At 55.6% G+C, this 68,451-nt stretch overlaps 3 protein-coding genes and 1 long non-coding RNA gene across 9 annotated transcripts; 2 read left to right on the plus strand and 2 right to left on the minus strand.

The window, feature by feature from the left end:
- The first annotated feature begins 1,811 nt into the window (after positions 1-1,811).
- MMEL1 (membrane metalloendopeptidase like 1) lies at positions 1,812-39,040 on the plus strand. Its single transcript, XM_058304604.1, is given in 24 exon segments — positions 1,812-1,953; positions 23,542-23,616; positions 24,102-24,170; positions 25,126-25,287; positions 25,430-25,510; positions 26,505-26,600; positions 27,092-27,210; positions 27,632-27,697; positions 28,693-28,827; positions 28,906-28,995; positions 32,541-32,677; positions 33,026-33,119; positions 34,135-34,263; positions 34,778-34,876; positions 35,431-35,514; positions 35,957-36,060; positions 36,194-36,252; positions 36,690-36,809; positions 37,511-37,644; positions 37,728-37,772; positions 37,774-37,794; positions 38,169-38,264; positions 38,680-38,756; positions 38,871-39,040. Coding segments are annotated over 24 exon segments (2,334 nt in total). The 3' UTR covers positions 38,971-39,040.
- A 940-nt stretch (positions 39,041-39,980) lies between these two features.
- PRXL2B (peroxiredoxin like 2B) lies at positions 39,981-42,732 on the minus strand. Its single transcript, XM_058304608.2, has 7 exons — positions 42,580-42,732; positions 42,271-42,475; positions 41,572-41,623; positions 41,182-41,245; positions 40,952-41,027; positions 40,575-40,693; positions 39,981-40,111 (listed from the first exon to the last, which is right to left on the minus strand). Exons 1-7 carry the CDS (start codon positions 42,640-42,642, stop codon positions 40,085-40,087), a joined length of 606 nt encoding a protein of 201 aa, XP_058160591.1. The 5' UTR covers positions 42,643-42,732; the 3' UTR covers positions 39,981-40,084.
- A 548-nt stretch (positions 42,733-43,280) lies between these two features.
- Positions 43,281-49,985, plus strand: LOC101418289 (uncharacterized). 4 transcript variants are annotated; one of them, XR_009187376.2, is made up of 5 exons: positions 43,281-43,678; positions 43,829-44,427; positions 44,647-44,770; positions 45,222-45,311; positions 49,553-49,985. It is a non-coding gene; the product is annotated as an uncharacterized lncRNA (long non-coding RNA). The 4 variants fall into 4 exon arrangements; XR_011649787.1 differs by having other exon boundaries at positions 43,298-44,427; positions 44,647-44,774; XR_009187375.2 differs by having other exon boundaries at positions 43,309-43,913.
- Positions 49,986-52,089: 2,104 nt separating this feature from the next.
- TNFRSF14 (TNF receptor superfamily member 14) lies at positions 52,090-58,131 on the minus strand. 3 transcript variants are annotated; one of them, XM_058304605.2, is made up of 7 exons: positions 57,545-57,877; positions 56,761-56,931; positions 56,243-56,368; positions 55,490-55,645; positions 54,314-54,404; positions 53,899-54,056; positions 52,090-53,049 (listed from the first exon to the last, which is right to left on the minus strand). In XM_058304605.2, exons 1-7 carry the CDS (start codon positions 57,594-57,596, stop codon positions 52,973-52,975), a joined length of 831 nt encoding a protein of 276 aa, XP_058160588.1. In that variant the 5' UTR covers positions 57,597-57,877; the 3' UTR covers positions 52,090-52,972. The 3 variants fall into 3 exon arrangements, with proteins under 3 accessions (XP_058160588.1, XP_058160589.1, XP_058160590.1); XM_058304606.2 differs by having other exon boundaries at positions 53,899-53,984; positions 57,545-57,875; XM_058304607.2 differs by lacking the exon at positions 55,490-55,645 and having other exon boundaries at positions 57,545-58,131.
- Positions 58,132-68,451: the final 10,320 nt, after the last annotated feature.

Consider the following 68,451-nt stretch of genomic DNA (forward strand, 5'->3'; position numbering starts at 1 on the left):
CCAGCCTGGCCGTGCACCTGCTCAGACTCCCCGGGCGCCTCCGCCCCAGCGGCCACCGCCTGGGCCGCCACCAACCTGGGCTGGGCCTCAGTCTGGGGGGACGGGTACCCGGGGGACCTGTCAACCGTCAGGACGCTCGGGGGCAGCCGGGAACGGTGCCTGGGGGAGGGGGGCGCCCGGCCAGCCGCAGCTCTCGGAGCCAGGGGTCCGGTGGCTTCTGCTCCTGAAGCTCAGGTCAAACCACAGGAGCACGTGGGGGGCGGCAGAGGCCCCGGCGAGGAGGAGAGGACGCCGCCAGCCCCCCGCAGTGTGCCAGGGAGCCCAGGGCGCCGCCCCGGAACAGCCCCCGCCCTGCGCACTGGGCCCCCTCCCCGCAGAGCAGGCGACTGACTTGCTGGGGCCAGACTGTGGCAGGGGCGTGGCTGGGAAGAGCTGCCCTCATGGCTTAGGAGGCCCCTGCCAAATTCTCACCAATTCCAGAGAGAACCGAAAACCATCAGGCAGGTTTCAAAGCGCGTGCCTTGGCGCTTACTGGACACTTGGAATGTTCCGGAATGTGGCACCCCGGAGCCTGAAGGGCCCACCCAGCCAGGGCAGAGCCAGGTGCCATGTAACAGGGGCCCCAGGTGACTCCGGTCACCGAGACCCCGGCCGGCCGGTCTGCAGCCTGCACAGGCCAAGCACCGGGCCGGACAGGGCGGTGGAGGCCGGGGCTCCGGCCCCTCTGGCCCCACTGGCCGAGACGCCCTTGCCACCTACAATCAGGGACCGCCAGGGCGGTGCCTCAGGTCCCACTGGACAGGCGATGCCCGGAGAGGTAGACATGCCGAATCCTGCCACCGCGTCGGGGACAGGGCTCCGGGCACTGGGCCACACGGCCGCGGTCCCTGCAGCAGGGCGCCCCGAGGGCAGGCCAGCTGCGTCTTCCTCGTGTTCTCCCCACACTCCAGCCCCCCAGCGCAGGCCGCGCATGAGCTCGCCTAGGGCGCATCCCCAGGAGGCCCACGTTCTCAGAGGCCAGCAAGGGGCACGTGCCAGTGCACACACACGTGCACACACACATGCACAGATGCACACGCCTCACACGCTCATGTACACTCACACGTGCACACACGTAGTGCATATGCACGCGCACACACACACATGCACACACTTACATGCTCATACACGCACACATATCCTGTAATTCTCCAACACACACGCACGCACACGCACGCACACACTCGCTCACCTACCTCACTCCCATCCTGGGAGCAGCCCTGCCCCAGCCCCACGTGTCATGCCGCCCTCTACGTCCCCGCAGTGACGGGGCAGGAGCTGGGCATGGGCTGTGGCGCCCTAGAGGCTGCCTTGCCCGGGTGGCCCCTGCCCGGCCCGCACTCCAGGCAGGAAGTGGGCGCAGAGGCCAGTGGTCTGAGACCCAGACAGTGTCACTGGACCCTTCCCCGGCCACAAGCAGCCCCGGGCAGCCTCTGGGTTTGGCGTGCAGACCCGAAGCTCTGGGCAGTGTGGCCCCCGGGCCGGCCTCTGCCAGAGCAAGGGTTGGGAGGGAGGCCCACCAGGAGGGGGAGGCCCACAAAGGCCAGCCCACCTGCCCTGGTCCCACGGGTACCCCCGGGCACTCGGAGCCTCGCACTCAGGGTTCGTGGGCTGGAGAGGCCAAGCGGCCAGAAGGACTGGTCCCTGCTCTGGCCGGTGTCTGGCCGCCCAGCCCTGGGGAGGCCCTGGAGGCACCGACCGGGCCCCTTCCCCGGTGCCCTCAGCCTTTGGTGGCTCAGCCACGCACTGTCCCCCTGTCCAGAGACGCAGTGATGGGAAGGTCGGAGAGCCAGATGGAGATGATGGAGACGGCCTGCCGGCCGGGGAGGAAGGGCCAGCGCCTCCTGGGAGGGGCGCTGCTGCTGCTGACCGCCGCCCTGGTGGCCCTGGGGGTCCTCCACGCCACCGGCAGAGGTGAGTGCCCATCCCTCAGGGCAGCCGCCCCAGGCTGTGCTCCCCCTGCCCCCGCCCCCAGGCCCTCAGTCCCGCCCCCAGGCTCTCAGCCCCGCCCCAGGCACTCGGCCCCGCCCCCAGGCCCCCACTCCCGGGGGCCCTCAGCCCCGCCCCAGACCCCCGCCCCGCCCCCAAGCTCTTGGCCCCGCCCCCGGGCTCTCAGCTCCACCCCCAGACCCTCAGCCCCGCCCCCAGGCCCTCAGCCCCGCCCCAGGCCCTCAACACCGCCCCCAAGCTCTTGGCCCCGCCCCCAGGCTCTCAGCACCGCCCCCGGGCCCTCAGCACCGCCCCCAGGCCCCCACTCCCGGGGGCCCTCAGCCCCGCCCCAGACCCCCGCCCCGCCCCCAAGCTCTTGGCCCCGCCCCCGGGCTCTCAGCTCCGCCCCCAGGCTCTCAGCCCCGCCCCGGGCCCCCAGCCCCCAGCCCCTCGGCCCCGCCCCCAGGCTCTCGCCCCGCCCCTGGCCCTCCCCGGAGGACGCCGGTGCCCAGGTGCGCGGGCAGCCTAGCCGCGCGGGGGCGCTGGCGCAGGTCGGGGCGGGGGCGGCGCGCGGCCCGGGGCTGCGGTGGCCCCGGACGCCGAGCGGGGAGGGCGCGGCCTGCCCCGGCCGCCGCGGGTCGCAGCAGGCTCTGGCCCGGGCTGCGGCGGGCGCGCGGCTCCCTGCGGGCTCCTGGCTCTCGGGCTCTGCGCGCCCCCGCGAGGCCGCAGTCCGGGACCCCGGCCGCCCCCGCGCATCCCGGGAAGCGCACCCCCCGCCCGCGCGCCGCGCTCGCCGCCTCGGCCCAGCGCAGGAGCCCGCGCCCCGGTGCGGCGGGGACAGGCCGGCCCCGCGCCGCCCCCACCCCCGCCCGGCGCGGCTCACCTGGCCGCCCCCCTGGGCCGGGTCTCCCCGGGACTCGCGGTCCCCGCCGGGAGCGCCGCGCGGTGCGGCTGCTGCCCGGCGGCCCTCGGACCCCGCCGGGGCGTGGGGCCCGGGAAGAGCGCGAGGGAGCGCCTTGGGGACGAGTGCGCCTGGTTCCGAGGCCTCCGGGGGCTGGGCAAGCCCCCTGCCCGGGTGCGGGGTGGAGGGCCCCCTCGGCTGCTGGGGAGTGCCAGGAGGCAGGGCCCCAGCCCCGCAGGAGCTGTTCTGCCCTCTCGGCGCCCCCTGCAGTGGGCTCTGCTTTATCCCATTTCTCAGATGGAGAAACTGAGACCCAGAGGGTTCATGACCCCCAGGCGGTCGGCTGGTAAGCGGCTGAGCCAGGATTGGCACGGCTGCCCAGCCCCCGTGCTCGCAGCATCAGTTACCGTGTCCAGTTACCCCGTGCAGGCATTTTCTCCTGCCAGCCCCAGTGGCCCTGGGAGGCACTGGTGGTAAATGCAGGACGGGGGTGGCCCAGGGGACACCAGGGAAGGCTCCCAGAGGAAGTGCCCACGCTGAGTCCAGAAAGAGGAGCCAGCCCCCCACGCCCCGGCCAGCCCTCCCGCCACCTTGGCACGTCCGAGCAGAGACCCCACACCAGAGAGGCGAGGTGAGCGGCAGCTGCAGGGCTTCCGTTCCCTGGTGGGTCCCGGGGACTTGCCGTGCCTTTCCCTGGGCAGTCAGCCAGACCCTTCCCAGCCTTTTAAAGATCCAACTTTGAGCTTGATTAATCCGCTCTGTTGTATCTTCATTTCCATGTAGCTGATTTCTGACTTTATCCTTAGTGTTTCTCTCCTCTGATTTTTAGATTTCCTCCATCTTCCTCTCTGATTTTTTTAAAGATTTATTTATTTTTATTTATTTCTCTCCCTTCCCCCGCACCGCACCCTGTTGTCTGCTCTCTCTGACCATTCCCTGTGTGTTCTTCTGTGTCCGCCTGTATTCTGGTCAGCAGCAGTGAGAATCTGTCTCTTTTTGCTGCATCATCTTGCTGCGTCAGTTCTCTGTGTGTGTGGTGCCACTCCTGGTGCACTTTTTTGCGTGAGGCAGCTCTCCTTTTGGGGCACACTCCTTGGGCGTGGGGCTCCCCTACGTGGGGGACACCCCTGCGTGGCACAGCACTCCTTGCGTGCATCAGCACTGCACATGGGTCAGCTCACCACACGGGTCAGGAGGCCCTGGGTTTGAACCCTGGACCTCCCATGTGGTAGGCAGATGCTCTATCCATTGAGCCAAATCCCCTCCCCTGTCTGATTTCTTAATCTGTTTAGCTGGGTGGTTGTCTAAGTTTGCCCCAGGGCTGCCAATGCAGAGTTCCAGAACTGGGTTGGCTTTTATCATGGGAATTTTATTTGGGGTAAAAGCTTACAGTTCCAAGGTTGCGAAATGTCCAAATCAAGCTACCATCAGAGGTGCTTCCTCACCAAAATCAGCCACTGGTGATCCTGGCGTCCTGCCACGTGGTGATCAGACATATGGCAGGGCTCGTCTCCTCAACCTTGAGCTGCTCTTGCGGCCAGCCCCTTGGGGACATCTTTCTGTGCTTCTGTGCTCACTGATTCCAGACTGCGGGCCCCTCTTTCAGCCACTCTGGACTCTCAGCAGGATCAGCATGGCTTGCTTTCTCTGTGTGTCTCTGTTTATGTCAGCTCCAGTAAGAGGGCAGAGACCCACCCTGAGTCTTGCTTCACTGGCATAGTCCAATCAAAAGGACCACACACCCATAGGAACAGATTTAGCCAAATGCCAGAAGGTTTGATACTTAGTGATGTTATCATCATTTATTTCTAAGTATTTTTTTCATTTCTGCTATGGTTGTTTTCATTGACTCATGAGTTTTAGAAATCTTGCTTAATTTCCAGAAGAGGGACAGGGGGTTATTGTTGCTACCTTTTTAAATTGACTTCTAACTTAATTCTTCATTGCATTGTCGAACCATAGTTCGTGTGATGTTGGTTCTTTGCTGTTTGTTGATGCTTTAGGACTAACACATGGTCATTTTTGTAAGCAATCCGTGCATGCTTGTGCAATATAAGTTGTTAGAGGAAAGCTCTTAAATATAGTCAATCAATCAAACCTTCCATATATTTACTTTTTATATTTTTTTTATCTTTCAATTATAGGAAGATGTGTGTGTTAAAATCTTGAACTACAGAATCATTAATTTCTTCATAGAGTTATCCAAATGTTAATTAACCTATTTTAAGACAACATTATTAGGAGAATACAACTTAGAATTGGTCTATCTTCCTGGGGAACTAAATCTTTTTTAATTGTGTAATGACTCTATCTTAATAATGCTTTTTGCCTTAAATTCTATTTTGTCTGATATGAGTAATAACAACTCAGGGATATTAGGTTGGCTTATTTTTTCCTTTTTCTTTGAACCTTTTTATGTCTTCAGCTTTGAATGTATCTCTTGTAATAATGTATAGCTGGATTTTGGGTTTTATCTGTCTGATAATCTCTGTATTTTAACTGGAGGATTTAGTCTATAATCATTGTAGTTAATGAAACATTTTTTTCTGTTTTGTTTTGTACTTCTTATGTCTCTTTTCTCTTTCCTTCTTTCGCATTGGTCTATTGTTTTCATTTCATTTTCCCTTTACTAGCTTGAAAGTTGTATATTTTCTCATTTTTCATTTTTATCTTAAATTTTTAAAATTATTATGCTTAAAGTTATAGATAAACCTTATTAAGAAAATCAAATATGTTCACAAAATTTACATTCCCGTCGCCCCACTCCTGCCTTTCCTGAAATTCTTCTGCCCAGAAGCAACCATTTTCATTGTCTAGTGCAGAGGCTGATGAACTTAGAGCCAATGGGCCAAATCTGGCCCACTACCTGTTTTTGTAAATAAGGGTTTATTGGAACACAAACACACCCATTCATTTATGTATTGTCTGTTGACTACTTTTGTGCTATAAGACACAGTTGTCTAATTGAGATGGAGACTTATGTGGACCACAAAACCTAAACTATTTACTAACTGGTCGTTCACCAAAAAAACTTGCCTGTCCCTGGATTTAGAGTGTCTTGTGTGTCTAAACCTCATTCTTAAACTCTTTTCTCTCTTATTATTCAGTTTTAGAACATTAGGAGGCGTTCTAAGGTGATAGTTAGTGCCCAGGCTCCTGATCTGACAGCCTAGCTGGGCATCCAGCTCCTCTGCCTCCCAGATGAGTGACCCTGGGGGGTCTTCTTAGCTGCGCTGTGTCTCAGTTTCATTACCTACAGAAGGGAGGTAATGGTACACACCATAGAAGCTCATTTGAGGGTTCAATGACTTAACACATCAACAACACTTAGGAAAATGCCCATCATGCTGTACATGATCAATAAACGTCACATGTCTTCCTGACTTCCCATACGGAGGGCAGGTTCAGCTCCTCAAACACCTGGGGGCTTGGTCTTTCAATACAGGTTCATCACAGCTTTAGGTTATATCCAGACTCACCATTTTCAGTATTTTACTATGTATATTTCACAGCTGAGCTATGAAGAATAGAGGTATTATATTTCCTTCCTTTGTCATTATTTGGTGGTCTCTGATTTTAATAGATGCCTTGTTTGATGGGTTTCTTTTTGTCTTCTGTCAAATTATTTTTATTACAAAGCCTGTCTTCTTCTATTCTCAAATATAAATCTGATGCTTTTAAAACATATTTTAGTTAATTGTGGAAAGCCATGCATGTGACTTACATGTAAAGTAATAATAGTTCATAAATATCACTTATTGTTAATTACTATACATGTAATACAATTCAAGATGACATTTCTAAACTTTTAACATTCTTTTCCTAACCTCCCTGATCTTTTCTCCAAAATCTCTTTTTTAAAAGTGAGGGAAGCGGCTGTGGCTCAATCAATTGGGCTCCCGTCTACCGTATGGGAGGTCCTGGGTTCGTGTCCCGGGGCCTCCTTGTGAAGGCAGGCTCGCCCACACGCTGTGGAGCGCCACCCGGCCCGCAAGTGCTGCAGAGAGCCGACTCATCAAGGTGACACAGCAAAAAAGGGAGACAAGCAAAAACACAGAAGAGCGCACAGTGAATGGACACAGAGAGCAGACAGCAAGCAAGCTGCAAGGGGGAGAGGACATAAAATTTAAAAATAAATACAGACACAGAAGAACGCACAATGAATGGACACAGAGAGCAGACAGCACACAAAAAAAGCCATAAGGGGAGGGGCGGGAAAAAAAGTGAACAGCTTTTACTATTTAATTTTGCACAACCAGATACAATTTGCTATCTTCTCCAGGAAGTTATAAATTTGAATTAGACAAAAGAATGTCTGATAGTTTCTAAACCAAAACAGAGTTTAGAGCTTATTTATACTCTGACCTCGGTTGCTTACTGGCTGCATGATCCAAACCTTGCCTCAGTGTTTGCTTTTTCAAAAAAAGAAGATTTGACTAAATTTCTAAGATCTTATTCATCTCTGAAATCCAATCAGTCTATGAAACTGCAAAAGAATATAACTCCTGGGCTGCTTTAGAGTTATTAGGCAGCTGATGTGTCATAATATTGCTTGAGCCTACACAAATATAAAGTATAATTAACTTTCCAGAATTCCATGAATTCTAGAGCTGGATGAGCCTTACCAGCCTCTCTCCTCATTTTGTAAAACCATTTCCAGTGCTGTTCATTTCATTGTGGAGATCCAAATTCCCTCCTGGTATTCTTGAGTTTCCTATAACATTTCTTATAGTGCAAGTGTATTAGCAATGAATTCTCTCAATTTTTGTTTGTCTGGAAAGGTCTTTATTTCATCTTTATTTTTGAAAGATAATTTTGCTGGGTATAGTATTATGGGTGGATAAGTTTTTACTTTCTTACTCCATTTTCTTCTGTCTTGCATAGTTTCTGACAAACTGTCAGAAATTTGTGATGGAATTACTGATGAAATTCTTATCTTTGTTCTCCTGTATATAATGTTTCTTCTCTTTCTAGTTGTGGTTTTCAGCAATTTGACTATGGTGTGTCTAGGAGTGTGTGTGTGTGTGTGTGTGTGTGAGTGTGTGTATGCATGTTGGTGCTCATACTGCTTGGTCTTCTCTGGAATTCTTGGCTTTGTGGTTTGTTGTCTTTCCCTAATTTTGGGAAAAAATCTCTGTCATTGTCTCTTCAAATGATTCTTCTACCTCTTCCTCTTTCTTTTCTTTCTGAGTCCAATTACATGACTGTTAGATAGTTTAATATTATCCCCAGTATTGGGGTGCTCTGTTGAGTTTTTATTCACTCTTGTAATATTCTTTGTGATTCAGCTCAGAGAGGCTGGCCTAATTAGTCTTCAGGTTCACTGATTCTTTCCTCAGCTGTGTACAGTGTGCTGCTATGCCAGTCAAAGAACTTCTCCACCTCTAACAGTGTGCTTTATATTTCTGGTGTTTCCATATTACTCCCTTTTATAGTTTTCATCTGCTGAAATTTCCCATCTGTCTATGCATGTTATCCACCTTTTCCATTAGATCTTTTAACATATTAATCATTGTCATTTTAAAGTTCCTCTCCAATAGTGTCAGTATCTGGGCTTTCTCAGAGTCTTATTCTACTGATTGTTTTATCCCTTGGCTATAGATTGCTTGTTCTTGCTTTTTCCCTATGTGTCTCATAATTTTTTTATTGAATGATGGACATCCCATGCTGAAGAGCAGAGGCTAAGGTAAATGGCCTCAGAAGTAGGCACACGTCTTCTTCTGCCAGGCCATCAGTGTGAAGGGTGAGTCAGTCCAGCCAGGAGCAAGCTGGAATTGTTTTGCTGCTGGAATTGTTGCCCTCAGTCACCACAGACATCCAGTTCCTCCCAGGCAATGGGCTGTCACTACCCTGTGCTTAGAGTAGTGGGGCTTAGGATACCAGAGGGCTTTTTTCTTTGTCCCTGCTCCACTCTCAGTTTTCAGAAGTCCCTGGATGCTGCGAGACAGTTTCCCTCCATGCTTTTGCCCCTTCCCAAGTGCTAAGCCCCTGTTTTGGGAAGGGGGTCTCTGTTGTCTTGGCCCACTCTCAGCTTAGGCAGACCGGGGGGTGGAGCACTCTCAGATTCTTTCCTCTATCCCCGTGGCAGCCAACCTTTGCCGTTTACCTGAGCCTTGGGCAGGGGAGTTCCACCCCTCCCAGAGCAGCAGCAGACCTCTGCTTGAGGTCAGCCTCTGATTTCATGCATGTCTCCCACAGGAAGAGGCATTTTTCTTCTAACCCTCCTCCAGATGCAGTGGATTTTTTGCCCATCCCTGGTGGTGAGAGGGTTTGCTTTTCTTCCCCCACTGGCTTAAGGCTTTTGCTTCCTACAGGAGGAAAGTGTGTGCAAGCAGGAAGGGCTTTTGGCCTGTGCCTCCAAGCTCCTTTGGTCTTCTGACCTGCCCTCAACATTTCTCATTGTACATGGTGAAGGCTCATAGAAAAGAGCTTGTGAGTGCGCAGTCCCCTTCTCTTGAGAATTTCCAGCTCTTCCTAACTGAAACGCTAGCCAACACTTGGCTTTAAGACTTTTTAAACATTTTAGCTGATTTCTGCCGAAGGTGAAACAATTCATGTGTCCACCTCTCCATGGAAGCACTTGTCACTCTTGGTAATTTAGTTTTCTTGGTTGCCTTGTGACATCATCTCTTAGGTAGCACCAGAAAAATTTTGTACATTATCTGGCTTTTTCTTGTTAGGATGAGACTGATATTCTGTTGAGACTTTCAATGTCCTAAGTAGAAGCAGAACTTCTCTACCTTAAATTTTTATATCCGTATTCAACTTAATAAAGTATTAAGCTAATGAATATACTGACCTTTCTTCCACACAATATAAGGACTTTAGCTTTTCTTACACCCTTCCCCCAGCTCACATATTACTGCTGTTAAGTACTTGGTTTCCACGTTAATTTTCACCCACTAAATGTAGGCAACATTATTATTTGATCCAGCCAATGTTAATTTACATGTTCCTATGTTCATCATTCTTCTTACATCTCAGACATTTCTTCTGAAACTATTTTTTCTCCAGTCTGAAGAGCAGACTTTAGGCATTTAATATACCAGTGTGGTCCATGGACCAGAGATGTCTGCATCACCTCTGAGCTGGTTAGAAATACAGAATCTCACAGCTCGCTCTGGGCCTGCTGGATCAGAATCTGCATTTAACAGCAGCCCCGGGGTGGCCCGCTGAAGTTTGAAACATGCTGCTTTAGCTCAGAGTTTCCCAGGCTTTCCCGATAGTAAGATTAAGCTGAGGTCATTTTTCACAATCCAGATCTGGTAGGACCCAGGAGGTAAGGTACAAGGTAAGGCCTCAGGAGCTGGACAAGCACATCAGGCCTGTCTCATGAGCACGCAAATTTGGGAGCACTGCTTTCAAATCGCCTTCCATCAGTAAATTCTTAATTTTTGTTTATTTTTAAATGGCTTTACTTAGCATTCACCCTTGAGTGATCATTTAACTGGACTTGGCGTTATTTTCTCTCACTTTCTTGAAGATTTAGTTCCACTGTCTTCTGTTGTTGCTGCTCTGAAATCCGCTGTCAATCTAATTGACACTCTTTCCTGGGTGAGCTATCTTCTCTCTCTTAACTGTTTTCTGTCTTTGGTTATCTGTATTGTTACTAAAAGTGTCTCTTTTGCTCTTTTCTGCTTTGGATTAGTTGTGCTTCTTGAATCTGAGTATTAATGACTTCTATCAGTTTTGGAAAATTTCAGCCAGTCTTTTTATTTAATACTGTGTCTCACACATTCTCTCTAACCTCTCCATCTAAAATTCTGATTACATATAAATTCAATTTTTCTTACTCTATCCTCCATGTCTCCCAACTTTTCTTTCCTATTTCCTTCTTTTATATCTGAATTACTGGTAGTTTTCTTAGAACTATCTTTCAATGTACTAAATATCTCTTCAGATTTGTTATATTGGCCATTTAACTTATCCATTTAGATGCCTATTGTTTTTTAATCTCACAACTACATTTTTTCTAGAATTTCAATGACTTTTTCAAGTTGATTCTTTTTCCATTTGATTTTTTTTTAAATTTTTATCTTGTTTTCAATTCTTTTTAACTATTTCAAATTTATTTATTTTCTGCATTGGTTAGCTCTTGCTGCCTAACAAAGCACCCCCAAAACTCAATGGCTTAGGTGAGCAGATGTAGGTCAAGTAATTGTGTACCTGCTTCCCATGTACAAGGTCCCAGGTTTGATCCTTGGTACCTCCTAAAAACAAAACAAACAAATGAAAAAAACAACTCTCTTTGAGGAGTTGATATACCTCAGTGGTTGAGCGCCTGCTTCCCATGTATAAGGCCCTGGGTTCAATCCCTGGTACCTCCTTAAAAAAAAAAAACCTCAGTGGCTTAAAACAACAACCATTTATTATTTTTTTTTTAAAGAAATCTCTTTTTAAAAGATTTATTTATTTACTTCTCCCCTCCCACCTCATTGTCTGCTCTCTGTGTCCACTCACCGAGCATTCATCTGTATTTCCTTGTCTTCTCTTTAGGCAGCACCAGGAACAGATCCCAGGACCTTCTGGAGTGGGAGAGAGGTGCTCAATCTCTTGCACCTCAGCTCCCTGGTCCGCTCTGTCTCTTACTGTCTCTCCTCTGGGTCTCTTTTGTTGTGTCAGCTCTCCTCTTGGGTCAGCTTGCCATGTGGGCCAGCATTCCTGTGTGGGCTAGTATTCCGCACAGGCCATCTCTCCGCTTGGGCCCACTTGCCTTCACCAGGAGGCCCCAGGAATCCAACCCTGGACCCCCCGTATGATAGACAGGAGCCCAATCCCTTGAGCCACATCCGCTTCCCAACAACCATTTATTATAACACTTCCGTAGGTTGGCTGGGCGTCAGCTGATCTAGGGTGGCTCAGCTGGGGCATCTCCGTTGCACTTGGGTTTCATCATCTCCTGGGACCATCGGCAAGCCTGAGTAATGAGAGAACTGCTGGATGGCAAGTGAAAACACAGGACCTCTTAGGAGTAGGCTCAGAAGAGCAACACTGCCTCTTCCTCCTCATTCTGTGGGTCAAAGCAAGTTAGGTAAGCAAACCCAGCATCACGAGACGGGGAGAACAGCCTCTGCCCTTTAGTGAGAGGAGCTCTGAAGTTACGTGGCAAAGGCACGGGTGCAGAGAGCAGTCACCTTCTGAAGCATACGGCTCCAAAATTAGGGCCAAGGATGTCAGCTTCCACGGCTTCTGGACCCCGTAATTCCGACATCTGAATCCCCCGGCGTCCTAGTTCTGCTCTTTATTGTTTCTCACTGGTAGAAACTCGACTACTCACAAACATAAATCATGTCCTCTGGGTTGCTTGGGCTGAGAAATTATCCCTCCAGAGAGTATCTGTTTTTGTTTCCATTTGGCACCTTGAGACGTTGCCAGCCTGGGGCTGCTGTAAATTAATTTCTCAGCTTGAGGTTCTCCTGACCACACAGTCGAATAAAGGCAGTCCCAAATCTACCTGACAACCAGCCCGTGGCCACACGCTCTCCAGGGAGGCTTGTTCTTTCCACCCAGCCAAGTTCTTTACCATTCCGCTCTCTTTCCTTCCTTTTTTTTTTCTTTAAAAAGAGAAAGAAGAAACATTAATGCAATCAGATCAGGGCCAACCTTTAGGAAAGCAAAACTTTCAGAAGAAATGTCAAAATTCCTTTTTCAAGAATAAAAAATCTGTGAAAATTAGGGGCATATTATAGAAGTTTTTCAAGTCAATTAAAAAATATTAAAGGGAAGATAATGTGTCAATTGGGTAATTAAAGAAAGCTACTCCTGTCTGGAATTAGAAAGGAAAAAAGAGCTGTAGTTAAGGATAAAAATATCCCTCTGTGTTTCCTGTTGCTCATTTTTTAGCATTATAGGAAGTCAGGCTTCATTTCTAATCAGCATTGTGTCAAAGGGGTCTTGATTTTTGGCTTTTTATCTTCCTCAGAAGAACAAATATTCTGAAGGAGAATACGGAGGCTGGAACTCCACATTCTCCCCTCGCTGGTTCTGGGGCCCTGGGTACCCCCCTCCACCTCCCTGCTGGTTTCTCACCAGGAAAATGGGGCGGAGAGCCTCGCAGGTTTCTTCTAACAATGAATTTCATGTGAGTCGAGGGGCAGTGCCATGGGGAAAGCACGTCCACCTGGATGAGTTCACTACAAGCTGCCAGAGCACTACACCAGAAACGGGGTGGCTTTTCCCCCCAGGATTTACGGTTCTGCGGTCTCGAAGTGTCCACACCCCGGCATCCTCAGAGAGGCTTTTCCCTGAGCTGCAGCCGTGGGCGGTCAGGCACTGGCCGCGTCTGCTTGTCTCCCTCGGTTTCGGGGTTCCTCTCTGCCTCTGCAGCATTTTTCTGTATCTGTGGCTTTTTATTCCTCTGTTTATAGAGGACTCTGGCCAGAGGATTAAGCCCGCCCTGGGTCATGCAATCTGGTAGGAGGCCCTTACCTGGAGGAGTTTAATCACAGGCCCATTTACAGTAAGTTTGCGTGCACAGAAATGGGTCAGCTTTAACGGGATTTTCTGGGGTCCACAAAAGCTTCAAACTGCCACACTGCCTTACCTGTTCCAGTAATGGGAATGGCACCTCAAGAGCCCACTGTTTCCCTGGGGAACTCCTGAGCTGCAGCATCTGAAAAGCCTACAAGCTGCTGGGGCAGCCGATGTGGGGAAAGTCGTCAAGCGGTACAACAGGGGCCAAGCCAGAAGCCGCACCCGCTCCTCTCCTGTCTCAGCCGCGTGCTCTGGGTCTGTCTGGCAGACTAGAAGCAAAGGAGAGGCATGTGAGCACTTCCACAACACCGCCTCTATTTACGGACCGTTTCTGTGCTGTACCTACTCACCAATCCCGGCTTCCACCTGGTTTCACTTTCCTTCTGCCTGAAGACATTTATTTAGCATTTGCCACAAAGCTGATCTGCTGGAGATAAAGTCTCCAAGTTCTCATTTGAAATGCTTGTATTTCACATTCATTTTAGAACTCTATGCTGAGACGTTGCTGGTGGTATTTTTTCCCGCATTTGAAAGAGTTTACTCCATCATCCTTTGGCCTCCAGTGTTCCTTTTATTTTTTCCAAAGAGGTTTTTTTTTTTAGATGTATTTTATTAATTTCTCCCCATCCCCTCACTGCCTGCACTTGCTGTGTCTATTCATCTTCCTTGTTGTTGTTTTTTTTTAAGATTTATTTTTATTTATTTCTCTCCCCTTCCTTGCCCCCCTTGTTTCTTTAGGAGGTACCAGAAACCAAACCCGGGACCTCCGACGCGGGAGAGAGGCACCCAGTCACTCAAGCCACCTCTGTTCCCTGCCCTGTTGTTGCTCTCATCATGTTTTTCTTCACGTACCTCTTGTTGTGTCATCCTGCTGCGCCAGCTTGCCTTGCCTGCCCAATGCACCAGCTCGCCGTCTTCTTTAGGAGGCACCGGGAACCAAAACAGGGACCTCCTGTGTGGTAGGCGGGAGCCCAATCGCTTGAGCCACATCCATTTCCCTCCATTGTTTCTGATGGGAAGTCACCTGTCATTCTTATGTTTGTTATCCTAAATGCAATATGCCTTTTTTCCTTTGTCTGCTTTTAAGATTTTCCTTTTTTCTTTAGTTTTTAATTATTTGACTGTGATGTTGTTTTCTTTGAATTTATCCTGCTTGGGATACACTGCACTTCTCAGATCTATAGGTTTATGTCTTTCATCAATTTTAAAAGGTTTTGGTGATTATCTCTTAAAAAATTACTCTAGCCCACGTGACTCTCTCTGGGACTCTAGATACACATATGTTCAACCATTTTATACTGCCCCACAGGTCTCTGGTCCTCTGTGCAGTTCTTTAAAATAAACTTTTAATTTTAGGATCCTTTTATATTTACAGAATCATTCCAAAGATAGTCCAGAGCATTCCCATATACCCCACACCCATTTTCCCCAGTTATTAGCATCTCACGTTAGTATGCGACGTTTGTCTTTTCTCGTTGCTGAGGTCAGCATCTTATTCCCTCCTCATTTCAGTGGGGTTCTTTCTACACCTGTGATACTCTTAGATTCTTTTGTCACATTCTGCATTTCATCTGGGAAACCCCCATCCTCCTAAATGACATTTTAAAAATTTACATACGTTAAGGCTCTTTGTCCTGTAAAGGTCTGTGGGCTTTGACAACCGTTTAATGTCTTAACTCAGCATTGTAGTGTCACATAGAATAGCTTCATAATCCAAAATCCCCTGTGCTTCACCTGTTCAACCCTATCCCCACCCCAAATTCCCCGCAGCTGCTATCTTTTATACCATCTCTAGAGTTTTGCCTTTTCCAGACGATCATATAATTGGCATCATGCCATATGTAACTTTTCTTGACTGGCTTCTTTCACTTAGCCGTAAGCATTTAAGATTTATGCATGCATTTTCACGGCTCGATAACTCATGTCGTTTTATGGGTGAATAGTGTTCCGTTGTATGATGTGCAATAGTTCATTTAGCCAGCCAGCCTTGAAGGACATCTTGTCTTTTCCAGTTTTGGGTGATGATGAATAAAGCTCTGCTGTAAGTATTCACAGGCATGTTTTTAATGTGTACATGAGTTTTCAAATCAGATGGGTAAATACCTGGAAGCATGAGTATTGGATCAAATGGTAAGGCTATATTTTACTTTGTAAAGACTTTCAAACTCTCTTCCGAGGTGACTGTACCATTTTGAATTCCCACCAGCAGTAAATGAGCGTTCCTGTTGCTCCACCAGCAGTTGGTGTTGTCAGCTCTGTTTTTTGTGGGGTTTTTTGTTTGTTGGATTTTAGCCATTCTATTAGGCATGTAGTGGTATCTCATTGTTGTTCTTGTTGTTTAATTTATTTTATTTTTTAAAGTTAATCTATCACATAAAATGTTACATTAAAAAACATAAGAGGTTCCCATATACCCCACTCTCCACCGCCCCACCCCCATCATTTTTAATTGTATTTTTTGAAGATACATAGATCACAAAAAATGTTACATTAAAAAATACAAGAGGTTCCAATATACCCCCACTCCCCACCTACCCCACTCCTCCCATGTCAACAACCTCTTTCATCACTGCATTCATTGCATTTGATGAATACATTTTGGAGCACTGCTGCACTGCATGGATTAGTTTCCATTGTAGTTTACACTCTCCCCCAGTCCATTCAGTGGGTTATGGCAGGATATATAATATCCTGCATCTGTCCCTGCAATATCATTTAGGACAACTCCAAGTCCCAAAAATGTCCCCACATCATATCTCTTCTTCCCTCTCCCTGCCCTCAGCAACTACCATGGCCACTTTCTCCACTTCAGTGCTACAGTTTCTTCCATTACTAGTCACAATAGTTCTATAGTAGAATATCAGTAAGTTCACTCTAATCCATATTTTATTTCTCCATCCTGAGGACCCTGGGATGGTGATGTCTGTTCCACCTCTATATCGAGAGGGGATTTAGATCCCACATGGATGATGGATGCAATTCTCCTGCTTGCAGTTGTAGGCACTCTTGGTTCCCTGGTGTGGTGGTTGACCATCTTCACCTCCCTGTTAGCTGACCTGGGTAATTATGTCCAATGAAACCAGAGAGTAGGAGTTGCAACTCTGCTGAGACTCAGGCCCCAGCTGGCACATGGACAGTCCAGAAATTCAAGTCTCCTGAGTATACACCAACCCTAGCACCAACCACAGGTTCAGTAACAGTGACAGAAGAGGCATGTGTAGAAAGGTCACATCTGAGTCCAACTCCATTACACTCAGGAACACAAATTCCAAAGTAGGGCCCACTGACATGGCACTGAACTCCAGAGCCATATACCATGGCCATAGAACCTATGTGTCTCCGTAGCCCTCAGGAGCACCAGTACCTGGGATTGTATCTACTTTGGGTGTCTCTGGGGTCCTACTTAGGTGTGCATAAGCATGACCCCTTTGATGACCTCCCAACTCTTTTTTGAAGACTCTGAGCCATATAAACTCATTTGTCTTTGCCATTTCCCCCTTTTATTCAAGGTAAAAAGCAGTTTTTAACGCATGATCCTACATGTAGGCTGAGATATTATGCTGGTCTGAGTTGATCCTTTTATTCTAGGTCTCTTTCTAGTTTGCATCACCAGTTAGTGATTGGTAGTAATCCCTCTGTGCCAGGGAAGCTCATCCCTGGGAGTCATGTCCCGTGCTGGGGAGAAGGTAATACATTTACATGCTGAGTTTGGCTTAGAGAGTGGCCACATTTGAGCAATATGGAGACTCTCAGGAGGTAACTCTTAGGCACCCTGCAGCTCTAGGCCTAGTTCATATTTCAGGCACACAGGCTCATAAGCATAGCCATCAGTATCAAGGGCTTCATTGTTGTTTTAATTTGCAATTCCCCAATGACAAATAATTTTGAGCATTTTTTCATATGATTATTTTCCAAATGTGTATGTTTTTTGGTGAGGTGTCTGTTCAGATCTTTTGCCCGTTTTGCACCTGGGTTGTTTTTTTCTTTCTTATTGTTGCTTTAAGAGTTCTTTGTATATTTTATCAGATATGCACTTTGCAAATATTTCCTGTGTCTTGTCTTTTTATTCTCCTAACAGTGTATTTCACAGAGCAGAATTTTTTAATTTTAATGAAGTCCACCATAATTTGTGTGTGTGTGTGTGGATCATGCTATCCATGTGGTATTTAAAAATTCATTGCCAAATCCAAGTTCATGTCGATTTTCTATGTTTTCTTCAACAAGTTTTATAGTTTTCACTTTACGTTTATGTCTGTTATGCAATTTGTGTTCATTTTTGTGTAAGGTGCAAAGCCTGTGTGTAGGTTCATTTTATGGTGTGTTTTGATTTGAGTGTTCCAGGACCATTTGGTAAAAAACTATTCTTTTTCCATTGAATTGCCTTTGCTTCTTCACCAAAGATCAACTGACTGTATCTCTATGGATCTAGTTCTGGGCTTTCTAGTCTGTCTGACTCATCTATAGCTTTTCTTTCACCAGTGTCACGCTGTCTTGATTCCTTGTAGTCATAGTCTCAAAATCAAGTAGTGTGAGTCCTCCGACTTTGATCTTCAGTATTGTATTAGCTGTTCCAGATTTTTTGCCTTTCTGTACAAACTCGAGACTCTGTCACGATCTGCAAAATAGCTTGCCAGGATTTTAATTGGAATTGCATTGACTCTATAGATCAAGTTGGGAACAAATGTCGTCTTTCTAATCCATGAATGCAGAACGTTTCTCCACCTATTTAAAGCGCTTCGTTTTTCTCACCAGTGTTTCGCAATTTTTCATCTATAGTCCTATACATTTTTTTAAAGATTTATTTACCCCCCCCCCCCCAGTTGTCTGCTCTCTTTGTCCATTCGCTGTGTGTTCTGTGTCCACTTGTCAGGCAGCATGGGGAATCAGTGTCTCTTTTTGTTGCATCATCTCGCTGCATCAGCTCTCCATGTGTGTGGTGCCACTCCTGGGCAGGCTGCATTTTTTTGCACAGGGCGGCTCTCCTTGTGGGATGCACTCCTTGCACATGGGGAACCCCTATGCAGGGGGTACCCCTGCATGGCATGGCACTCCTTGTGTGTGGCGGTACTGCACATGGGCCAGCTCACCACACCGGCCAGGAAGCCCTGGGTAACAAACTCTGGACCTCCTATATGGTAGGCGGATGCTCTATCACTTGAGCCACATCTGCTTCCCTGTATTTTTTTTATATTTATACCCTTTTTCATTTTTAGGTGATAGTATAAATAATATTGTTTTTATAATTTCAAATTCCAGCTCTTTGTTGCTGCTATATAGGAAAACAGTTGACTCGTTTTTTCCAACCACAAATCCTTTATTATCTATTAGCATTGCACTTTTTTTTCTTTTCTCCTCTCCTCCCCCTCCCCCAACCTGCTGTTTTTGCTGTCTGTGTCCATTTGCTGTGTGATATTCTGTATCCTATTTCTCTTTTTTGTCTTCTCATCTTTCTCCCCTAGGATTCAGAGGGATTCGATCCTGGGGACCTCTGATGTGGAGAGAGGCTCCCTGTCAATTGAGCCACCTCAGTTCCTGGTTTCTGCAGCACTTCACCTTGACTCTCCCCTTCCTCTCTCTTTTGTTGTGTCATCGTCTTGCTGCATGCCTTACTTGCACAGGCACTGGCTCACTGTGGGGGCACTCGGATCACCACTCGGGCACTGGCTCACCGCGTGGGCACCTGTGCAGGCAGTCAGCTCACCATGTGGGTGCTTGGCTCGCTGCACGGGCACCCACGTGGGCACTCACCTCACCGCGCGGGCACTCGGCTCACCACGTGGGCACTCACCTCACCGCGCGGGCACTCGGCTCACCACGTGGGCACTCGGCTCACCACGCGGGCACTCGGCTCACCGCGCAGGCACTCGGCTCACCGCGCGGGCACTCGGCTCACCACACGGGCACTCGGCTCACCGCGCGGGCACTCGGCTCACCGCGCGGGCACTCGGCTCACCGCGCGGGCACTCGGCTCACCGCGCGGGCACTCGGCTCACCGCACGGGCACTCGGCTCACCACACGGGCACTCGGCTCACCACGCGGGCACTCGGCTCACCGCGCGGGCACTCGGCTCACCGCGCGGGCACTCGGCTCACCACGTGGGCACTCGGCTCACCACGTGGGCACTCGGCTCACCACACGGGCACTCGGCTCACCGCACAGGCACTCGGCTCACCACTCGGGCACTGGCTCACCACGCGGGCACTCGGCTCACCGCGCGGGCACTGGCTCACCACTCGGGCACTCGGCTCACCGCGCGGGCACTCGGCTTACCACGCAGGCACTCGGCTCACCGCGCGGGCACTCGGCTCACCGCACGGGTAGTTGGCTCACCTCGCGGGCACTCGGCTCACCGCGCGGGCACTCGGCTCACCACTCGGGCACTCGGCTCACCGCGCGGGCACTGGCTCACCACTCGGGCACTCGGCTCACCGCGCGGGCACTCGGCTTACCACGCAGGCACTCGGCTCACCGCGCGGGCACTCGGCTCACCGCGCGGGTAGTTGGCTCACCACGCGGGCACGCGGCTCACCGCGCGGGCACTCGGCTCACCGCGCGGGCACTCACCTCACCGCGCAGGCACTCGGCTCACCGCGTGGGCACTGGCTTGCCACACAGGCACACTTTCTCTTCTTTTTCACCAGGAGGCCCTAGATATTGAACCCGGGTCCTCCCATGTGGTAGGCAGAGGCCTTATCACTTGAGTCACATCTGCTTCCTGACTTTTTTTTATATTAATCTTTTATTCTGTGATCTTGCTATATCACTTACTAGTTTCAGGAGTTTTTTGGTTGATTCTTTGGGATTTTCTACCTAAATGATCATATCATCTGCAAATAGAGGCAGTTTTATTTCTTCCTTTCCAGGCTGTATACCTTTTATTTCCTTTTCTTGTCTTATTGCACTAGCTAGGACTTCCAATGTGATGTTGAATTAAAGTAGTAAGAGAGGACACCCTTGCCTTGTTTCCAACCTTAGAGGGAAAGCATCCAGTTTTCACCATTTTTTTTTAACCAGGGACATATCCAAGAATGAAGGTTATTTATTTATTATCTTTTAAATATATATATATATAGATCACACAAAATGTTACATTAAAAAATATAAGAGGTTCCCACATACCCCCACTCCCCACCCCCACTCCTCCCACATCAACAGCCTCCTTCATCACTGTGGCACATTCATGGCATTTGATGAATACGGTTTGGAGCACTGCTGCACCACATGGATTATACTTTACATTGTAATTTACACTCTCCCCCAGTCCATTCAGTGGGTTATGGCAGGATACATAATATCCTGCATCTGTCCATGCAATATCATTCAGGACAACTCCAAGTCCCGAAAATGCCCCCACATCAATCTCTTCTTCCCTCTCCCTGCCCTTAGCAACTCCCTTGACCACTGTCTCTATCTACATCAGTGATACAGTTTCTCCCATTGCTAGAGTCATAATAATTCTACAGTAGAATACCAGTAAGTCCACTCTACTCTGTATTTTATTCCTCCATCCTGAGGACTCTGGGATGGTGATGTCCACTCCACCCCCAAATTGAGAGGGGGCCTAGATCCCACATAACTGATAGATGGGATTCTCCTGCTTGCAGTTGTAGACTCTCTCAGTTCCCTGCTGTGGTGGTTGACCATCCTCACCTCCCTATTATCTGACTTTGGTAAGTCCAATGAACTGGAGAGTAGGTGTCACAACTCTGCTGAGATTCAGGGCCCAGCTGGCACATGGACAGTCCAGAGATTCATGTCTCCTGTGCCAACCCCAGTGCCAACCACAGTTCAGGAAAAGTGACAGAAGAGGCATGTGTGGAAAGGTCACATCTGAGTCCAGCTCCATCACAATGTTATGTCTGGTTCTTTTTTCATAGATGTTCTCTGTTTCGTTGTTTTCATTCTTTTTCTTTTGTGCATCAGTGTGGATAATTTTTGTTGATCTATCTTCATGTCACTGATTCTTTCTTTACAGCGTTCAGTCTTCTGTTAAACTATTGTCTTAGTTTCCTGTGGCTGCCGTAATGAAGTATCAAAGCTAGGTCACTTAAAACAACAGAAACTTGTCTCACACTTCTGGGTGCTGGAAGTCCAAAATCAGCTTGTCAGCAGGGCCACGCTTCCTCTGAAGTCTGTGTGGCTCTGCTGGTGACTGGCAGCCTGTGACATTCTATGGCTTGTGTCATAGCTCAGTCACTTCATCACACAGCACCCTCCCTTGCTCTTTCTCTCTCTTGCTCTCTTTCTCTGTGTCTAATTCTCCTCTTATCAGGACACCAGTCACATTGGATTAGAGCCCACGTGGATCCAATTTGACCTCATCTTAATAACATCTTCAAAGATCCAATTTCCAAACAGGATCGCACTACCAGAAACAGGGTACAACTTAAACATATCTTTGGGGGGATACAATTCAATCCATAATACCCACTGAATGAATTCATTTCTTTTATTTCCTTTCTTTTTTTATAGTCCCATTATTGGCTGACATTCACCGCATGTCTATGTAGGTTTCGCACCTTTTCTACAAAGACCCTGTAACCTATTTACCGCAGTTGTTTGAAAGGCCTTTTTGCTGATTCTGATACCTGGATTGAGAGCCCTTCTTGTTCCTTTTCTTTTTGCCTGGACTGTGGGTCCCATTTTCCCACCTCCCTCGGCTCTCCTTCCCTGCCCCCGCCTTCAGAGAAAGGGCTGGGGGTGGCTCACATGCCCTGCAGCTGGATCCCCGAATCCAGCGGCTCACGCCAGCCCTCACGCAGGCGGAAAAGGCTTGCTGAAAGTCCATCCAAATGAAAAAAGAAAAGAAAAGAATAAGTTCATCCAAAACAACAACAAAAGAAAAACCTTCTTAAAACTTCCTCAGCCTCCTTAGCCCCTCCCGGAGCAGGGCTGCCCCACCCAGGCTGCAGCGCGGAAGGCGCTCGGCCCTTTCTGGGACGTGGTCCATTTAGGGTTCTTTGTAGCCTCAGCTCAAAAACGACCCCACGAGAGCGTGCCCAGCTCGTCCCCGGCGAGGTGACGGGCCATTGGCAACAGCCCGACCAGACGCAGAAACCCCCTGCACTTGGCGCCCGTTTTGCCGGAGGAAGGCGCTGCTCTCGGCTGCAGCCCGTGGCGGTCCGTGATCCGGTCTCTGCGGCCAGGGCTCTCGTCACTGGTTTCGGCGCCCTCTCGCCACGCCTGTCCCTGGCCCGTGGCTTGTCCCTTGCCCTGCAGCTCGGCTCTGCCTCAAGGCAAGCAGCAGGCCCTGCGCCCTTCTCGCTTGCTCCCCGAGATGGGCAGCTCCTTGCGGGCAGGACCCCGGGGACGCCTGCCCCACGCTCCCTGACAGCAGGGCTCGGCGTGTGACGAGCTCGCCTCCGTGTTCAGTTAACGGACGGACAAATGGGCGGACAGAAAGAGCGGCCACCGACGGGGTGGACGAGAACACGCTCCCCCGGCCCCCAAACGACACGTTCCACGGACACCCCTTTGCACAGCTGCGGCCCAGGAGCTCGTGGGTGCCCCCCTCCGTCTTCGTGCGCAGCCAGGCGCAGCCCCGCCCGAGCGTGCCCGGTGCCCCCACCCGCCAGGACCCGTGTGCCTCCCCTGGTGGGAACCCAGCCAGGTCTGAAGGGGCCTGCCCTGCCCCTCCCCCCGCCCCCCCTCCCAGGCTCCTCCCTGGGCAGAGCTGGCACGACTCCCCCAGAAGATCTGCAAGCTGACCTGGGCACGCCCCTGGCTTCGCTGGAGGGTGGCTTTGCACCTGGAGCAGGCACGAGCGTGGAAGGCTTGGCTCCTCCACTGACGGGGCAGGAAGTCTTTGGCGAGGGCTCTGGGGCGGCCCCTTCCCTGGGCACCTGCCCGGGGGCGCTGGAGGTGGTCCCGCCGCAAGCCGGGGGGGGGTACCAAGGCAGAAGGGGTCGGCAGGCGGGCTCCCCTGAGGGAAGAGTGCCCACCTGCAGGGACGCCGGGTGAGTGGACAGAGGGGCTGGAGTGGGGTGTCGCCCCACGGAGGCCGGTGGGAAGCAGGCGGGGGCTGCGGAGGGGCTGAGCCCGCGCGCGGGTTCCCCGCAGACCCTCCCTCCAGCGGGGCAGCGGCAGCTCCGCAGACCCCACCCAGCGGGGACCCCAGGCACCGGTGACCTGCCGCCGAGGCCGGTGCTGCCCGCCAGGTCTGGGGGCCGCGGTGATCGAGCTCCTCTGTCCCCCCCAGGGAAGCAGCTGCCGCTCTTCTCAGCTCCACTCTGTGTCTCCAAGGAGGAGAGCACAGGAAAGCGGAGGCCCCGAGGTAGCTCTGTCCTCCTTACCCCATCTGGCGTGAAGGAGGTGGGCTCGGACCCCAGCCTCCCGGGGGACAGGGGCCTCGGCCAGGCGGGGTCCTGGCACCCGCACGCCCCTCGCACGTTGTGGGCGATGGCCCACACCCGAGACCTGCCAGAGCCCAGGCCCGGTGTCCCGAGAGGGGGGCACCTCCTGCCCTGCCCCCGAGGCAGGCTGCAAAGCAGCTGTGCGGGCGGCAGGGCGGGCTGGGGCAGCGGGGGGCCCGGGGGAAGGGGGGCGCTGGGAGCTGGGTGGGGGTGACGGAGGGGGAGGCCGGCTTCGGCGCTGAGGGGTTTGGGGGGCAGGGGTCTGTGAAGGCAGAGGGGGTGGGAGGCTCCGGGGGCCGCAGGGGTCAGGGCAGGCCCCAGGCCCGGGCGACGGGGGGCGGGGAGTGGGGGGCCGCCTTGCCCGGGCCCTGCCTCTCCAGGCGCTCACGTTGCCCCTCGCCCGCAGCCGCGGAAGAAGGCCTCAGCTCGCTGGAGAGGAGGGAGATCTGCACCAGCCCTGGCTGCGTGATGGCCGGTGAGCCCCCTACCCCGCGGCCCGCCCGGCTGGGGGCTTCCAGCCCCTGCTGGCACAGCCCTGCCCAAAGCCAGCACGGGGGATGAGAGCCCCTGGGGGGACCGCGGTGTGGCAGGAGAGAGGCGGGGTCGGGGGGGCCGCCCCAGGAGGGGGAGGTGGCCCTCACGCCTGCTCCTCCCCAGCGCCGCCTGAAGCCCCCTGCTGGAGCCCCCCCCCCCCCAGCTCCGCCCTTACGAGCTACTTTGATCTCAGGGGTTCCAGCCCCAACTTCAGAGAGAAAAGTGCTCTCCTGCTTTTAAATTCTCCTGCGCGAATTTGCCTGCAACTTGGGGCCACAGGGTGCCGTTTGCAGGCGACAAAGCCAGTGAAAGTGGCGGAGGCGCCACTAGTGACAAAACCGCAGTTCCATCTGCTCGGGGTCAGGGGCCCGGGGCGATGCTTTTTGCAAAGCCCCAGGCTCCCCGCTGGCCGGGCCAGGCCGTGCAGGGACGCGGCGGCCCTGGCGAGGTCCGGTGGCCACCCAGTGGCCAGCGTCTGGCCGGGGCCCTGGGGCTCCTGGGGGGCAAATCACCCCCACTCCCAGGAAACAGCCCCTGTGAAAGGCGGCCCGAGCCGCACCCCCGCCCAGGGACCCACCCGCTAAGAAGAAGCGACCCTGCCGGGGCAGAGCTCAGCCGGAAAGACCCAGGCCTGAGCCGGGAGTGGGTGCCAGCTCCCAGAGACCTGCCAGCCACGTGGGGGCTGCCGGTGCCCCCAGATCTGCAGATGAGGAAACGGGTGGGAGAGGCCTCCTGGCTTCAGGACCCCTCAGTTGCATCCCTGGCTGAGGCTCAGAGAGGGTGTTACCTCCTGCAAGGACACACAGTGGGATGAAAGGTGGGGGCCTGGCTGCGTCCTGGACAAGGGTGGCCTGCAGCTCTGCGCCCTTTATCTCCTCGCCCCCGCCCCCACCCAGCCGCCAGGATCCTCCAGAACATGGACCCGAACCAGGAGCCCTGCGACGACTTCTACCAGTTCGCGTGCGGCGGCTGGCTGCGGCGCCACGTCATTCCTGAGACCAACTCCAGATACAGCGTTTTCGACATCCTCCGGGACGAGCTCGAGGTCATCCTCAAAGGTGGCGCCCGGGCCGCGGGGCGGGGCCTCGCCGAGGCGGGTGCACCCCGGCCCCCCTGCCTCTCCTCCGCGGGGCGCGGGAGCGGGAGGCGGGGGGCCCGCAAGGCTGGCACTGGCTCCGCTGAGCCAACCTCCGCCCACAGCGGTGCTGGAGAACTCCACCGCCAAGGACCGGCCGGCCGTGCAGAAGGCCAAGCTGCTGTACCGCTCCTGCATGAACGAGAGTGAGCGGGGCTGCCCCGCAGGCGGCCGGGACCCCCAAGCAGCCCCCACAACTCCCCGATGGCCCCAGGACCCCCAGCAGCTCCGGGGCAAGCCACACAGCCCCCCAGAACGTGCAGGCCCTGAGCACAGCAGGGCGAGGGGGGCTCCGTGCCCACGTCCCCTCCCGGCCGCTGGCTCCGGGCTCCCTGGGGGCACGCGCTCCCTGCCAGCTGCCCTGTGACCTTGACTCCAGAGCCAGGTCACATCCAGGCGAGGGGAAGACAGCCTGGAGCCCGGCGGGGAGAGCTGGGGATCGTGGCAGGGGGATTAGGGGGTACTTGGTGTTTGGGTCCAGGGAAAGGACTTCCATCTTCTCCAGTAGACATCTGGGGCACCCCAGCCTGGGACCCCGCTGAGCCGTCCATGTAGGGGCCAGCCTGTGGGAGTGGGGCTTCGGGGGGACGGCTTCCCTGCCCTTGGCCCCCCAGAGCCCTCCAGGAGAAGCACAGTGCACCTCACACCCCCAGAGCGCGGGACTCGTGGGGACCCCAGCCTTGTGGACGGGGCGTCTCCTCTCCTCCGCTTTGGCTGACACCCTCCCGGGGTCCTCAGCGTCCCCACCTCGACGTGATTTTTGGCACAAGCCCTCCTGCGTGTCTCGCCACATCACGGCCACTCCGGCGCAGTGGTCCCATAGCCCATCGGCATTTTTGCCTGTCACACTCTGGACCCGGTGCCCGGGCCTGTCCTGGCGTCTGCGGGGAACACGCCTGGCTACCCTGAGCTGCCTTCCCCGCCTCCTTGACCGCCCCCTGCCTTCGGCACCCCAGCACCGTCTCCCCCAGCCCAGGGCTGATGGGCTGTCAGCCGCCCTGGGGTCTCCCTCTGGCCTGTGCCCAGCCTCGCCCTGCCCAGCCCCCTGCCCGGGGCTGTGTGGCCGCGCGGGTCTATGAGGGTCTGGGCAGTGCGTCCTGCCCTGGGCGCTAGGTGAGCGCCCACCCTGTCCCGTCTCAGGTCTGATAGAGAATCGGGACTCCCAGCCCCTGCTGGACGTCCTCGAGGTGGTGGGCGGTTGGCCGGTGACCATGGACAAGTGGAACGAGACAGAAGGTAAGGCCAGGGCCACTGACCCTCGAGGCCTCTGGGGGGTGCCCACTGGCTCCAGCCAGCTCCCACCGGGCTGGCCCCCACTCTCAGAGAGCCCCAAGAGGCCCTACCCACCCTGGGCCAAACTCGGGGTCTCAGGAGCCGGTCGAGCCCGGCAGGGGTAGTTTGTGCCCCTCCAGCTCTGCAGAGCGGGCTCCCATCTAGACTCGCGGGGAGATCCGTCACCCCAGTGTAGCCCCCAGGGCCCCACTCGGAGCCCACGCCCGGCCCTCGCGTCTCCTAGGGCGTGGGCTCAGGGAGCTGCTGGCGGCAGGGGCACCCCACGCCCCGCTTAGAGCAGGCCGTCCCGGGGCCATTTGTGGGGACCCCGCCCCCAAGGCCCCCATGACCCAGGGAGGGGTCCTCCGAGCCCCTTGCGTTCAAGGGCTTGGGAGGCTGCCGCCCCTGGCCCCCGGCCCGGGGTCTGCAGTCCACGGCGGGGACGCTGTCCCCAGGCCCCAAGTGGGAGCTGGAGCGGCGGCTGGCCATGCTGAACGCCCAGTTCAACAAGCGGGTGCTCATCGACCTCTTCATCTGGAACGACGACCAGAACTCCAGCCGCCACATCATCTACGTGAGCGCGGGGCCGGGCGGAGGGGGTGGGCGCCCACCAGGCCTTCGGGACGGCCCCGACTCGCGGCTTCAGCCCGGCCCCCGCCCTGATCCTCGGCCCTGTGGCCCGCGCGCCGACTGGGGACCCGTGCCAGCTTCTCAGGGGGTCGGTGGAGGCCTTGGGCCAGGGTCATCACGGGTGGCCGTCCACGCAGGCGAAGTCAGCCCTTGAGGCGCCTTGGTGGTCGGGGGCACGCGGCGGCCCCTCGGGCTCCCTCCCTGGCCTCCCTGCAGCACCCCCCCTCCCCGTCCCCCACACCCTCGGTCCTGTCACTCACATGCGCCCAGGTGGAGGGCACGTTCCCAGCCCCTCCGCCCACCGGGCCCGTGCAGGGGGGCGGCGGGAGGGGCTAGCCTGGCGCTCACGCCGCCTGTGTCTCCAGATAGACCAGCCCACCCTGGGCATGCCGTCGCGGGAGTACTACTTCAAGGAGGGCAGCAACCGCAAGGTGAGCGGCTCCTGGCGCAGGGGGCAGGGGCGCGGGCAGGGCGGCCCCCAGCACTCCCCATGCCCGCAGGGCTCAGCCTCAGGGGCCCCGGGGCACAGCGCCAGTGCTCCCCCCCACCCCGCCCGCGCAGGGCCCAGGCCTGCGCCTTCCCACCCCGCAGGCTCAGATTCAGAGGAGAGCCCAGGGTGTGAAATCCCAGAGGGCCTCCTGGGAGAGGCGGCCTGTGAGCTAAGCTCTAAAGGACTGGTAGAGCCAGGAGAGAGGACAGGTGTGGCCAAAGAAAGGGCCGTGGGATGGGGAAGTGGGCAGCGGAGCCAGGCCGGGGCCCGGGCGAGGCAGCAGGGCTGGCCACGTCACCCAAGGGCTCGGGCTTGGTGGTCGGCTCAGACCAAGGGCCAGGGGATCGAAGAAGTGGCCCTTGGGGGCCCTGGCCCTGACCTGGCCCAAGTCACCTGGACAGCGCCCCGCCCTGGGGGTCCAGAGGAAGTGGTGGGGGGAGCGGGGAGAGGCCTCAGAGCCCGAGGATGGCTGGGCCCGTCTTAAATGGCACCGCGCCCTTGAGCTTTTGGGAGCACGTGCCCTGCACCAGGCACGACAGCGCGGCCATGCACCGCGATCCCCACGCCAGCCCCGCAGAGGCGTGTCACGCTCCCCGGGGGCCCGGGGTGGGAGGTCTGCCAGTCCGAAGGGAGGGAGGCGCGGGCCTCGGCCCGTGGCCCTGCGTGCAGGATGCGGGAGGCAGGTCCATCCAGCTCACGAGCGCCCGCCGCGTCGGGCAGGCCCGTCCGGGGAGTGCGAGTGGCAGCCTTGGGCACGGGCAGGCCCGTCCTGGAGGGCTCAGGCCGTCCGGGGTGCTGTGCACGCTGAGACGGAGCTCGGCCGTCGCCTGCTGCTGAGCCAGCCCCGTGGCGTGCTGGGGTACGCGGTGCCCTGTGCCCACCCGCCCGGCCGAGAGGCCCCCGCCGGGCTCACCCTGTGCCGCCCCCTGCCGCCAGGTGCGGGACGCCTACCTGCAGCTCATGGTCTCGGTGGCCACAATGCTGCGGGAGGACCTGAACCTGCCCGAGAACGTCCAGCAGGTGCAGCAGGACATGGCGCAGGTGCTGGAGCTGGAGACACAGCTGGCGAACGTGAGGCGGGGCGCCCGCGGGCAGGGTCGCACGGGCGGGGTCCCCGGGCCTGCGTGACCGCAGGGCCACCCGCCGCAGGCCACAGCCCCCCAGGAGGAGAGGCACGACGTCACCGCCCTGTACCACAGGATGGACGTGCAGGAGCTCCAGAGCAAGTTCAATCTCAAGGTGAGCCAGCTCGGGAGCGGGAGGCAGGTGTGGGCGGGGCAGACCCCAGGGTCGGAGGGCGGAGTGCGTGGGTGGACCCCAGAGTCAGATGGCAGAGGGTGTGGGCGGGGCAGACCCCAGAGTCAGATGGTGGAGAGTGTGGACGTGGATGAACCCCACAGTCAGAGAGTAGAGGGCACGGGCAGGGACAGACCCCAAATTCCACCCCACCTCCTGTCGGGAGCTTGTGGACAGCGTGGGGCAAGGCCGGGCCTGGCCCCAGCGCCCCGCGCTCTGAAGTCCCCTTTCACCCGTGGCCTGGGCCCCGGCGCCGCCACCCCACCGCGCCTTCCCCCGCAGCTCAGCGGCACCCCCGAGGGCAGACCTTGCTGGGTGCTGCTTGGGTGCTGCTGGCTTCCCATTGCCCCGCGGCAGCCCCGCCCCCCCGGGCAGCTTCAACGACAGGTGCCTTCTCCCCGGGCCGGGAGGCGGGCGTCTGGAGCGGAGGTGCCCGCGGGAGGCTCTACCCCGGGCTGGAGACGGGTTGCTGGGTAGCCAACGGGGCCGGGCAGGTGGCCTGAGGCTGCCGGCAGCCGGCAGGGAGCGGGTTCGGGGAGCCCGGGCCCCTGGGTCTTGTGTGCTTGTTTGTGATGTGCGTCACGCTAACAGTCACCACAAAGCGAAGGCGTCCAGGCGACCGCCCCTGGGCCCGGACGTCCACTGCCCCCCCACAGCCACCTCCGGCCCTACTTCTCCCGTCACTGACGGCGTCGCTGGAGCCAGGCGGGGTTTCCACTCCTGCCGTCGTCTTCTCCACGTTTTGTGCACAACACCCAGCCCCACAGGGTCCCCGCTGCCAGTGAACAAGCCGCATCCACGGGGGGAGCCGGCTCTGACTTGGCGGGATGGCGTGGCCACGGCACTCTTGAGCGTGTCGCTTGGTGTGATGGATGCGTGCACGCCCCACTCGAAAGCTAACGCCGAGGCAGCATGAGCGTCCCCACCCCTGCCGGCAGCGTCCTGGCTTTCCACCTTGGCCAGTGTGGCCGCCGCGTTCTTTCCCTCCCCGACCCTGAGCAGCTGGCCACTGCTCCTGCCTGTTGACCCCCCGGTCGCCGTCTGCCGGGGCGTGTCTGCGCAGGCCCTTGCCCGTTTGTTCCATTGGGCGTCTGCCTTTTACTTTCTGACTTCAGGTTCTTTATATATCTTGGATGTGGCCCCCTGGGTCACTGGGCATGTAACAGAGACTCTCTCCCACTCGGCAGCTCGCCTTCTTACCTGCATAGCGAACGGAGGTTTTGTTTCCATATCAACTGAGCAAAGGCTTATCAATCTTTCTTTTATGACTGGATTCTTTTTGTTGTTTAAGAAATCTTTGCCCCCCACAAGGTGGCGTAGAGCTACAGTCCACCTGGATTTGACTTTTGTAGATGTGAGATGGAGAAATGGATGGAGAGATGGAGAAATGGATGATGACCCAGCACCCTTTATTCTCTTACCCACTGCTCTGCAGTGATGTCTTTTTAATAAATAGTGTCTATTTATTCTTCTGCTCCATTGGTCTCTTTTTCTATCTTTGGGCCAATCACATACTAACTGTGTCTGTAGCTCCCTGATAAGTCTTGAAATGCAATAAAGTTAAGTTTGACAAGTTTGTTCTCCAAATTATCTGAATTACAGCTGGTCCTTTGCATTTTCATATAAAACTTAGAATCCTCTTGTCCACTGCACACACATACAGGAAAAAAAAAACTTCTATTTTCATAGCGATTACTTTGAATCTACGGATCAATTTGAGGAAGACTGACACCTTTATGTCTTCCAGCCCATAATCTGATTTAATTTTTCTCAACAAGTTTTGTAATTTATTTCAAGGTCTTGCACATCTTTTATTACATTTGCTCCTAGAGGATTATTTTTTTTTATATAGGACAGTAAACAGTATCATTTTGGTAATTTATTATCTTGTTTGGTGCTGGTACATAGAAACACTGACCTTGGATCCAGAAATCTTCCTAAATTCACACACTAATTCTAAAAGTTTATTTGTAGATATTTTCAGATTTTCTACACACACACAAGCGTTCCATTGTGAAAATAATAAACTATTTCTTCCTTTTCAACCCTTATCACTTTCACTTAGTTTTCTTGTCTTATTGCACCAGCATAATGCTGAAGGCCTGATAGTAATCTGTTTTCATTCCCTAGGCTGCTCAAGCAAATACCATGAAATGGGCTGATTGAAGGAATGCAAAGTTATTAGCTTATGATTTGGAGGCTAAATGAAAGTCCAGATCAAGGTGTCACCATTGTCACGATGCTTTCTCCCCAAATACTGTGGCCTCCTGGGGCTGGCTGCAGGTGACCCTGGAGTCCTCAGCTTGTCATATGGCAAGGCACAGAGTGGCATCTCATGGTCTTTTCTGGGCTCAAAGCTTCTTGATTCCTGTGGCTCTGAATTTCATTCTGCTTGTAAAGGACTCTAGTAGCAGGATTAAGACCCATCCTGACTGAGCTGGGACACACCTTAACTGAAGTAGCCTCATCAGAAGGTCCTACTTACACTGGGTTCACACGCACAGGACTGGATTAAGATTTAAGAACATGTTTTTCTGGGGTACATACAGCTTCAAACCACCACAATAGACACCTTATTTCCTTCCTGGTCTCAGAGGAAAAGCCATCCACATTTTGCCAGTAAGTTTGCTGTTTGCTGTGGTTTTTTCTTTTTGATCACTACTGTTATTTTGTAGATTCCTTTATCAGATCAGGGAGATTCCCTTGTATTTCAAGTTTGCTAAGAGTTTTTATCATGAAGAAATGTCAAATTTTATTAAACGCTTTTTCTGCATCTGTTGAAATGACCATGTTTTTTCTCTTTCCTCGGTTTTTACCCTGAACAATATGGCTTTTCAAATGTTCAACCGAATGTGTCTTCGTGGAATAAATCTAATTTGACTGGGAAATAGTATCCTTTTTACCTATGTCTGGCTGAATTCTGTTTTGCTAATATGTTGTTTAGAATTTTTTGCATCTGTAATCATGCAAGCATAAATTAGACTGGCTACTTGTTTTCTTGTCATATCCTTATTCTGGTATTAGGGTTATTCTTGGCCTCATAAAGTCAAAAGGGGTTCACTTTTTTTGCTTCTCTGGAAAGTTGGAATAAGATTGATAGCATTTCTTCCTTAAATGTCAGAGAGAATCTACTAGTAAAGCTAGATGGGCCTGAAAATTCCTTTGTGGGAATATTTTTAAGAAACTCAGGTTTATACACCATATAAGACTATTCATATTTTCTAATTCTTCTTTTGTCAGTTGTACTAAGTTGCGTTTTTCCAGGGATTCTTCCATCACACTTAACTTTTCAAACACGTGGTCATAACCTCTTACTACCTTGTACTATCTGTAGACTCTGTAGCAGTGCCACCCACCTTTGTCCTGGGTCTGATCACCTGCGCCTGCACTCTTATTTAAGTCTTGGGTGGGGGCTGGGTTTCTAGGGTGCCCAGGAGCCATGTCTGCTTCTCTTTTTCTCCCTTTCTCCCCACTCCCTCCTTCCCCAGGGATTTAACTGGACTCTCTTCATACAAACTGTGCTAGCCTCTGTCACAATCGACCTGCTCCCGGACGAGGAAGTGGTCGTCTATGGCATCCCCTACCTCCAGAACCTCGAGGACATCATCGATGACTTCTCAGCCAGGTGAGGCCAAGGAAGGTGCCAGGAGGCCTCACCATCTCTTCCCCTCCCCAAGAGCCCCTGCTCCCCGCAGCACTTACCCCAAGGGGAGAGGAACATGAGAGGTTACGTTTCGGTGGCCAGGGGAGCCTTACGTTAGAGATGCGAACCTCTCCCGGAGCGCCCCGGACATCCAGGGCACACAAGGTGTTTCTGGGGCAGGGGGCTGGGGTGGGGGTGTTGTCTCAGAGGTCTTCCGCAGCTTGGGGTGGAGCCTGCGTAGCCATGCCCCCTCCCCAGGTACACGCCCCTCACCTGTGCACTCCCCGCCCCTCACCTGTGCACTCCCCGCCCTCTGCCTCCTGCCCCCAGGACGGTACAGAACTACCTGGTGTGGCGCCTGGTACTGGACCGCATCAGCAGCCTGAGCCGGCGGTTCAAGGACACACGCATCAACTACCGCAAGGTGAGCGTGGCCCCGGCCCGCCCACTCCCTCCCTCCGCGTATGGTTCCAGGCATCCACTCCTCCCGGGTCAGAGCCACCGAGAAGACAGTTGAGACACCTGGCCGTTTGGGCAGACAGGAAGTCAACAGGTGACAGAAGGGAAATCCTCCCCATCAAAACTGCAAGTGTGGTGTGCAGGGCTGGGGAGGGGCCTCCTCAGCAGAGGTGGCCTTTGAGAATGTCAAGGTAAGGGCGGCCCAGGCGGGAAGAGCCCTTGGGGAAGGTTTCCAGGGAGCAGAAACAGCCAGCGCAGAGCCCTGAGGCAGGGTCCCCCGGAAGCCAGGGGGTGACGCAGGGTTGGGGGAGGCAGAGGCCACAGTCCTGAGCCAGAGCAGTGCCTGTGGACTGTCCTCCGTGAGCTGTGAAAGCCCCTGGGGATGTGGGGCAGGGGAGGCATGGCCTCACATCCCACCTGCTCAGTCATTCTGGCTGCTCTGGGGAGAATCCTGGGGTGGGGAGTGGGGGTCCCGTGGAGGCAGGGGACGTTCTAGGAGGCTGGTGGGGCCACCAGGCAGGAGGCGCTGGCAGTGCGTGCACTCAGGAGAGGAGCCAGAGTCCAGCCAGCTGGTGGCTTCAGTACGGGCACGAGGGAAGCCGGGGCGAGACCCACAGGGCTGCCCTGAGCAATGGAGCATGGAGGCCGGTCTCTGTGCTGGGGAGACGGGGGCAGGAGGAGATGGCAGCTGGCACTGAACGAATGAATGAACGAATGCCTGCGCTCTTTCCAGCCCGCCTCCCTGTGGGGTGCTGCCCGCGGTCTGGGTGGCAGAGGGAGTGACGCGTAAATGCGCGCAGGCAGACACCTCTGTCCGCCTTCAGCCACTGTACGTTGGTGAATGGGGTAGCGAAGTGGAGGATGACGCATGGAGGGGAGGGAGAAGGAAGGGCGACGGCAGGTGACGGTGGCCGGGGGGGGGTGGGTGGACGGGAGGATGGGTAGTGAGCCCGTGCGCAGGTGCCCCCCCCGCCCTCCAGGCACTGTACGGCACGACGGTGGAGGAGGTGCGCTGGCGGGAGTGCGTCAGTTACGTCAACAGCAACATGGAGAGTGCCGTAGGCTCCCTCTACGTCAAAGAGGCGTTTCCTGGAGACAGCAAGAAGATGGTAAGTGGCAGTGCTTCCTGCCGCAGGCGCCCCTTGTCCCCACACTGCTCACCCTGGCATGGCCTCTGGGTCCCTTCCCCACGGCGGGAGAGGAGCAGGTGGCATCACCCGCACCCCAGCCTCCTGTGGCAAGTCTCACTCTCCAGGTGCATGGGCCCCGCGCCCTCTGATGGCACCCGCTGCAGGTGTCCTCGTGCCATCACACCTCGCTTGGCTGCTTCCTAGCCCAAGGGCCACCGACACCAAACGCCCAGCCAGGGTCACGCCCCGGGACCCTGCCGCCCCAGCCGCGGGTTGGGGGCCAGGCCCTGGGCCCGCGTTTGAAAATGGAAGCCAGAGCCCCGAGGACCCTGTCCTCCCCTCCTGGCCTTCCCCGACCCCACCAGCACCTGGAGAGGCCTGTGGCCGGGGCAGGCCATCACGGCCAGGCGGGCTTAGGTCCCGGGGGCACCCTAGACTGAACCCCTGCAGAGGCCCCATGCGCTGTGGCTGGACGCCGTGCGTGCCCCCCCAGGTCCGAGAGCTCATCAACAAGATACGCAGTGTGTTCGTGGAGATGCTGGACGAGCTGCCCTGGATGGACCAGGAGTCCAAGGAGAAGGCCCAGGAGAAGGTGTGAGGCCGCGGAGGCTCGGGCGGCCCAGCACGCGGTGGCTAGAGCCCAGACGGGGCCACCGACGGCCCCCCTCCTCACCCACCGCGCCCCGGAAGAGCCAGCCTCACACCCACCGTGCAGATGAGAACCCAGGCCGGGGGTGAACCTGGCCAGAGGCGGGGTGGGGACCCCGTTCCTTGGTCCAGGCCTGGGAACCTGGGACATCCCAGAAGCGGGCAGGGGCAGCCGAGGCCTGGGGGAGCGGGGCACCCTGAACTGAGGACAGGAGCCGTCTGAACCCCTCGGGCGCAGCTGACAAATGGCAGCCAAACTCTCCTCCCAGACCCCCCTAGCCCTGCTGGCTGCAGGTCGGGGGTCTCAGCTGGGGCCAAGCCCTGCCCTGCCTTGCCCGGTCACCCCCTGCACAGCCCGGCGAGGAGGGGCCCAGTCCCTCAGCCACCTACCCGAAGCCCCTTGGCAAGAGGGTTTGGAGGGCAGAGCCACGACGGCCTGGGCTCCAGCACTGCGCCCCCTGATGGGGTGGCAGGTAGCAGCCCCCCGCTCCTCTCCAGGCCATGAACATCCGGGAGCAGATCGGGTACCCCGACTACATCCTGGAGGAGGAGAACCCTCACCTGGACGAGGAGTACTCCAACGTGCGCCCCAACTGCCCCACCTGCCCCCAGCCACTCCTGGGCCCCCCGTTACCACGAGGGGCTGTTCCGTGCCAGGCACCTGCCAGCCCCTCCCAGCTGCTAATCCAGCCTGTCCCCACCACGCCTGGGGTGGGCTCCGCCCCCCTTTTGGGTTTGGGGGGAGCAGACCCTGCAACTCCAAGAAACTTGCCTAATGGCATAAAGCTAGTAGGGGCCCGGGTCACCCCCAGCACGTGCCCACAGAAGCCCAGAGGCCACCCCTACTAGGTGCCCCAGCCCCACAGGCCCCGCCCCAGCCCCGAGGCCCCGCCCCAGCTCCCCACAGGCCCCGCCCCAGCCCTGAGGCCCCGCCCCCAGCTCCCCACAGGCCCCGCCCCAGCCCCGAGTCCCCGCCCCCAGCTCCCCGCAGGCCCCGCCCATGCCGTGCCCTCCCACCCTGCAGCTGAACTTCTCTGAGGACCTGTACTTTGAGAACAGCCTGCAGAACCTCAGGGCAGGCGCCGAGAAGAGCCTCAAGAAGCTGCGGGAGAAGGTGGACCAGAACCTGTGAGTGCGGAGGCCGGGCCGGAGGCCACGCTTGGGGGCGACGTGGTGACCAGACCCAGAGGGCAGGGGGCTCTGGGCAGCCCAGAGGGAGGGTCCCGGGGGACCCTCTGGGCGACACGCCTGCTTGCCACAGCTGGATCATCGGGGCCGCGGTGGTCAACGCCTTCTACTCCCCAAACCGGAACCAGATCGGTACGTTTGCTCCACCCACCCCTGCACACCCCCTCCCAGCCACAGGGGAACGGCCGTGTACAGCCCCCACCCCTGCCTCGGGGAGCAGGTCCCGGGCGCTTCCACCTGGGAGGACCTCCCTCCCTGCCCGCCCACCCACGGGATGTCACCTGTGCCCTGTGCAAGGCGAGGTGCAGGCCTATGCGGCCAGCGAGCAGGGGCGGAAGGTGGGGTCGGCGGCTCTGAATGGCGGGAAGCTGTGGGGCTTGGGCCCTGCAGCTGCCACATGCTGGCTTTGCCCCCAGCCTCTGCGTCCCGGTTTCCTCAAAGGAGGGGCCCGAACCTGGCACATGGTGGGTGGGCCCTCGAGCTGACACACTGGAGTCTGGGCCCCCCCAGCCTGGCACGCACGAGGCAGCCTTGCCCACAGCTCACCTCTGGCCCTCCTCCGCGGGCAGTGTTCCCCGCCGGGATCCTGCAGCCCCCCTTCTTCAGCAAGCAGCAGCCCCAGGCCTTGAACTTCGGGGGCATCGGCATGGTGATCGGGCACGAGATCACCCACGGCTTTGACGACAACGGTACGGGGGCAGCACGTGCGCCCCTCCCGCTCCCACCCACAGCCGAGAGCGGCCGGGAAAGGAGCTGCTCTTTCCATTCTGGCGTACCGGGGCCCAGAGTAGCCTCGGGGTGTCAGCCGGGCTCCACCGCCCAGTGTGGGGGGCACAAGGCTGGAGCCTCTTCCTGACTCCCTTCCCACTGCCCGCTGACCGCCACGCCCGGGCAGCTTCGGCCCCCCACCCAGGACGCAGCCAAGCCCAGTGGCCTTGCAACATCCCCAGCGTCCTCCAGGCGAGGGACGGGCTGACCCTGACCTGACGTTCCAGCCCCCTCCTCGGGGTACCGCCTGCCCCAGTCTAGCAGCTGGCGCCGTGCACAGGGGCCCTGCCTCAACACGGGGAGGGTCTCCCCACCTGGCTCAGCAAGCAGACACTTTGGGGGCAGCTGTGCGTCCCCAGGAGCCGTGGGTGCCCTAGCCTGAGCTTCCGAATTTGGATGTCCCAGCGGGGGTGCCCGGGCCTCCGTGCTTGCCGGTCCCTGGGACCCGAGCCTCGGGGGGCACGGGGGCCACCACAGCCCTCTCGGGCACTGAGTGGCCTCCAGCCACAGGGCGACCCCTCCACGTGGGCCAATTCCCCGCCCAAGGGCGCTCCGGCCGCCGGGGCCTGGGGAGGGTGGGGGCCGGCAGCGAGCACGTGGGCAGCCCCCCTGCCCCTGCCAGGCCGGAACTTCGACAAGGACGGAAACATGCTGGACTGGTGGAGCAATTTCTCGGCCCAGCACTTCCGGGACCAGTCCGAGTGCATGATCTTCCAGTACGGGAACTACACCTGGGACGTGGCCGACCAGGAGAACGTGAGTGCGCAGGCGCCGCCCCTGCACCCCGGCCACGCGGGGGACGACGCGGGGCTCGGTCCCAGCCGGTCTCCTGTGCACAGGTGAACGGGTTCAGCACGCTCGGGGAAAACATCGCCGACAATGGAGGGCGTGCGGCAGGCGTACAAGGTGGGCGGGGCGCAGCGGCCCAGGCCGTCATGGGGCCCCTCTCCCTCCCTCCCGCAGAGGCCCCGCAGAGGCCCCGCACAGCAGGGACCGGCAGGAGGGCTGACGTCCCCATTCATCCCTGTCGGGAACCCGGCCTCGAGCCCTCCAGCTCCCACCAGGCAGAGGCTGACACGCACAGGGAGAGAGCCCACCTGCCCCCAGCACTGGGGCACCTACGGCCTCAGAACAGGCCAGGCGGGCTGCCACGTGGTGGGCACCTGGCCGGGGCCCTCGCCAGCACTGGCGTGCAGGTGGCCCTGGGTGGGCGGTGGTGGGGAGCACCGCCCCCGCAGTCAGGCCCCACCTGGGATCCGAGCCCCACCTGCTGCCCTCAGGCCTACCTGAAGTGGCTGATGGAAGGCGGCAGGGACCCCCAGCTGCCAGGCCTGGAGCTGACCCTCAGTCAGCTGTTCTTCATCAACTACGCGCAGGTAAGGGCCCGGGCCCTGCCCACCCCAGCCCACCCCAGCCCGCCCCGGCCCACCTGCACACACACCCCTGAACTCGGGCAGGCCGGCGGAGCAGAACGCGAACCCCAGGTCAGGCAGCCTTTCTGGAGGATGGAGGGGCCAGACTAGAGCTGGGGGGCTTCCTGCGGAGGTGTGGGGCAGGGGGAACTGCAGCTGCCTCTCCCACTGCAGAGAGCTGGGCCTGGAGGTGCCTGGATTCCTGCGGCAGACGACCCCCATCCGCCAGCCATGGCTGCCCCTGTCCCCTCCTATCCCCCTCCTCCCCTCCCTGGCCTCCCCGCCGGGAAAGCCCCCGCCCCAGTCCCCTCCCCGCGCCGCCCCGTGCCCCGCCCAGAGTTGGGGCCTCGCGGCAGCCACGCCCCGCCTGCACCCACAGGTGTGGTGCGGGGCCTACCGGCCCGAGTTCGCCATCCAGTCCATCAAGACCGACGTCCACAGCCCGCTGAAGTACAGGCAGGTGCCCACCCCGGTGCCCGCCCCGCCCCCGCGCCGGCTCCCGGCCCGCCCCCCGCCCTTGCGCCCCCGCCCCTGCCCCGCACCTCCTCAGGCCGCTGCATCCGCCCGCAGGGTGCTCGGCTCGCTGCAGAACCTGGCGGCCTTCGCCGACGCGTTCCACTGCGCCCGGGGCACCCCCATGCACCCGCCCCAGCGATGCCGCATCTGGTAGCCAAGGCCCAGCCGCCCGCCCCCGGGAGGCGCGCGCGGCCCAGGCGGTGCCGCCGGCCGGGACCCGCGCGCGCCCACAGGCCCCGCGCGGACGCTACCCCGGGCCCGGCCGCCCCGCGCCCTGCGTGCGCGAGGGTCACCGCGCCAGCGCCGCCGCCGTCCCCGCCTGCTCGAGCGCGGCCCTCCGGGAAGCCGGAGCCGAACACTAGAGCTAAGTAAACGCTTCAGAGAAGCCGGCTCGCTTGTGGGGTCCCGGGCACGTCTGTGGGGTCCCGGGCGACCCGCCGAGGGCTCGGGGCTGCCCCGGCACTGTGCTTGGGGACACAGGTGACCAGGATGCCCCAGAAGCCTGCCGTCGGGGACCGCGCTTGCAGACTCGGGGTGCGCAGAGGGGACTTGGGGCGGCAGTGGCAGTCTGACTCCGACCGTGTGACCTGCACGTGGCCTGGGACCCTCGAGGATGCGCACAGCTCCTCGGCGTCTAACGACCACCGAGGGGAGAGCGGCACCAGGCTTGGACTGAGGGACCGGGGAGGTGCTGAGGTCCCCAGAGCCCCCTCCCCAGAGTCGGGCCAGTTCTGCCCTGGGCCCTGTTGCAGGGAGTCATCTGCCACCCCCCACCCCACCCCCGGGGTCTCTCTCCATGACATTGCCCTTCTGTGACCAGCCCTCTCCCTAATTCCCCTCCCCCCACCCCCACCTGCCCACCACACTTGGCAGGTGACACAGAACCGCTCTCCCCTCTGCTGCAACCCCCCACCCACCTCCCTGTCCTCATAACACTGAGCCCCCCCCATCCCAGTGGGTCCCCATGGGGGCAAGGCAGTGAGGCGCAGCCCCACGGGCCGACATGCCAAAGGCCCGAGGTGTCCCCTCCTGGGGACAGGGACCTTCACAGCAGAGAAGAGATTCTCGGGGACGGTGACACCCCGGGACCAGCCCGGAGGAACGGGACAGCCGGCGAGCGAGAGCCACCAAGGGCCAGGGGTCAGAGCCAGTGAAGACACACGCGGCACAGGGGGCAGCTTTAATGGCTGCTACAGCGGAGCGGGCAGGGCGGCCTGGCGGTTCCCCGAAGGTCTTCGCTCCCAGCCCGCCGGGGTCCTGGGGCCTTTCTACCTCCCACACACGTCCGCATCACACTGCAGAGATGGGCCCATCAGGCGGCCGCGCTGCCCAGAGGTCAGGAGCAGCAGGGCCCGCAGAGGCAGCTGCGCCCAGGCCGGGGCAAGGGCCCGCGGAGGCGGGGGGGCACTCGGGCACAGGGGTGGGGTGGCACAGGGACAGGGGCTGCCCAGAAGCACCACAGCATGCCTGCCATCGGCCCCTCAGATGAACCCCAGCCCCCCCCCCAACAGGACAGCCCTTGGCCCCCCCTCCCCGTGCTGCCCCTCCCCCTCCCCCCATGCGCTGATTCCTTGTTGCTGGGTGGGGTCCCAGTGGCTTCTCCACCTGGGGCTGCCCTGAGCACAAATTCAATGAGGCCCCCAGAGGCTCCAGGTAGCACCTGATCAGGGCCGCCGGCTCGACCCCAGGGGCGGAGTGCAGCCAGCAGCCCCCCCCCTCCCCCCCCGCCCCCTTCCCCGTCCCCGGGCCCAAGCTCACCGGGGGCAGCTCGCTGGCCTGGACCGCGGCAGAGATGCCCAGGGCCCGCAGGATGCTCTCCCGGGGGGCGTAGTCCCCGGGGGACTCCTGGACGAAATGCAGCAGCACCTGCTCGCCACCTGCAGCACCGGCAGGGAGGCGATGGGGCCAGGGGTCAGCACCACACCCCTGGCTGACCCCCGAGTGTGCGATCCGTGTGCCCAAGGGGAGGCCAGGGCAGCCTGCTGGGGGCAGAGTCCCCGGGACCACCCCGGAGGAGTGAGCCGCCCCCCCCCCCCCCCCCCCCCCGTCCAGGCCCATGCTCCTGAGAAGCTGGAGGGAGGGGCAGGCTCAGGCCCCGCCTCCAGCAGGAGCTGCCCCCCCCCCTCCCCGCCCACCTTTGCTGACCACCAGCAGGCCTCCGCTCTGCAGCAGGTCCCCAGACAAGTTCCCCGGGATGCCAGCAGCCTTGGCCTGGAGGGAGGGGACCAGGCTGAGCCGCCTTGGGGAGGGCCCCAGGTGCCCGCCGCCGCCGCCCGCCCCCCGCAGCCCTGGCCCCGCCCCCCGCGGCCCTGGCCCCGCCCCCCGCGGCCGTGGCCTCGCCCCCCGCGGCCCTGGCCCCACTAACCTTGGCGGCCACGTCTCGCACGGGCTTCCCCAGGGCGGCGGGCAGGATGCTCAAGCCGTTGTACCTGCCGCGGCAAAGACTGAGCCCCCACGCCTGCCCCTCCCCAGGAGATGCGGGGGTCGGTGCCCACCCTCAGGGCCAGCCCCACCCACCCAGCTCATCAGGGGCTCCGAGAGGAAGGACCTCCTGCCCCAGCCGCCAGGGGCAACCTGCGGGGAGTGAGGGGTGGGTGGCACCCATGGCTGGGGCCCCTGTGATGGGGGCAGGGGCTAGAAGGGCAGAGGGGCAAGGAATGGGGGCGGGGGGCAGAAGCAGCGGAGGGGGGCAGAAGAAGAGTAGAGAGAGGTGCAGGGTCCCCCAGCGCCCAGCCCCCCAGCCCCGCCCACTCACCGCTTGAAGCCCAGCTCCCTGTAGAACTGCTTGCTCTCATCCAGGTAGAGCTCTGGAAAGCAGAGGCCACAAGTGTGGGCCCAGCCCCCATCCCGCCCCCACCCAGGGCTCGCCCTCCAGCCCGCCCTCGCCCACACTCTGTGCCCAGTTTGGGGCTGAAGCAGGGGCAGCTGCAGACTAGGCTTCTGTCCCAGCTTCTCCCACTCAGGGTGGGGCATTGAGGTCCCCCCATCTACAGTGTCCAGAGTCTTGGAGTGCTGGTTCCAGCTCGTGTCCCCAAGGGGGAGAGGGGCAGGCATCTCTAGCGGCCTCGCAGCTGGATCAGTAAAGACTGCTGGCCCTGATTCCAGGCCAGCGCTGACAGCACTGCTCCTTGGGGGCTCGTAGGTCCACAATTGTGGTTGGGGTCACGGAGCGAGGCTGGGGGAAGGGCAGCACAGGACAAGACCAGAAGAGAGCAGGGGTGCGCCCACGGGAGCACATCAAGGCTGCCTGCTGGAGCGTCGAAGGGCAAGGCTAGGCAAAGGGGGTAAGGATCTAGAGGGGGACCGCACCCCCACCCCACCCATACAGGGCAGTGCCCACGGGCCTTGAGACCCCAGGTGGGCAAGGGCTGCCTCCCGGCTCCAGGTCCCTCTTCCTGGAAGAAGGCTGTCAGGGTGGCCCAAGGGCTGCTCCACGCGCGCGGTGGTCACGCACCTCCCGCGAAGTAGCCGCCCTCCAGGAACTGCTGCAGGCCCAGGGCCTCGGGCCCCACGCCCACCAGGCGCACGCCGTGCTGCTCCAGGAGGCTCCCGAGGTCGCTGAGGTCCCGCGCGATCCAGCGACACACCTGGCAGCCGAAGCGCCGCAGCCCCGCCACCACGCACGCCTGCTCCTGCCACAGGCTGCGCAGCTCCACCGCCTGCGGCCCGCGGCCGCGTGAGGGGGCGCCCGGGCCGCCCCCCCCGCCCCCCGCCCCCCGCCCTCGTCCCTGCCCCCGCCGCCCCCCGCCGCCCCCCGCCTCACCTCCCCGGTCACCGCGTTCTTCAGGACGCACGCGCCCACCCGGGCCAGGTCCAGCGCGCTCATGGCGGGGGCTCCCAGCTCCGCGGCCCGCACCTGCTCCCGGCTCCGGGCTCCCGGCTGCCGCGCCGGCCCCGCCACGCCCCCAGGCCCCTCCCTGTCCCCGGCCACGCCCCACCCAGCCCCAGGCCCCGCCCCAGGCCCCGCTTTGGCCCCGCCCCCCGCGTCCCCACCCCTCTAAGTTCTGGCCTCTGCCTCCCTAGTTGGACCTCGGACCGGCTTCCGGCCCGCCCCACCTTGGCCCCGCCCTGGCCCGGCCCCGCCCCCGCCGCCGCCGCCAGGCTTCTGCGCCCGGCCCCGCCCCCGTACCCGCCCACCTCGGGCCTGGACCCGCCTTAGGCCCCGCCCCTGCACACTCCGGTCCCGCCCCCGGCTCTGGAGCAAAGCGCGGGAGCCGGGTTTAACCGGGTCGCTTCATTTGCATACGCACGAAGCATCGGCCAATGGGGCAGCCGCTCTGGCGGCAGGCGGGGCTTGGCGGCGCGTCCCTACCCCCGGGGTGCGCCTGCGCAGTGCTGCGGTCCGGAAGTGGCGGCGAGGGTCGGTCACGCTTGGTGTTGCGGAGGGGTTGGGACGGCCGGGGTCCGGGTGTCGGGGCGGGCGGGAGCGTGGGCGCGGCCGGGAGGAGGGTCGGTGGCGCGGCCTCGCTGCCCAGGACGCGCTGCCCACATGGGGCCCTGCCTGGGCCTCCTCGGCTGGGAGGGGCCTGGGCGGGGCGGGGGAGGGAGCGGCTGCCGCCTGCCCTGGCCCTCGGCGGGTGGTAGCCTCCTGACACCCCTCTTGCACGGGACCCCGAGGAGACAACACCGAGGTCCCAGGCGGGTGCTGCCGCCCCCAGCCCGCCCCTCCGCCCGGGAGGCTGGGATGGTGGGGGGCGCTCGAGGCCCGGGCCACCGCTTCTGAAAGGAAGGGAACTCCCTGCCCAGTGCTGAAGGCCGGAGGTGCAGAGACAGTGAGGGAGCTCACCAGACGCGGAGGCTTCACACTTGGGGCCGAGGGAGCAAGGAAGAAGGGGTCCCCGTCGGCGAGCCCAGGAGGGCAGGTCAGGACCCCCGCGCTGGCCTGTGGAGGAGGAGGCGCGGTCTCTGCGGGGCCTGCGGAGTGCACAAGGGGCTGCCGCCCCCTCGGGCACAGGGGTGTGGACAGGGTGACGCCTCTTCAGAGACACGGGGCTCCTTGCTCTGCCTGCCAGGGCCTCTTACAAAGGACCTAACAGGAGGACACGTGGAGAAGCAGACGGAGAAGGAGTGTAGATCCCAGCCCCGCACAGCAGACAGGTGGGGGGAGAGGCCCAGGACCGGCCGCTTGTGTGGCTACTCGGAATACATGCAGATGTATAAATACACGTGTGGAAAGACAAATCAGAGTCAGGTTTGCAAATGGCAGCATTTTATTGGGACATCAAGGGTTTTGCTGCGGCAAGGAATCCAGATCATTTGCAAAAATAGAAGCTGCTTCCAGCTTCTAGAAATGGCAAGCAATTTCTGAAGACATAAAAGGAAGTTAGCTTGACTGTTGATTAGAAAGAAGTTTCTCTTATATGGGCAAAGATTTAGGGCAGTGGGATTTGTTTTATATTGGGGTCAAACATAATGAACTTGGAGCTTTGTCGGAAATTGAGGCAAAGTGACCTCACAAGGAGAGATATGCTGTCTCTGTGACTACGCTTGCACCCTAAGGAATGCAGTAATTAAAAGTTCCTGGAAACGGGATGTAACGGTTAAAGGCTGAAAGAAAAGATGAGCACATACCTTTTGTAGTAAAGAGAACACTTAGACTTTCTACCTTGAGGTAAGATTTTTGAGTTCCTTAGATTGAGTAATGCTGATAGTTAACTGCTTGTTGCTGCTTGTTGTCATGTAGATGGCATATAGAGAGCCCTTGTAAACAATAAAGATGTCTGATGAGTCTCTTCTCGAAGACCCCCTGATCCCAGCTCACTCGTTCTTTCTCTTGTTTCCTTCCCCCTTTTTCTTTCATTCCCGATACCCTTCGGGTCCAAATCTCCAGCATCTGGTGCCCAGCGTGGGTCCTGAAGAAGAGTGAGTCTTAGAGTGTCGGGAACCATGGAAAGGACTCCTGCGAGGGTCAAGTGAGACGTCCAGAGCAGAGCGACTCGAGTCTTCAAGATGAAGTAAGTAAGTAACATTTCCGCAAAGTCATCAGGATAATGGGTAATCAAACGGGGCGTGGGGAAGCATATTCGCAAGTGTTAAAAAACTTTATTGAAAGTTAATGGGGTGCCTGTAAAAAGTTATGAATTACTAGAATTGTTTGCTTTAATACAAAAGCACTGTTGATGAGTCAATTGTAAACTCTATGTTCGTATTGCTGTTTTAATTGTTTTTGTTTGTTCAATGTCTATGTTTTGATACCTCCGATGGTGATATAAATTAATAAAAAGAGCTCTTCAAATAGCCAAAAATTATTAAATAAGCGCTTATATTAATACTTAAGTTTAAATGTTAATAAGATCTCTACAATGATAAAAATTGTAAGTCTTGATTAACAAAATTACTATAAGTCCTTTTCATAAAAAGTTGTTCTTGCCTAGATGGAAATGAATAGTTTATTTTTCTTCACAGAATAAAACGAAGGATGTAAAACTTAAATGAATATTAAAGATTAAAAGTTTATGGGAATGCTGACTGAAATTTAACAAGTTTTTTCAAAAGGTATGTTTTGTCCTAAAATAGGATAGCTAATTTTCGTAAACTCATGGGACCTAAATGCATGTGGCATGTGGCATGTGGCTTCTAAGTTGTAGAAGGTATTGTGGTAACTTTAAGTAAGGGAGTGTGTTCTGTGAAGGTAAAATTTGTCTTAAAATAATATAATTATAGCCTATATGGTTATAAATATAAGAAGTTTAATGAAGCATTATTTAAATTAAGATATTTAAATGGCTAATTCCAAAAAGTCACTATTAAAAAAAAACTGAATTGATAATGATAAATGGTAACTTTATAACAGGAAAACTTGTCAGCAGCCAGCCTCCCCTGCCAACTTGCTTCTAAAAGACTGTTTCTGGTATTGCATACTACAAAGTATTTAAAGTGAAGAAAAGTTCGTTATTTTATCAAGTTTTATTGTTAATGATAATTATATGTTGGAAGAAGTTTGCCTGGAGACAGTTTCCAAAGTTGTTTTGGTAACTAATGTATGTGGAATATATAGGATGTTTTTATTATTAAAAATAATAATTTTATTCCTAAGATAAAATGACTGCTTATTAAAAAAGAGTAAAATGTGGGACTAAACTTGAATAAATACAGAAAGTGTAAAAGGTTCATGAATAAGAAATTTTATAGGTTAAATAAAATTTGATGGGTCTACCTATAAAATTTTGAAAGCTTTAGTATCAAGTAGTATACTAATGCAAAGTTTAAAATTTTGTCCTTTTTCAAAGTCTCTCAAATCATTAGTCTGTTTTGGTAAAAGTTTATGATAAGTTTCTATCTTGAATAATCAGTATACAAAGAAAGCCTGTTTTATCAAAGTAGCTTCTTGTGCTTTAACTTCATCATTTCCTCAGTGTTCAAAGAAGAAAAGGTCTTATCTCTTTTAAAGGAAAATAATGTTCAAACTCTCAAAATCAAATCCTGAAAAGTAGCCTTTTATTCCAAATTAAAGTAACGGTTGAGTTCATTTAATACGTTGTAAGTTGAATGGAAGGTGGACAGGTCAAGCCAGCCTGCATTCTCCTACCTGTAGAAAAACCCAACAGTGGACTTTGGCAGTGCTTCCCCAAGGCTGTGTGATAGCCCAGCCGTCTGTCCAGGCATGGTGATAATCTAGCTGCCTAGAAAAAGGCTGTGCCTGAAACTCTACTGATGACATTATGTTAACCAGTAATCCTTTTGTCAGAATGAAAAGACATCAGAGATAATATTATCTTAAGAGCCTGAACTAGGCAAACATTTGGGACAGGCTGTGAAGTCCCTGCTTCTCTTATCAAATTCTTCAGTGTTGTTTAGTTGGGATAAAAAGTACAATGTTTTCTCATGTTAATGTAGTTTATAATATTTTTGGAATACTGAAAATCTTTCACTTAACTCAAATATTAAAAGCATTGTATGTATTAATTGGGAAAAGTCCTTCATGGAAGTAGGAAAACCTCCAGCAGCTGATTTAAATAATAATAAAAGGATGGTAAATTGTGGGCATTAACTTAGCCTATGAATTGGATGTAGCCAGCACCAATATTGGCTTTGGGTGGTTTGTGGCAAAAGGAAAATTATAAACAAGTAACCCTTGGGTATTAATCACAATTCTGAAAAGAGGCCAAAAAGCAAAATATAAAAAAGCAATTGTGTGCAGCATGGAAGACCCTGCTAAAAGTGAAAGACTTAACCCAGTAGCGTCTGCCATCCCTATCCAGGGGTGGACTGCAAACACTAAAAGCAGGACAGAAATGATGGCAGTGTAGCACCAAAGGACCAATTGGCAAAAGCTTTATTCACTTTAAATTTCCTTCATGTATATGATTCAGTAATGCCTGCTGAACGGCATTATGCATTGAATAAGAATAAAGAAAAGATACTGTATGACCCAGCAGAACATCAGCCAATATATTGGAAAGAGTTACAAACACTTGGCAAAAGGGAAAGGTTAAAGTATGGGGCGAGGATATGCTCTTGTCATTACAGAAGACGGGGAACAAATTTGGCTGCCAGCTTGACGGATTAAACCGTGGATAGAGGAGAAGAAAGAGAATTTTGATGATGATTTCTCCTCTCCTGATCATATTAATGGTAACTCTGGGTCATGCAGGTGAAAATCATACTTACTAGGCATATGTTCCTAACCACCTCTAGTACGTGCTCTAACATGGAGAGACCCATCATTTCCTGTATTTTCGAATAAAATACATGGTTCCTGGGCCTATAGATGACAGACTACCCTTAAAACCTAATGAAGGCGGCGGACTTGGCCCAGTGGTTAGGGCGTCCGTCTACCACATGGGAGGTCCGCGGTTCAAACCCCAGGCCTCCTTGACCCGTGTCGAGCTGGCCTATGAGCAGTGCTGATGCGCGCAAGGAGTGTCTGCCACGCAGGGGTGTCCCCTGCGCAAGGAGTGTGCCCCGTAAGGAGAGCCACCCAGTGCGAAAGAAAGTGCAGCCTGCCCAGGAATGGAGCCGCACACACGGAGAGCTGACACAGCAAGATGACGCAACAAAAAGAAAACACAGATTCCCGTGCCTCTGACAACAACAGAAGCGGACAAAGAAGAAGACACAGCAAGTAGACAGAACAGACAACCAGGGCGGGGGGGATGGGGAAGGGGAGAGAAATAAATAAATAAATCTTTAAAAAATATATTTAAAAAACCTAATGAAGAAGGGAAAGAACTATATTATCTTACCCTTCCTTTTGATCATAGACCATTATGTATTGGAAAAAGTCCCCCTTGCATGCAAACAAAAAATCGGACTGTGGTTATCATGAAAAGTAATGATACCAAATTATTTTTTTTTTTTTTTTTTTTTTTTTTTTTTTTTTTTTTATTTTTTTTTTTTATTTTTATTTATTTAATTCCCCTCCCCTCCCCCGGTTGTCCTGTTTTCTGTGTCTTTTTGCTGCGTCTTGTTTCTTTGTCCGCTTCTGTTGTCGTCAGCGGCACGGGAAGTGTGGGCGGCGCCATTCCTCGGCAGGCTGCTCCCTCCTTCGCGCTGGGCGGCTCTCCTTACGGGGTGCACTCTTTGATTGTGGGGCTCCCCCACGCGGGGACACCCCTGTGTGGCACTGCACTCCTTGCGCGCATCAGCACTGCGCATGGGCCAGCTCCACACGGGTCAAGGAGGCCCGGGGCTTGAACCGCGGGCCTCCCATGTGGTAGACGGACGCCCTAACCACTGGGCCAAAGTCCGTTTCCCGATACCAAATTATTAATAACTTTGCTTCTGTTATATAATTCTTTCGTAACTAAAAAGCAAAATTATAATTGTCCACCCCGAGAACCTGAAGAGAAGGAGGGATGGCAGGAATGCCATGTAGGAAGAGAATTGGTCGTTTCTAATGATTCCTGTGGAATAGTGTGGGAAAGAGCTCCTGTGGAGACCTCCAAAGAATATTAATGGCAGATTTATATGGTGTGGACTTAACAACAAGGGTCAGCAAGTTAGTAATACGCAGCATCCTTTTTCGGAATCTCTATTCTTGGGTGAACAAGTGGTATATACTAACAGTTTTACTATTTGGAAACTTATAAAGGAAAATGGTTACCAACCCCTTGGATTAATGACACCTATAATTTTTTTTTTTTTTAAGATTTATTTATTTCTCTCCCCTTCCGCCCCCCCACCCTGGTTGTCTGTTCTCTGTGTCTATTTGCTGTGTCTTCTTTTTTGTCCGCTTCTGTTGTTGTCAGCAGCACAGGAATCTGTGTTTCTTTCTGTTGCATCACCTTGTTGTGTCAGCTCTCGGTGTGTGTGGCACCATTCCTGGGCAGGCTGCACCCTCCTTCGCACTGGGCAGATCTCCTTATGGGGTGCACTCCTTGTGCGTGGGGCTCCCCTATGCGGGGGACACCCCTACACGGGGGACACCCCTGCGTGGTACAGCACTCCCTGCACGCATCAGCACCATGCATGGGCCAGCTCCATACTGGTCAAGGAGGCCTGGGGTTTGAACCGCGGACCTCCCGTGTGGTAGACGGACGCTAACCACTGGGCCAAGTCTGCCGCCTATAATCTTAATATACATAAAAACTTGTGGAAAGTATTTCTTGGAATTGTCCCTACTTATGAATGGATTGGTAATTACAGTCAAACAGGTCAATATCTACAATTAAATCAAACCTATCAGTTGAAAGCTTGTGTCAGGGATCATTTCATATTCATTACTGGAAAAGTAACTATAAGGATAATACCTTGTTTTATAAGAATGGTGCCTTGTATACATGTCTGTCGGAAAGTGTGTTGCAGGATGGAGGCACCTGCAGCCAGAAGACGACGAAGTCTATGGATTCCCGTCCAAATGAACCGAGTATGGCAGTCATCACCTGAAAGTCGGCTATTGCTTCACATGGCAAAGAAATGAAACAGACAAAAAGATTTGTTGGACTCCTAATAATTAGTGTAATGGGACAAATTGGAATCATCACAGCTGCTGCAGCCACAATCGCCGCTGTAGCTTTGCGTGAGACTGTTCAGACTCAACAGTACATGCATGATGGGCATAAAAATGCTAGTGATTTGTGGCATTGCCAAGAGCAGATTGATGAAAAGTTAAATAATCGGGTTATTGATTTAGAAGCAGCTGTTTTGCATATTGGAGATCAATTGTATAGTTTAAACTTGTTAAGGGGATTGAAATGTGATTGGAATGAAAGCAACTTTTGTATTACTGCTCTTGCCTATAATTCATCTGGTATAGAATGGAAAAAAATTAAGAATCGATTGCTAGGCCATAAAAGTAATATCTCTCTGGAAATAACTGAATTACAAAGGAAAATATTAGAAATGTCTCAAAATCACATTCATGCAGCCAATGATAAGGATATTTTCTCAGATATGATTTCACATTATTACAAAATTTAGCCCAGTTAATTGGTGGAAATCACAGCATTTCCTGTCAGCTTTAGGAATAGGGCTTAATCATATTTGTTCTGTTGCTCATGATTCTCGCCTGTGCCAGACAGTGCTTTCGAAGAAAATTACAAGCGTAACAAACAGCCATGGAACATGTGAATAATCTGGTGCTAGGAAAAGCACTTCAATAATTTCCCAATTTGAAGAGCTTGGCTGGGTAAGAATCTCAGAGGAGGGCAACCTAAGACAGGCAGGGTCACCTCGACTAAAACAAAAGGGGGAGATGTTGGAAACTGAGGCACAGTAGCCTCACAGGAGAGAGGTGCTGTCTCCATGGCTACCCTGCAACCTAAGGAATGCTGTAATTAGTTCCTGGCCAACAGGATGAAGCTGTTAAAGGCTGAAAGAAAAGATGAGCACATAGCTTTTGTAGTGAATAGAACACTTAGACTTTGTACCTTGAGATAAGATTTTTTGAGTTCCTTAGTAATGCTAATAGTTAATTTCTTGCTGCTTGTTGTCACGTAGGCATATGGAGAGCCCCTTGTAAACAAAGTTGTCTGAGGAGTGTCTACTTGCTCCCGGACCCCCTGATCCCAGCTGGCTCGTTCTTTGTTTCCTTCTCCCTTTTTCTTTCATTCCCAATACCCTTTGGGTCCAAATCTCCAACAGGTCTTGATTGACTACTTGGGTCAGCCACCTCTGGGGATTTCAAATTTCAACAGATAAAGAGGAAACTCAAGTAGGGCTTGGGTTTTTAGGGGTTTTGTTTGTTTGGCTCTGAGAGATCTCCACGGGTTTCTTTATGTAATTTTGTCACACATATGCATACATTTATGGCACGCATCAAAAAAGCAAGCATTGGCCTCTCTCTTAGTTTGCCAGGCTTCTGTGACAGGCACCCACCGAGTTGGCTTAAACAAGAATTTATTGGCTTGTAATCTGAGAGATTATTAGTCCCAAAATTAAGGCACTGGCAAGGCAACACTTTGTCCCCAAAAGTCTGCAGCGTTCTGGTGCTGGCTTGGCGCAACCCTGGGGGCGCCTTGGCTCATGGCTCTTAATTCCTGTGCCACGGGGGTCTCCCCCCACCGCCCCGGGTCTGCACAAGAGCCGGGGACAGGAGTCAGTGGAACCTGGAAAAGAGAGGAGAGGGCGTTGTCCTGTAACAGGAGAGTCTAGGAATGCTGGCCTGGAACCCTGCCAACCCTGGGGGGTGCCAGCCTTCCAGCCTCCGAAGCACATGCAGTTGTTCAAGCCAGCCCGTTACGCGGGATTTGTCACAGCCCCTGGGAAACGGGCATCCTTGCAGTGACTTCACTAACTGCTCCTCCCTTTGGCGTCCTCCCACCTCTGCTTTCCTGTGCCCCTCCCTATAAGCCTCAGTGATACGAAGACGCACCCTAGGCACTCGGCCACCTGGTAACCAAAAATCACATCTTCAAAGGCCCCGTTCACAATGGCTTTGCACCCCGGAGTGTGGGTTAAGATTCAGAACAACATGCCTTTGGTTAGGACACATACCCCAACCCACCCCAAAGTGCAAAATCCGTGTAGGAACTAGGGAGCAGGTCCCCGGTGCCTTCAGGAAAGGAACATGTGCAAATGGGCAGAACTTCCATCCTTCACGGAGAAGTGCCCTCTGGACAAAGCTCTGCCAAGCAGATCTGTGAGGGCATTGAAGGAGCAATTTCCTACTTTGGAGGATTTCTCAAAAGAAGACAGAAGCAGTGCTCATTGGAGAAGCTTTAAGCCAAGGTGATAAAGAGTGTGTCAGAGCCTGTGGTGCGAGTTGAGAAAAGGCAGAAGAGAGAAAGAACACCTGAAGTGCAAGTGCCCGACGTTCTGTCGAGGGCCCCTCCTTCCAAGCAGCGCTCCCCGTGTCCTCTCCTCCTCTTCTCAGCACAGGTAAAGGGCAGTGTTTACTTTATTTAATCTAAGTATTTATTTCTGGTTTTTTTCTCATGTACAGTAATGATGTATCTACAGCCCTACCTTTTTCACATATTGCCTTAAAGATGGGCATTGTCTTTGGCCTGGGAATGCATTCAGTTCATGTACATGATTCCTTCCGGGAAATGTTTGGTCCCGTCCTGCCTCCCAGGACCAATTAACGCCGCGCACGGGGCTGCTGAAGCAGGTGGCTCTACGAGGAGCTTGGCCACGTCCTCGCACCACTGGCCCTCGTCTTCCGCCCGATGGGACGGTGGGCGCTGCTGGCAGGGCCACCCTCCAGGGGCAGGCCGAGCGCGGGAGGGACGGGGAAGGCTGGGCACTGCAGGGCCGGGGCGGCCCCGGGCTTGCTGTGGAGGGAGGCAGGGGCGCAGGGCCTGGCCCGGGTCCTCAGCACACCAAGCTCCCCGAGGGGGCCCGGCCAGCACCAGCGGGGGGGGCGGGCTCCAGGCCGCAATTCCATGGGTGCGGGAGAGGGCGGCATCCACTGCAGCCTGAGCAGGGACCCCGGCTCCCCGTCTGCCGCGGAGGCTGACGCACAGGCGGGTGGTCCCCGGCAGCTCTCCCGGCCCACGGTCAGCCCAGGGCCCAGTGGCAGCCCGGGGAGCGTGGCCAGGGCTGTCTCAGGCCAGGGTTCCAGCGGCCGCTGCCTGGCAGATGAGGCCCTCCATCCAGGCGCCGTTTTGTCCCATGGTCACCGTGGTGTCATCGAGCATGGGCACCATGGGCCAGGAGGCCTCAGCATCCGCGTCCACTGCAGCGGCGTCCTGGGCAGGGTGCAGCGTGAAGGGGCGGCCTTCTGCAGCCCAGCCCCGGGCCCCCAGCTCGGGGCCATCTGCCTGGTCTGTAGTCTAAGGATTTGTGTCGTTCCGTCCAAGGCAGTGGGCCAACCAGCAACACCTGGAGAGTATCACCTTGTGCAGGTGACCTGCAAGGAAAGGAGCATACAGGTCAGAGGTCAGAGGTCAGGTCAGGTCAGGCCCACCTCACTCGGGGAGGCAGTGCTGGAGGTGGCACACAGCTGGGGGGATTGGGCCGGGGTCGGACAGCAGGAGGGGGCTTTGGGCAGCCAGGGGCCTTCAGATCGAGCTGGGGGCCTTGACCGCAGGGGTGCTGAGCCCCCCACTTCTCCCGGGGAGACCTTCCGGGAGACAGAACCTCCTCCTGCAAGGGCTCGGGGACCCCTGCAGGGCCTGCTGCCCGGGAAGCCCCAGGAAACGGGGGGACCCGCTGGGGTGCCCCGACCTGCCCCCGGCTGTCACACCCCATGGTCACGTCTTCCTGGGAGGGGGGAGCACCCTTCCCGCAGGGAGGAGCTCCGCTGCCACAGGTGCGGCACCAGACACACGGAGCCCTCTCCCCAGCCCTGGGACCCCCACGCCCCGGGCATCAGGGTCAAGGGTCAGGGCCCAGGAGCTGACTGGGCACGTCCCCCCAGGATGGCACCGCGGGCCCACGCCTGCCTGACCCAGAGCTGGGCTACGCGGCCACCAGGGCCCGGCACGGGGGAGGCGCCAGCGCCCGGTGGGTGAACGGACGAGGGAAAGAAGGGACAAATGACAGTCCTGTGGGAGGCCTGCCCGGGCAGGGGCCCCTCGCAGCTGAGCACAGCCCACCCAGGGCTGGGGGAGATGGGAAACCCATCCCCGGGGCCAGCGTCACCCACGAGAGGGGCCAGGAAACCTGGAGGCGCTCCGGGGGCCCCTCCAGTCGTGGGGGAGGAGCAGAGCCCCGGACGGTCAAGGGCACGGGGACGCCCCGACGAGGGATTGCTCACCTGGAGCCCTTCTCTTCTTCAGGTACAGCCAAATGATGCCAGGAGCTGCGCTGACAAGGACGAGGAGGAGGGCCCACAGGTAGTTCCTGGAGGAGGCACAGGTGGCATCTGAGCTGCTGGTTCCAGGGGCCGCCTCCCACTCCAGCAGGCCTCGGCACCTGGGGAGAGCGGCGGGGGGCAGCTCCGCAGGCTCCGACGGCCTCACGCACACAGGGAAGGGGCGCGCTGAGAACCAGGGGCTTGGGGGGCCGGGGGCCGGGAATCCCCCAGCATCCTCTGGGCCAGCCCTCGGCCCCCAGGGAGCTGCGCAGGTTTGACGCTGCCCTCCTCGGCCCATCGTGGGCAGCTGCCCATTTCCCACGGGAGGGGGCCGTGTGTCCTCCTGGGAGCAGGGACTGACCCCCCGGCCACTTACTGGGTCCAGGGCTGGCACTCGCGCAGGGCCCCGTGGGGAGTGAAGGTCCCCGCCGGGCAGTCTTCACACAGCGTGTCCTGCCACTCGGTGCCTGGGAAAGCGAGGGACCGTCGGGCAGGGGGCCGAGTGGCCGGGCTGGGGTGGGGTCCCCGCACCTCCCGCCGCTGTGGGCAGAGGGGTCTGGGGTGGCTCTGAGCTGCCCTGGACGTCCACAGGCTGGGCGGGAGTCCAGGGCCCGGCTGTGCCCTCACGCACCAGTGTCCACGGAGGGCCGGCCCCGCGGAGGCAGCACCAACCACAGACCCCAGGGGGGGCGGCGAGGGGCGGCTCGTGTTTTCCTTAGAGGCGAGAGAAAGCTTTGCACCCTGAGACCCTCTAAGCTCCCTCTCTGAGACGCGTTTTAGGAACACAAAGAGCCTAAAGCTTCACTCTTCACCCACACTTAGACACGCCTCCCGCACGGCGACCGCCCGCACGAGGCTGTGGCCCACCACCACGCGGACCCCCACTCTTCCATCCCCCAGCACCACGTGGCCTTGACCCGTCCCCCAGCCGCGGCGACCTTCCCCAAGAAGGTCGCTGACCCCACGAATCTGCTTGCGCTAAGTCTCCTCTAGGGACACGCACGCGCCGTCCTCACGCTCCTTTCCCCCACCCCGGGCTCCCGAGGCCCCTCCGGGCGCGTCGTGCTCCTGCCTGTCAGGGCGGGGGCTTCTCGGCGGTGGACAGACCCATTCGGGTCCTCGTCCTCGGCTGACAGGCACTTGGCTGCTCCCTTTTCTGGGGACGGTGACTGATGCCACCGCCAACATCGGCGAGCAGACCACTGCGCCCCTGCTTGAGGACGCGCCGGAAGGGGGACTGCTACGCATCCGGTAACCCCCAGTAGGTCCCTTTCTGAGGAGCCGCCGGCTGCCCCCCCAGGGGGTCCTGAGCCCTCTCTCCCCCCCTCCCCCTGCTCTCCCAGCCTCTCCAGTCCCCCCCCCCCCCACCGCCCCGGCTTCCCCTCCCTGCCTGTGGCCTCTTTCAGAGGTTTCTGGCCCACGTTGAGAGCCCGCTGGCCTGGACCCAGGCTGAGGCTGACCTGGCTGGGTGGGCACAGGTCCGGGAGGGTCACAGCACCCCGGCTCCTGCCCTCCCTGCCGTGAGGGCCTGGGTGGGGCAGCGCCAGCTCACCGTTCTCCCGCACCCGCTGGCCGGGCGGGCAGGTGGTGTGGGGCCGGCACAGGGCGCAGTGGTCCCCGTCTTCCCTGACGCAGACGTGGCGCTGGGGACAGCCACACACGGTGTTCTCGGTGCTGGAGCACTCCCGCCGGGTGCGCAGGCCCATGGCTGGGTCCGAGGGGACGCGGTCAGCAGCGGCCGAGCCCCCCAGGAGGGGACCAAGCGGGGCTCCCAGCCCTGTGGGCCTCGCACTCTGCCCCTCGCCCCAGGGCTCCTGCCAGGCTGCACCCAGGGGTGCCCAACTCGGAGGGGCTCGGCCCCCGGCCCCCAGGCCCAAATGGAACCGGAAGCAGCAGCCACAGTGGCTCAAGGCCGGAGGTCCCAGGAGGGGTCCCTCACAGGGAAACTGAGGCCCGTTCTGCCCTGCAGGGGCTCAGATCAGCACCCCACCCCCCAGGTGTGCAAATCAGGCAGTCAGAGGGCAGAGACCTGAGCCAGCCTCCCCCATCCTTGATCAGGTGGAGGGGGGGAGGCCAGGTCTGAGCAGCAGCCAATCAGGGAGGAGCTTTCCAGAGGGGGCTGGGGCAGGCAGGAAGCTGTGGGTGCAGCTGGAAGCTTCTAGTCCCCCCCTCACCTGACACCTGCGTGCGGGGCCTCAGCTCCTGAGGGGAGGGGGTGGGTCCTGTCAGGGGTCAGTGGGAAGGGGGGCCCTGGAGGTGCGGGTCTGCCCGCATCCTGGGGGCAGGGGCGGGCGGGGCCTCGTACCCGGGTCGCAGACGCGGCACTGCAGGCACTCGCTCAGGCCATTCAGGTGGGCAGTGTAGGTCCCCGCGAGGCACGGCACGCACACCGAGCAGGTCAAGGCCCCGTGGGCCTCCTTCACCCGGAAACCTGCGGGCCCGGGGTGGATGCTTCACAGGGCGGCGCCAGGGCGCTGGGGCCGCCCCACTCCCACCGTCACGCTCCTCCCCTCTCCCGCCCCCTCCCGTTCAACCCCCCCCAGATGCCCAAGGAGGGTGGCGCAGGGCACCTGAGCTTCCCCACCCCAAAACCCAGAGCCCCGACTGTCTTCCGAGAGGTGCCTGCTCTGGGGACACTGGAAGGTTCTGGTGGGCTGCCTGGGACCCCGACCCCAAGGCCGGCCCTTCCACCTGGCGGCAGGGCGCGCTGGTGGGCCGGCTCTACCTGCCATGGACCCGGTGTCCCCTGTGTCCGCGCTTCCTGCCGGGGCGGGAGGGACAGGGGCTGCTGCAGGGTGGGGTGTCCTGCGAGGCGCCACCCACCTGGGTCGCACTTGGGGCAGCAGGCAGAGCCCACCGGGTACTCCTCGTCCTTGCACAGGGCCTGCGTCAGGGAGGGGTGGGCGGACGCCAGCAGGACCACGCCCAGGGCCAAGAAGGACAAGGACACGGACGTGGACACGCAGGGGCGGGCGGGCCGAGGGAGGGCTGGAGCTGTGGGGGGAGAGGTGGCTGAGCCCCACGGGCCCCACGGAGGACGCGGGCAGCTGGGGGGCGAGCACGGTCAGACCTCGGGCTGTGCCCAGATGGGGAGGCCCCAGGTGAGGCCGCTTGATGATCCGGGGGCCCTGCCACGCCTAGGTGGTGGCAGCCCCGAACCTGCCGGCACCGGCCGCCCCAGCCCGGGGAACCCAGCCCCGCCAGACCTGCCAGCTCAGGGCCCCAGCGCACCTTGGGGACACCTCGCTGGCCCTGACTGGGGGAGGCCGGGAGGGGCGCAGAAGGAGCAGGTCTGCGAGGCGCCGTGAGGGGTGGGCAGTGCTGGGGCGGGTCCGCCTGAGCGAGCGACCCGCAAGGGGGGACCGCGGGCCGAGAGAGCGTGGGGCAGGAGCAGGGGCCGCCGGGAAGGAGCAAAGGGCGCGGGGAAGGAAGAGGCAGGGGGGGGGGCATGGGGCAGGAGCGGCGAGCGCCGGGCAGGAGCGGGGCGCGGGGCAGGTGTGCGGGAAGGAGGAAGCAGTGGAGGGCAGGGGGGACGCCGCGAGCAGAGACGGAGCCGCGGCGGGGGGCGAGGAAGGGGCGCGGGAGGCACAGGGGCGCGGCCACTCACCAGCCTCAGGGCGACGACCTCGGGTGCCTGGCCCCCGGGGGGAAGGCCACATGTCCCTCAGGACGCCGCGGCCCGCTGCCGGCCCGCTGCCGGCCCGCTGCCGGCCCGCTGCCGGGGAGGAGCCCTTGATCGGCCCCCGCCAACGCTGTAGGTGAAGTAGGGGCTGGGGCTCCGCGTGCACTTATAAGTGGAAGTGGCCGGAAACAAAAGGGCGGGGCCAAGGGCTTGGGCTCGCTTTCACTCCAGTGAAATTAACCGTTTCAAAACAAATTCAGGGGTGTTCAGAGTATTTGTGCAGTGAGCAGCTTTCTTCCGGTTAAAGCTTTTGCATCGTCCCCACAAGAACCCGTTTCCACTTAGTTCACACTTCCCTCCCCCACCCCCTCAAAAACGTTGTTTTATGAATTCGCCTAGGTTCTAGGGATTTCATATAAGTAATACTATTCAAGCTTGCCTTTTGGGTCTTTTGTGTCTGGCTTATTTCAGTTAGTATGCTGTTTTTTGTTGTTGTTGTCGTTTTTTGGAGGTACCAGGGTTGAACCTGGCACCTCTTGCATGCGAGGCAGGCGCTCAACCGCTGAGCTTCACTGCTTTGCTCATTTACTAGGTTTTCAAGGTTTCACGTGTTGCGGCACGTGTCAGAACTTACAGCCGACTGGTCTCTGTTGCCTGGGGGACCACACTTGGTCGAGCCATTTGTCTTGATGCACACTCGGGCTGCTTCCTCCCTTTAGGGCGAGGCTGCTGTACACTCGGGCCCGGTTTCTGCGTGGCACATGCCTTCCTTTCTCCTGGGACAAAGCTAAGTGTGGAAGCCCGGGGCCACATGGGAACGCTGCCTTTCACTTCTCAAGGCACCACCAAAACGTTCCACGCAGCTGCACCGTTTCACAGTCCCACTGGCAATACATGAGGATTCCTATTTCCCCACGTCCTAACCGATACTTACTTCCCATCTTCCTGATTAAAATCATTCTCGTGGGAGTGCAGGGGTATTTCAGTGAGGCTTTGATTTGCATTTCCTCAATGACGTTGAATATCTTCTCATGTACTTATTGGCCATGTGAAAATTTTTGGAGAAATGTGTATTCAAGTACATTGTTTTTAAATTGGATTCTTTTCTTTTGTTGTTGACTTGGTGTTCTTTATATATTCTGGACATTAATTCCTTATGAGATACATGGTCTCCATATGTTTTCTCCATTTGTCGTTCTTTCACATTCTTAATGTCCTTCAATGCACAAAAGTTTTAAATTTTGGTGAAGTCCCATTTATTTTTTTTTCTTTTGTGGCTCATGCTTTTGGCATGAACTCTAAGAACCCATTGCTTAACACCAGGTCCTGAAGACATTCCCCTGTTTTCTTCTAAAAGTTTTATGGTTTTAGCTCTTACCTTTACATTGTTAATCCATTTTGAGTTAAATTTTGTACATGGAATAAGGTAGGGGCACAAAACCATTCCTTTGTACATGGATATCTGGTTTTTCTGCACCGTTCGATGACAAGATGGTTCTCCCCCCACGGCACACCTCGCCCAAGAGCAGGTAGTCACAGACGTGAGGGTTCATTTCTGACTCAGTCTCGACTTCCTGCCCCACGTGACCTAGGTAGGACCCACAGATGCCCTGGTTTCCAGGACATGCCCAGTCCCTGTCCCCAGGAGCCATCAGCTGAACCGTGGTCCCCTCTGACCATCCAAAGAAAACACTTGGTGGCCGTCCCCAGGCCCCTGGAAGCGCCCCTCAGAAAAGCCCACAGACCTTATCAGAGCCTTCTCCTAGGGCAGGAGCCCCTGCCCAGCTGCAGTCGCCCTTGTGAGTAAACATTCTCCCTGCCAAGTCCAGTTTTTTGTTGGTTGATTTTAAATTTCGCCTTGTCCCGTGCTTCCTGGGCTGAGGGCTGCTTTTGCCACCTGCGGCTGTGGTGTGGGGACAGCGGTCCCAGGCGTAAGAAACGGAGATTAGTGTAGTTTTGACTTAAAGGAAGAAAATAATAATTGATGTCACTTGGCAGCCTACTGCCTCAGTCTCCCACTCCTGCCTTAAGCAGGAAAAAGAAAACCAGCTTAAGCTAGTCCTATAGCCAGAAATAAGGATGCACAAGAAAGAGCTAAGTCAATACCCAATCAGCACTGAATTCCATTCTTTATTTGGCAAAAGGAGCAGGTAAAAGCTAAAACAGTTGGAATGTGATGGAAGGAGGAGGTAATGAAAAACTCTTGTGCAGGAAAAGCTAGACTTCTCGGGTAGGCTGTACCCTGTGGAGTATCCCGTCTTCAGAGAAACAGAGGAAGGGCTGCGTGCTAGGCTTAGGGGTATAAATCGTGCCATTTTCCTTTCTCTGGGGCACCAACCACGTTTTCTGGTTGTGTGCCCCTTCTTGCAAGATTGAGAACAAATCCTTTTCTTCTCCACAGTCAGGTGAGCCTTATTTTCTCCTAGAAGATTTTTCTTACACGGGCCACCAGCCACCCCTGCCCTCTGCGCAGCCTGGAGCACCAGTACCGGGGAGGTCTTGTCCCGGGGTCCCAGCTCGCCTCTGCGCTCCATCCCTGCGGCCCCTTCCTTGCGTTCCCCTCCCTTTCCCTGCTGCCCCCCCAGTTAGCCCCCGCCTGTCTCTAGAGTGGGTGGGGTCTCCACGCCCCCTCGGGCCTGGCCCCACCCTCCCGTCCTGTTTCCTGGCACCTGCACCGAGGCCTCTCCCCTGAGGACACCGTGTTCCAGGGGCCGGTGCTGACCCCCAGGTCACTGCCCACGACTGGGCCCGCTGAGGCACGGGGAAGGGGGCCAGACACAGCAGGGCCTCGCAGACCTCAGGCGGCGGCCACCAAGGCTCAGGGGGCTCCTGCGGACCCCCGCCCAGCACAGCGGCCTCATCCTGGAAGGCACCAGGGCCCCACCAGGAGGACGGGGACACAGCTGCCGACAGCCACGAGGCGCGCTGGCCCCCAGGAGGCCGCCGCCGCCCCCTGGACCTCCCTGGCCTGATGGCCTGCGACGACCAGTGCTGCAGCCACGGCTCAGGCCCTGGTGGACAAAGGCCCAGGTCCCTCCACTGGGGATTCAGGGGCTCCCAGGATGCAGCTGCTCCCAGCACTCCCCGGTGCCCCCGCGGCGGGCTGTGGTGGGTGGCACCCAGACCATCCCCCCAAGCCTCCCGCCTGTCCCCCGCTGCTGCAGCATCCGCAGCAGCCCCTCAGCCTGTCCCCTTCCAGGACTTGCCCCCCGCCCGACCCGGGGCTCCCACCCAGTGCCCCCCAGGAGGGCCGCACAGGCCACACCTCCGAGGGGGGGCCTCGAGACCCCCGGGGCTCCCCTGGCAGCATCGCAGCCGGGCGCCCTCCCCTTCCCCATCAGCCCCTGTGCTCCCCCTCGGGGGCCAGTCCCGGGAAGAGCCCAGAAACTCCACGACAGTCGCCCGCGCGCCCGCGGCAGCAGGACTCAGACCCCAGGCCAGGCCCCGCCCCTCCAGGGACCCCATCCGACTCGGGGACTCGGGGCCGCCCCCTGCTGGGCTCCTGTCCAGACCTCGCCTGGCCAAAGGGCAGAGAGGAGGAGCCCAAGGGCAGTCCAGGGAGCGTGGCCCTGGGGACCCTGCTCTGGGGCCCAGGGGACATCCCAGTGGGGGGACAGAGTGGACCCTCCTCAGAGCCCTTCCAGCAGCCACAGGCAGCCTCCGGTAGCTGCAGACCGCTGCGGGCAGCCTCCGGTAGCTGGTGATCTTTGAGCCCAAAGGACCCTCGCAGGGGCATTTACTCCGTAGAATTTCAAGGCCTTTCACTTTATTGAGACGTGTGAGAGGTCCAGGGTAGCCCACACCTGGCCCGCTGTTCCAGGAGCTGGCAAGGGGTGTGTTCTCCCTGCCCGGAGCAGAGTTCTACAGCGTTCCTTGAGGCAGGTGGGCAGGGCGTGCAGTTCCTGCCTTCCACATCTCAAGTGACGTTTGTTCTGCCTGTGCAGTCAGTTATTTTCTCAGTCACTGAGAGAGGAGTGTAACCCCAGCTGCAGCCGTGACTTGCTTAGTTCTCCTCTCAGTTACATCAGTCTGTGCTCCGTTAGTGTGGAAACTGTTGGTAGGTGACTCCCATTCAAGACTGATGGGATTTCTCAGTGAACTGAGTCCTTCCTAACGTGTGGAGTCCTGGCTCTGATGCCTACTTTTAACCTATCTGAGTCTTTACACTTAAAACAGGTCCTTACAGACAGGCTGTAGCTGGATTGGCCATTTTTATACAATCTGCCAAACTCCGCCTTCTAATGGGCGAGTCCAGATGACTAACATTGACATCTAAGCCTATGCTGATGTTCAAAGATGAAAACATGGAGCAACAAGTAGGCAGGCAGGTAGGTAGGCAGGTAGGCAGGTAGGCAGGTAGGTAGCAACAAGGAAAGGAACTCCGGCAATTTGGTATTATGTATGAATTCCAAAAAGAGATATTGGTTATGTTTGTAAGTGGTTGGTCCCTCAGGGTGATACTCTTTGATTGTATTAAATTCAAAGGTTACATTTACTTGATTAAATTAAGATTAGGGCTTTGATTCAGGCACTTCGATTGGACATTAAGTCCCTGCCCCCTTGGTGGGTGGCCACTCAGGCAGAAGAAGACACAGCAGAGGAAGAGAGACAGCTCATTACACACGGCCGAGGCCCCGGGAGGGGAGACGAGCCTGAGAGTCCACACCTGACCTTATGGAGAGAAAAGAGCAGCCGAGCCCGGAAAGAAACAAGCCCAGGGAGAGAGATGAGCCTCATGCCAGCCTGCAGCTGAGAGCAGAAGAAGCGGGGAGCACGGATCCTGAAGAAGAAGGAGGAATAATTCCATGCTGAGTGGCGATGCTCCAAGATGGGTTTATCAACTGCAATGAATGTAGCACACGATAAAAGATGCTGCTAATGCAGGAAATCGTGGGAGGTGTGGGGAGCGGAGCATATGGGAATTCCACATATATTCTCTGTAACATTTATGTAATCAAAGTATGATACCTTTAAAAAAAATTTTAAAGTGGAAAAACAAAGAGAAAAAAAAAAAAACAGGACTCCTCGGATCAATGGCCAATCCCAGAGTTAGGGTGGGGAAGCGTGAGATAAGCCTGGAACATCCTGACTGGCCAAAAAACTAAAGAAGTGCTCAAAGAATGATGCAGAAATGTCAAATAATCCACAAGAGAAAAAAAATGGCAAAGTAGAAAATGCAGGCGCCCCTACCCCAAAAAAAACACTGGGCAAAAGTGGCAAAAACCCATCATGGTCAACACCAGCCTCCACAAGACAGCAAATGCGTCATCAGGAGAAAGACCACTGAAAGACGGTGAGAGCTTTCTGGAATTTTCTCTGGCCCTCGCCCATCCCCTTTCTGGTGCAGCTGTGGTCTCGGGGGTCCTGATTGGGGGGGATGGTGTTTGCCTGTTTGCCCATCTGAGGTCGCCCTGGGGGGCTCCCACAAGAGACTGGCCTTCACTTGACCAACTCGGAACTCAGGCAGAGGACCTGTGTGCAGAGGGCGTGGACGGCAGCAAACAATCTGCTGCCACCGGGGCAAGGACAACAGGGGGTAAAAACAAAACACACCGAGAAAACGGGAAGGAAAAGCTGGGCAGTGGGACGCTTTGGGGAGTAAAGGCTGCAGAAAGCCCCCCGTGTGTCCCGGAGAAGCCAGCATGCCACTCGCACGCCAGGGCTGGGTGCCTGCTCGGAAAGACCACTGAGCCATCCCAGAGTGAACGCGCAAGTACCTTGGGGAGTGTTTTCTTTCTTTTCTTCCTTTCTTCCTTCCTCCACCCCTCCCTCCCTTCCTTCCTTCTCCTGTTTTTTCTCTAGGCATTTAAGGAAGTATCTGTTCAACCAGTAGCTGACCACTAAATGAAAAGAACAGAGATGTCAGAGGCAAAACTCAACAAAGAATACCATCTTTATGGAAATCAGATTAGAGAAGTCACTGAATAAACAAACAACTACAACCAGCAGCCAGCAACAGCAACGAATCTTGGAAAGAGGAGGAATCTGATTTTCCAATTTAACACATCATAATATTCAAAATGTCTAGTTCTCAAAAAAATATGTATTGCAAGGACTACAAAAAAAGCAGAAAAGTATGGCCCACTCACAAGAAAGAAATATATTGACAGATAACATCACAGAGGACGTTCAGACATTGGACTGACAGACAATGACTTAATTTATATGATCAAAGAGTTGAAGGAAAGCATAGGCAAAGAACAAAAGGAAATCAGGAGAATTACGTATGACAAAGTAGGAAATCGAGTGATAGATAGAAATTGTAAAAAGGAAATAAATAGAAACTCTGGGGCCAAAAAGTTTAGTAGTATACTTAAAAGTATAAAAAATTCATTAGAGGGTTTCAGCAGCTGCTTTGAGCAGGCAGAAGAGAGAATCAGAGACTGGAAGATAGGGCAGCTGAAACTGACAGGAATAAGAGGCAGAAAGAAAAAGGAAATGAAGAGAAACGAACACAAACCAAGGAACCTGTGGGACATCACAGAGGATATCAACAAACACATCATAGGAGTGCCAGGAAGAAAAGAGACAAAGGGAGCAATGGAAGAAATTGTAGCTCTGATGAGGAGAAAGTGGCCACATAGTTGCTGAGAGCAGGGAGAGGGAAGAAGAGATGTGATGTGGGGCCATTTTTGGGACTTGGAGTTGTCCTAAATGATATTGCAGGGACAGATGCAGGACATGATGTATCCTGCCAAAACCCACCAAATGGACTGGGGGAGAGTGTAAACTACAATGTAAATTATAATCCATGATGTGCAGCACTGCTCCAAAATGTATACATCAAATGCAATGAATGTGCCACGATGATGAAAGAGGTTGTTGATGTGGGAGGAGTGGGGGTGGGTGGGCTGTGGGGTATGTGGGAACCTCTTATATTTTTTAATGTAACAGTTTTTGTTATCTATGTTCTTTTAAAAAAAAGACAATAAATATATACATATATATATATATCTTTATATAGAGAGAGAGAAAGACAAAGGGCAGAAAAAAATATATGAAGAAATAATGGACAAAATCTTCCCAAGTTGATGAGACATGAATATACTCATCCAAGAAGCTCAACGAACTCCAAGCGGAACCACTCAAAAGAAACCCACACCAGGACGAATTAGGATGAAGCCATCTTAAGACAAAAATCAAAGAGAGAATCTTGAAAACAGCAAGAAAGAAAGGACGTAGCACATACAAGAGATCCTCAATAAGATCAAAAGTCAGTTTTCCACCAGAAATCATGGAGGTCAGATAGGAGACAATAACGTGCTGAAAGAAATTTGCTATCAACCAGGAATTTTATATTCACCCAAACTAGCCTTCAAAAGTGAAGGAGAATTTTGAAAATGATAAAGGGCATTTGTGAAAAACCCACAGTTAACATCGTACTCAATGGTTAAAGACTGAATGACTTCCCCCTAATATTGGGAACGTTAGATTCGTGCTTTCGCCACTGTGAGTCACTATTGTGCTGGGAATTCAAGTTTGGGCCAGAGAAATTAGGCAAGAAAAGAAAAAAGAAATCTCCAAATTGGAAAGGAAGAAGTAAAACAATCTCTCTTTGCAGATAACATGATTCTGTGTAAAAAAAAAATCCAAAACAATCCACAAGAAAATTAGAGATAAACAAATACAGCAAAATTGCAGGATACAAAATCAACGGGTAAAAATCTGTGTTTCTATACATCTGTAATGAGCAATCTGAAAAAAATGTGATAACTCCATTTACAATACACCTAAAGGAAGAATAAATTTAACCAAGGAGGTGAGAGACTTCTACACTGAAAACTGCAAAACATTGCTGAGAGAAATTAAAGAATGCCTAAATAAATGGAACCACGTCCCATATTCCTGAATTGGAAGACTTAATATTGTTCAAGTTGTAATAGTCCCCAAAATGATCTACAGAGTCAATGCAATCCCCTTCAAAATTCCAGCACCCTTGTTTGCTGAAATGAAAAAGCCAAAATCAAACTATTTGGAAGTGCACAGGGCCGCAAATAGCCAAGACAATCTTGAAAAAGGGGAACAAAATTGGAGGACGCACAGTTCCTGATATCAGCACGTACTCTAAACTACAATAATTAAAAGTGTGGGGACCGTGGGAAGATGATGGTGTAGGAAGCCCCAGGATTCAGGCACCAGAGCAACTAGGAAACAGGCAGGAACTGACTGAAACAAGTATTTTGAAACTCCATGGAGCAGTAGAACACTGTACAGCATCTGAGGAAGAGCAGGAGGAAGACGATGGCAAATTGTGGGAAAGAACAGTAATTGCTCTCTCCATGCCATGTTACCAACACCCATCCCGCACCCTCTTAGCAGGTGCCATGGGGCTAGTCCCTGCCCAACTCGCTGGTGAGAGAGAGATGTAAAAAGCCCTCCCAAGACCAGGGGTGGGTACAGCAAGCTGCTGATCATGGCTTGTGGTTGGTGAATTAATAACACCGGGGGCCCGGCTCTGAGGCCCAGACAAAGGTGGCAGAGGAGATTAAAGACATAATACCGGGAAGTGGATTTGGCTCAACTGATAGAGCGCCTGCCTACCACATGGGATATCCAGGGTTCAAACCCAGGGCCTCCTGACCCTTGTGGTGAGCAGGCCCACGCACAGTGCTGATGCGCGCAAGGAGTGCCCTGCAAGGAGAGCTGCCCCACATGAAGAAAGCGCAGCCTGCACAGGAATGGTGCTGCACACACAGAGAGCTGACACAACAAGATAATGCAACAAAAAGAGACACAGATTCCCAGTGCCACTGACAAGAATCCAAGTGAACACAGAAGAACACACAGCGAATGGACACAGAGCAGACAAAGGGGGGAGAATGGGAGGGAAATAAATAAATGAATAAAAGACACTCTACTTCCTCAGGGCTGCAGGGGACGTGAGCTGAAGGGCTGCATCTGCTGGGCAGGTCAAGAGAGCTGAGCTTTGGGGAGCCACTCCTCCTGATCCCCCACCCAGGGAGGCCTGGAGCCGGTCTGTGCGCCCCCTCACCCTTCATGGGTCCCTGGCCCTGCTTCAGATGGGAAATAATGACTTGGGAAACTCCTCTCTCTCATGCCTCCTTCCCAGAATTTGCCCTCAAGATGAAAGAAATGTAAAAAAACTATTGAAGCCCGTGAAATACAACATACATGTCACGGGAGTTCCAGGTGGAAAAGAAGGGATTTGAGTATTTCAGGAAATAATGGCTGAAACTTTCCCAACTTTCACGAAAGAAATGAACTTACATGTCCAAGAAGCACTGTACCCCAATCAGAATGAGTCCAAATAGACCTGCTCCAAGATACACACTACTCAGAATGCCAAACGTCAAAGATAAAGACAAAATTCTAAGAGCAGAAAGGAAGAAGCAACCATCACATACAGGGAACGCTCAGCCGCCCTTAGTGTAGATTCCTCATCAGAAAACAGGGAGGCAAGAACACTCTGGTATGATACAATCAAGATACTGAAAGAGAAACACTGCCAGTCAAGAATTCTTTACCAGCCAAACTGTCCTTCAAATATGAAGGTGAGCTGAAAATATTCACAAACAAACAGAAACTAAGCGAGTTTGGAAGAAACTGCTAAAGCAGACCACCTGGGGCAAAAGCCTGCCTGCCTTCAACTCTCAGGAGAGGAAGGTCTCTCTCCTGGGAAACAGAGGGGACCACGAAACTCCTCTCAACAGGGTGTATCAGTCAGCCGAAGAGGTGCTGATGCAAAGGGCCAGAAATTTGTTGGCTTTTATCAAACTGCCACACTCCACCCTCTGAATTCCAAAAAGACATTACAGTATTCAAAAAAAAAAAAAAAAAAAAAACAAGTCAAATAATGCTGAGTACAAAATCGCAACATAATCAGCTTATAGAAAAAGTTTGTCTTGGGGCAAACCCCATCTGGCTATAGACCTCTGAAACTTAAAAAGCAATTTATCTCCTTCCAGTATACAAAGGGACAAAGAATAAGCATTTGCATTACCATAAGGAGAAATTGGTAGAGAATCATAAGTCATGGGTCCCCTACAGTTCTGAACACCTGCAGGGCTTACTTCACTAGAGTCGTTCTCAAGATGATGGTTGCTTCTCCGTGGGACCCCATGGAGGCCACCTGTCCACAGGCTTGCCCAACGGCCATTTTCTTGGATCCAGCCTCATCGAGCACCCGGGTGGTGACTGAGCTCCAGGCCTCACCCTCCGAGAACATTGGGGTGATGGCCACACTTTGCCCAATCTTGAGTCTCAACCCCCTCAGTAGCCCACTGAGGAGGTGGGGACTTGATGCCAAGTTGCACTCTAATGACATGCCTGAATCCAGTCCCTAATCTTAATCAGACATCTCAGCTGAATAGAATACAATCAAAGGGTTATCATGCCCAAAGGAACAGAAGAGTTTATAAACATAATCTCACTTTTTTGAACTCATAAATAATGTCAAACTGCCACACAGGGGAAGTCCAAAACAACTATCAAGCACAAACCCAGGCAAGACTCAGGCCCAAAAAAGACAGGGAGGGCCCTGAGCTCTGAATTCCCCACGGGCGGACCTTCCTGATAGAGGAGCTAAAGCTCAAGAAAATCTCTCTTATCGCCAGCTGATTACAAAATCAAGAAACAGATATCTCAGGGACTAAATCCCAGAGGTAACATTTTTAATTAGTAAAATGTACAGTGTGCATTGAAAGAGTCAATGACAAACAAAGAAACTGGAAATGGTGGCCCATCCGAAGGAAGAAGATAACAAGCACAAAATACCAATTGGGAAGACCACAACAGGGACACACCAAGCAAACACTTTTTAAAAAGGATGTTAAAAATGCTTAAGGAGATGAAGGAAAATATGGAGAAAAAACTGAAAGATATCAGGAAAAAAACTGAGGACATGAGAATCCAGGTAAAGAGATAGGTATTTT

This window comes from Dasypus novemcinctus, chromosome 9 (assembly GCF_030445035.2).
Source record: "Dasypus novemcinctus isolate mDasNov1 chromosome 9, mDasNov1.1.hap2, whole genome shotgun sequence".
Taxonomy (NCBI): Eukaryota; Metazoa; Chordata; class Mammalia; order Cingulata; family Dasypodidae; genus Dasypus; species Dasypus novemcinctus.

Coding starts and splice junctions, on each gene's coding strand:
- PRXL2B (XM_058304608.2), bottom strand. CDS start 42,642: ATGAGCGCGCTGGACCTGGCCCGGGTGGGCGCGTGCGTCCTGAAGAAC. Junction 41,028..41,181: donor TGCGAGACGTGGCCGCCAAG/GTTAGTGGGGCC, acceptor CCCTCCCTCCAG/GCCAAGGCTGCTGGCATCCC. Junction 40,112..40,574: donor AGGCCAGCGAGCTGCCCCCG/GTGAGCTTGGGC, acceptor CCATCTCTGCAG/TGTGATGCGGACGTGTGTGG.
- TNFRSF14 (XM_058304605.2), bottom strand. CDS start 57,596: ATGTGGCCTTCCCCCCGGGGGCCAGGCACCCGAGGTCGTCGCCCTGAG. Junction 56,932..57,544: donor AGGTCGTCGCCCTGAGGCTG/GTGAGTGGCCGC, acceptor CTCCCCCCACAG/CTCCAGCCCTCCCTCGGCCC. Junction 53,050..53,898: donor GAAGAAGAGAAGGGCTCCAG/GTGAGCAATCCC, acceptor CTTTCCTTGCAG/GTCACCTGCACAAGGTGATA.